General features: G+C 30.2%; 4 protein-coding genes and 1 long non-coding RNA gene across 5 annotated transcripts; 3 read left to right on the plus strand and 2 right to left on the minus strand.

Annotated features, from left to right (window-relative positions):
- Positions 1–15259: 15259 nt before the first annotated feature.
- LOC111042327 lies at positions 15260–17539 on the minus strand. The gene is made up of 2 exons (XM_022326900.1): positions 17384–17539; positions 15260–15550 (listed from the first exon to the last, which is right to left on the minus strand). The coding sequence occupies exons 1-2, from the start codon at positions 17537–17539 to the stop codon at positions 15260–15262; spliced, it is 447 nt and encodes a 148-aa protein (XP_022182592.1).
- A 1951-nt stretch (positions 17540–19490) lies between these two features.
- Positions 19491–20231, plus strand: LOC111042328. The gene has a single exon (XM_022326901.1). The coding sequence runs from the start codon at positions 19491–19493 to the stop codon at positions 20229–20231; it is 741 nt and encodes a 246-aa protein (XP_022182593.1).
- Positions 20232–33990: 13759 nt separating this feature from the next.
- LOC111042329 (ubiquitin carboxyl-terminal hydrolase 48-like) lies at positions 33991–35873 on the plus strand. Its single transcript, XM_022326902.1, has 4 exons — positions 33991–34257; positions 34349–34514; positions 34681–35376; positions 35701–35873. The coding sequence occupies exons 1-4, from the start codon at positions 33991–33993 to the stop codon at positions 35871–35873; spliced, it is 1302 nt and encodes a 433-aa protein (XP_022182594.1).
- A 12435-nt stretch (positions 35874–48308) lies between these two features.
- On the minus strand, positions 48309–50608 carry LOC111042330 (zinc finger BED domain-containing protein 1-like). The gene is made up of 4 exons (XM_022326903.1): positions 50363–50608; positions 50056–50269; positions 48797–49846; positions 48309–48721 (listed from the first exon to the last, which is right to left on the minus strand). The coding sequence occupies exons 1-4, from the start codon at positions 50606–50608 to the stop codon at positions 48309–48311; spliced, it is 1923 nt and encodes a 640-aa protein (XP_022182595.1).
- Positions 50609–55681: 5073 nt separating this feature from the next.
- LOC111042331 lies at positions 55682–56777 on the plus strand. Its single transcript, XR_002605426.1, has 3 exons — positions 55682–55967; positions 56033–56510; positions 56589–56777. It is a non-coding gene; the product is annotated as an uncharacterized LOC111042331 (long non-coding RNA).
- Positions 56778–56783: the final 6 nt, after the last annotated feature.

The following is a 56783-nucleotide window of genomic DNA, read 5'->3' on the forward strand; positions in this document are numbered from 1 at the left end:
TTTTTAAAATAAAATTAATTTTAATTTTATTTAGATTTTCTAATGAAATCCATGGTAATATATTTAACCAGAATATATCTTTAAACACATTAACTGAAGTTACGCTCGATGAATATAATATTCTACCTGTTAAAGATGTGTGTAAAAAGTATGTTGTACACTTTTATGAACTATTATATTTTAAAGATTATTATTTTAGTAAACAATTTTGTTTGATTAGGTTATTTGAAAGCCATGACACTGATGACACTTTAACTAACCAAGGAATTTCTTGTAAAAGGTAAGTTTGTCAATGTCTGCTATAAAATTATCTTTTTACTTAATAATCAGTATAATATGCTGCTATATTGCACAAATTAGATACTTATTAGTAAATATATAGGTATCATGCACAAATGATGGTACATATTCAATCCTACTAGTACCTAATTTCTAAATACTAAATAGTATATTTCTAGGTAGGTTTTTGATCAATGACAAATAATTTATGTACATCCATAATTTCAATATTTTTCATTTTTTCACAGACTTGTTGAGTACTTGAGCACTTCATCTAGTGAAGAATCTAATGCAGAAAAATCACCAGTGAAATATGTAAAAAAAGCATCAAAAAAAAGAAAAACATTTGAAAATGATTGGAAAAAAAACGTTTGTAAAACTTTAACAAAAAAAGGACTTGAACACATAAATGGTAAAAGAGTATTGATAAATGCAAAAACACCTAAGTTATTAAATCTTTGCAATAATTGTTCTTTTAAATGCCTGGAAAATTTCTCTAAAGAAAGCATATGTTTGCTAAACTCGAAATACTATAACTTAGATTCTAAGGATAAATTATCTTTTTTGTTAAATTTTACTGAGCGTTGTGAAGTGGAATCTAAAAGTAAAAAAAGATTTTACAGTTTCAGATACTATTTTAGTGTTCAAAACGTTAGTAAGATAAGGGTATGTCAACTATTCTTTTTATCAACTTTATGTATCAGCAAAAAAAAAGTATATAATTGTCATCAATTTAAAAATCCAATTTCTCTAACACCACCTGATGAAAAGCGTGGTACAAAAACTTTAAATAGAATCCCAATAAGTGTTAGAGAAAAAGCATCTCAACATATCTCTTCATTTCCAACTATAGCTTCACACTATTGTCGTTCTGACACTAAAAGATTGTACCTAGAATCAGATTTAAATGTTTCTAAAATGTACAAAATGTATGTGAACTTGTGTTTATTAGAATCTACCCAAGCAGTAGGTATACATGTGTATAGGGACAATTTCAATAATGATTTCAATTTAAGTTTTTATACCCCCAAAAAAGACCTGTGTGATTTGTGTGAAGAATACAAAGTTTTGCAAAAAGTAGGGTCCGAAATATGTGAATCTAAAACTGAAAAATATGAAGAACATTGTCTTAAAAAGTCAATAATGCGAATTGAGAGGGATTCTGATTCTAACATTGATGACCCTAAAATCGGTGTATTATGCTTTGACCTTGAAAATGTTTTTGCACTTCCTAAATGCAATGTTGGATCAGCATTTTACAAACGAAAGTTAACTGCTTATAATATGACTGGTAATTTAACAGTAAATTCTAAAAAAACTGTTTACTGTGCGATTTGGAATGAGGCGTTGGTTGGTAGGTCAGGAAATGATATTGCTAGTGCAATTGAATCAATACTGAATAAGGTAATATCAGGAAACCCTACGATTCAACATATTATTACATGGTCAGATAGTTGTGTTCCTCAAAACAGAAACTCAATTTTATCTACAGCTATTATTGGTTGGATGTTAAGAAATCCTTCAATACATACTCTAAAAATGAAATACTCAGTTCCTGGCCATTCATGTATACAAGTTGTAGACAACATACACTCACAAATTGAAAATTCTATTAAAAACATTGATGTATGGTCTCCATTATCTTTAGTAAAATTATTGTTGAATGTCAATAAAAAAAATCCTTTTAATATTCTACAACTTAATAACCAAAATGATTTTAAAAATTTCCATACGATTTCAAAAGATTTATTGTTCTCTAAAGTTCCATTTTTAAAGGTTGTTGAACTATTGTTTGAAAAAAGTAATCCATTTATTGTAAAATTTAAAACTTTATCTCATGGATTTTCTGATTACGAATCTGTTAACATATTTCCCATGGTTAATTCAAATAAAATTACTTTGGAAAGTATTAAAAATCCACCAATTGTAAGAGCATTAAAAAATAATAAGTTAGGATTAGCTAAAATTAGTGATGTACAATCATTATATAAGTTTATACCTATTAGCGATAAAGAATTTTATGAGGCTGTTTTTGCAAAGTATTAGTTGTTTCACTTTTTTGGGAAATCTTGTGCTATAAAGCTTTAAATTTTGTATCTCCTGTTTTTTAAAAAAAAGATGTTAAAATTATGTAATTGTGTACACCAACATATTATTTTGTATAATTATTAAGTTTTTTAAAATAAAAGCAATACCTAAAGTTAATACATTTTGTTGATAATTATACTATTAATATAAGGTGTTCTAAATATCATTTTAAACTAATTATTGTTATAAGTACTTACCTAGTTTCTTTTTACTTGGAAGAAAATAAAGGTTTTTCAGAATTTATGAGTTCAGCAGTTTGATTTAAAACTACCTATTACCATTGAGTATAGATAGTATACTATCTATACTCAATGCTATTACTTACCTTTGTAATATTGGTAAAACATTTACATCTGTCAAAGAAAAAAATTAATATTTTTTTTAGATGGGTTTATTTTTTGATTCTATGTACATTTACAGTGTTGTACCTGACTTTTAAAAAAATATTATTATTTATGATTATTAAATTTTTTTAAATATATGTATGAAATATCAACTGTCAATTCATACCAGTATAAAAAGTATACTATATTGTTTTTCAAACCATTTTCAATTAAATTAAAAATGGTTTGCCACAATATAAAAATATTATGTATCTAAAACTTGAATGCAGTTGTTGATAGCCCAAATAAAATATGTTATAGTATGTTCCTTCCTTACATATTTTTCAGCCTCAAGTACTTTAGTACTTTAAAAAAAAATATATACTACATACTCATATTATTTTGTTATATTCAAACAGACAATTTTATACTTTTTAAATAGTTTTTTTGTATGGTGGATATCTGGACTACCTACAGAAAATCCATGTGTAAATATTTTAGGGTTCTTAACATTTTTGGTTTACTTAACCGGTACAAATAATAATTTGACTTAATATCTAAATTATGTTAAAACCATTTGCAGGCATAGCCAATGAATATTGCATCATAATTATAAATTAACATATTTAAAGTCAATGTTTTCTGTAAAAGATTAATGATTTATTGAAAATAAACAAAAGATATCAAAAGTCCATTTAATTGAGTTATTTTGTAACCGTTTAAAAAAAAATCTAAGTGTTGGCAGCGATCACCACCTCAAATCAACCACTGGTATTCTAGCTACAAGAAAAAAATTCTTTACTTGGCTTATAAGTTTACAATTTGTAAATTATAAATGGCGTTACCAAGAACAAATTTTGGGAAAGGGTATGGAAACGGGGTTATGACAATCAGAATTTTATAAGTAAGTTATAACTTATAACCTTAATGTTTAATTAATTGAATAAATAATTATTTATAAGTTTACATAATCTGAGACAATTTTTTTTTTTTGGGGAGGGGTTACTTTTAACTTCTTCTACAGGTACGGTCATGTACATATGTTAGGTTAGGTATCTATTCTACTCAAGTGAAAAGCAAATGCCATGTCATTATTTATTATTTTGAGGTTGGTAACATCATAGTAAAAACATACATTTAATTCAAAACCAAAAAGTTCTAACTAAGTGAAAAAAAAAATATTAACAACCAAAAGGTTCTATATGAAGAACTTTTTGGTTCTTAACGGACATTTTTTACATTTTTGTTTTTCTTACGTTACATTTTGATTTTAAGAAAACTAAATTGCTAGTGTTAACTCAGAACAACTTTGTGAATTTTTAGATGTGCTAATCATTAAAAATCATTCATTACGAAAAAAGATAATGCAGTTTTAAGTTGAAAATAGTTTAAAATGGCTCTCCTGAACAATTTGATATTTTGAGATAGCACCTTTTGGTTCTGAGCCCACGGACTGTGTATCATATTTGATTTTGGTAAGTTAAGTGAAATTTATAGGGCAGTCAACTTGTTTTTTAATACATTTTTATAATATTGTTTTATTATATTTATCGACCTTTTTTCGGTTTAATTACCTATGTATTAGTTGAACTTCCTAGCTTAAGTAAATGATTTGTTGTGTTATTAACTTATTTACTTATTCATATTGTTGTAGGTACAAGGTACTAACTATGTTAAGTCTATTTGTGCCCTTGCCCCATTATAAAGGGCAAAGCTTAGGTAAGGGTGATTTGGAGACTTCATCCTCCTCACTGACAAGATCTCCCATCAAAAAAAAAATAAATAAATACAGGCATTACTGGTTTAGGACCACATTTTGAAACAGATCTGAAAGATGATATTGTTAGTATGTATAGCTTACTTATTGACAAATCGACTGATAGTGGTTATGAAATATCTGGGTATAGTCTTAATTTATTTTAGTAAAAGTCAAAAAACTTATAACTACTTATCTTTCTCTCAAAAAACCCGTTGAGTGTGATGCTAGATAAATTTTTGCAGCTATAAAAATATATGATCTAGATATGTAAAATATGGTAAGTCTTTTATCCGATAACGCTAATGTTATAGTGGGTTTAAACAGTGGAGTGTAGGTATTAATATTTTGTTTTAAATAGTAAATTAAATATTGTTAAACAAATAAAGTGGTCACTATAATGACCAGTTTATCCGTACTTCAAATAATTTTCATTTTGATTATATCTGTTTAATAATTATAATTGCATATGCACATAAATTAATTATTTGGTGTAATTATTTTATCATAAGAACTAAAAATACTTATATAAATAAAATTACTTCTTAACCATGTTAACAGGGCCGGCCCTAGGGTAGGTCAACTGGGACATTTGCCCTGGGCAACACGCGAATTTTAGAGCCCCGCGCTTACGTCATGAAAACTAGATGGTAATTGGTAGCTAATATGTAGTTATGTTGAAAAAAAATAATTCATAGAGTTTAAGTTATAATATTATGTTTTGGAGAGAAATAGTATTTATTGAATTTTGTACAAATGCATATTGCATAATAATAATATTTATAATGTTAAGAACCCCTGGTAATATTAGTTAGTATATAATATAGTTAGCATATAATAATATTGTACAGCGGCGACTGTCTGGAAGGATTGCTGTGACAGCAATTCCAGGCAAGCGCTGGCTATAGACACGGCTCGTATAGCAAGCCGTGGCAGTTGGATTTTATAGTAGTAAGACAGAACATTGTGATTCTCTCCAGAACATTTTTATTGTCAGACCATTTATTAACATAATATATTAATTCATTAAATTTATTGTAAGTTTTCTTTTCAAATTTAAATATAGAAAGTGATAATTAGTTCGGAAGTGTTTGTTATTTATTTGTGCGCGGACATCTCAGGATTGCCCGTAACAATAAATAGCGTTATGGACGTATCATTTATGGTATTAATAATAGTTCTAATAATACCAGCTATTCGACGATTGATATTAAAAGTATCTTATCGCATCAGAGCGCTGACGCCCGAAATAATACGCACTTAATCAATTAGTGGATTATTTCGTTTTATTTTTATTTGTTGTACATATATTTTGAAGACAATACGACCCGGTGTGGATGATATTATAATTTCACTTTTAAATTGTATTCAGAGTTCATACATCAAAGGACAAACACGAAGGAAAAGAAGCTTACGATTTGTATATTTTATATAAAGGTATGAATAACATTTTTAATAATAGATAGTTGTTAAGTATTCGATTTTTAAGTGTTATTACTTTATTAGTCAACTTTCGTTCAATAAATTGATTTTATTCTTTCTAAAATTCAGATCAAATCGCATACGTAGAAATGTAGCATGTACTATTGCACCGCGGCTGTATTGTTTGCATTGTTTGTAATTTTATTTAGGTACCTCCACATCCGTTCGGCGGTAATTTTGAATTATTTGTAATGTAGCCGTATATAATCTATATTATAAATTATAATATATTAAAGACAACAATTATTATTATTATTATTTTTTTTTTTTATTAAAGAAGAAGGCCTTGATGACGGAATCATTAGCCTGTATTACATAGGTACTAAACTTAAACTAAATTATAAACAATTATAAACAATTATTATTATTTTCTGATTAAACATTGTTATGGACATGGTTATCGTCCACACTTCAAAATATACAGTTGGAAAATAGTAGAACATAGGTATATAGAATAACGTGTAAACGTATTATAGAAGTAGTATTAGTAGTATTGTTGATTACCGTCTCAGGATGATGATATGCATTACGCACCGTTAAGAAGTATACTCATACTCGCGTAGCTGCCATACGGATTATAATATTATACTACTTTACTAATTGTATTCGTTATTAATTATTCAATTACATTTAATTAAATAATTATTGAACATTTAACTTAAGATAATGTCTTATGATAATATTTGTTTCACTCTCAGACACACTCGCAACATAGATAAACCACTTTCACCTAACATTATTTTTATAATTTTTTATTAATCTTAGAGTAAAATTACTTATAACAACAATTATAGAGGATAATATTTTTGAGGGTTTGACATTTAGATTTATATTTTATTATTACATAACTTTTTATTCGACTTACCAAAAAAAAAAAAATGTTAAAAATTGATTTGAAACAATATTTAAACAAATCTATATGTCATGCTCTCAAAAATATTATTCTCTATAAATTTAGTGTTAGGTTATTTAATATTTTGCTCTAAGATGACTCAAAAACATAAAAAAAAAACGATACTGCGTAAATGCATTTTGTCTATATTGCGCGTGGCCGCATGAGACAGAGAAAAAACAAACAGTACGCTGGCATCCTCTTAATATTAATAGGTAATAATTAATTCATACGATTATAATTGATAGGCTTACTAACCATGACTAGTCGAGAACATGTTAAGTTCAGAAAATATTAGTCAGGAAACGTAAAACGAGAAAAAAAACGGAAGGCTGAGGAGTTTATGCAGAAACATAGGGGTACCATGAACAAATTTTTAACCATATCTAAAAATGAAGATATTGAAATCACTGAAAACCCAAAACAATCCAGTTCTTCATATTTAGATAATACTCCAAATATTATATTAAACGATGACATTGAAATTACTGAAAACCCAAAACAATTAAGTTCTTCATATTTAGATAATACTCCAAATATTATATTAAACGATGACATTGAAATTACTGAAAACCCAAAACAATTAAGTTCATCATATTTAGATAACACTCCAAGTATTATATTAAATGATGATATAGAAATTAATGAAAATCCAAAACAATCAAGTTATTTATATTTAGAAAACACTCCAAATATTTTCAATATTGATGAAAATTCAACTGAAAACTATATTTTAAAAAGTAACAATAAGTTTATAGGAAAAAATGTTATTGGTAATGATGATTGCTTAAAAAATCAATCACATATATGGAGTGACCCTGGAAACTGGCCTAGCCATATAGACAGTCAAATAAGATATGATATAATTAAGTTAGGACCAATACGCTTAGTGGATTATGAATTTCCAAATACTCTTCAAAATGATGGCAATAAACGAAAATTTACCAAAAACTTGTATACAAGAAATTTAATAAATGGTGAAAAAACTGATAGAGTTTGGTTTGTTTATTCGATTACGAAAAACTGCGTGTTTTGTTATAGTTGTAAGCTTTTCTCTTCTGAAAACCCCCACTTAAACCATCTAAGTACTATCGGAACAAACGACTGGAAACACTTGCCTGAGAAACTTATAACTCATGAGCGTTCTGTTCAGCATTTTAAATCTATTGAAGCCTGGACAGAATTAAAAAAAAGAATTTTGAAAGAAAAATGTATTAATCAACAACATTTATCTATTATTGAGAAGGAGATAATTCATTAGACAAATGTACTGAACAGAATTTTATCAGTCATTCATTATTTAGCTGCTCATAATGATGCATTTCGAGGTTCATCAGAATAGATGTACTTTATACTAAAAGTAATGGGAAATTTCTTGGCTTAATAGAAATGCTGGACAGCAGAAGATCCAATTCTGCTTTTATTAGATGGCCATATGATACAGTTCATTGATTTGACAAGGAAAAAATCATACCACTGTTGTGTGCTTATCCCCACATTGTTGCCACAAATTGCAGCCTTGGACGTTTATTTTATGGGATCTCTAAATACCTACTATGTTCAGGAAATTAAGAAGTTCTTACAAAAATAACCCAGGAAGAGTTGTATCTCAACTTCAAGTGAGTAAACTTTTCGGTGAAGCTTACATTAAAGCTGCAACACATATGACTGCCATAAATGGTTTCAGAAAATGTGGAATATTTCCATTAGATCCAAATATATTTGATGATTCAGATTTTATTGCAACTCAAACTACTGAAATTGCTGTAATAGATCCACCAATGTCTGATATTTCAATAAGTGAGACTAAAACAAGAAAAAATCAAGAAGGAACCCAACCTAGTACATCGTTTACTGTTGAACATTGATCCAGTACATATCATTCCTATAACTAAAACAACTATTAAATCACGGCCAACTAACAGGAAAAAAGGCACAGCTGCCATTTTAACATCTAGTTCATATAAAACAGAACTAGAAGCTTCTAAACCTGTAACACCGCCTAAAAAACGTTTACTTAGTAAAAAAAAACAAACTTGCAAACGACAAAAAAAGCGAAAAAGTCTAAAAACACTTCGGATACTAATGGTGAAGATAGTGATGTTGAATTTCCATATTGTGATGGACTTCTCTATCAAAATCTAAAGAAGGCTGGGTGAGATGTTTAAACTGCATGAAGTGGTGTCATGACTGTTGTGCTTGACTGGATGTGAAGGCAACAGTTTCATTTGTGATTTTTGTAAGACATTATCAAAAGCTTATTAAGTTAATATGTTTGGTTTATAAAATACTTTTTGTTACCTATCAAAAGAGTACCAAGTCTGATTAATACATTTGTACCTAAGTTAATTTTAAAAATATTATCCAATAAGAAACTTAAAGTTGTTGTTTATAAAATATTGTTAATGCTAATTACCAAGCAGGTGCCAAGTCTGATTAATTTTAAAAATATAACTTTGATTTTCTGAATTTAATATTATTCAATAATTTGTTTACAAAAGCTTATTAAGTTAATATGTTGTTTTTATAAAATTGCTCTGTTACCCACCAAAGAAATACCAAGTTTGATTAATTTGTTAATTAATTATAAAAATATTAATAAGAGACCCAAAGCTTGAAATGAAGTTACTTATTCATCAGAGAAAAGTTTTAGTAAAAATATATATTATAATATATATATATGATAATATTATGAAATAATGAATAATAATAGACATTTTAAACCTTCGGTCAAAGTGGACATTGACTGACCACTTTGAACACCTAGGTGGTCAAAGTGAACTATTGTGTACTTTTAAAAAAATTAAAATTACTTTTTATTTATTTGTTTAGAATCGTTTCTGATTACAAATTATGATTCCTGACAATTTTAACTAGACAATCTTGAAAGGTTCATAAAAAAAATTAATTCCTTAGGTGTGACACTGTGTTGAACCTTAGGGTGACCGCTTTGGACACCTTTCCCCTATGTTGATTATAGAGGTGATTGGACCAAGAGAGTCACTTAATATGAGTTCTTTGTCCTGGTTAGTGGAGAGTGAGATGGTCATAGATTCAAGTATTGCAAATGTTTCTGCAGTGTATATACTGGAGAAAGGGGTGATTTTATAGATTGTTGTCTTCAAAGTGAGTGATGGCGAAGCCGATATCATTTGCTGTTTTTGAAGCATCTGTGTAGTATTGAATGTAATTTTTGAATTCGTTGTTTAATATTTCGTTGAAAGTATTGATGATCAGACTATGGGGTGTATCTTTTTTGTTAAATATGGTAAGTTCTGTGTTGGCTTCTATCTGAGATGGTTTCTATGGGTTTTGTGTTGTAGACCCTGAAAGATATTTCTCCGAGGATGTCATGCAGTTTTATATAGAAGGGTTTCAGTTGATGATCGTGGTATAGTCTTGAAATTATCACTGTAATGAGTGTTTGGGGCGTGGACATCTTTTTGGCTGCATATTTTAAAATAAGGTATTTTTGTCTGGTGTCCAGGGGTAAGCAGTGGGCTTCACATAACTAACTGTCAATTGGGCTTGATCTGAAAACTCCTGTGGCCATTCTGATTCAAGCGTTTTGTACAGTGTTGAGCGTTTTTAAGGTATTTTAGTTGTATATAAAAATAGGCTGTAAATGGTTGATCCGTAGTCCAATTTTGATTGTATCAGGGAGTTATGAAGGATTATGAGAGTTTTGCGGTCGGCTCCCCATTGGAGGTGACTAACGGCTTTGATTATGTTGAGTTTTTTGGATGAGGCTGCTTTCAATTTTATAATGTGTTCTTTCCAATTGAGTTTGTGGTCAAATGTTAAGCCTAGCAGGTGAAAGATTTTTGTGTTGGGGAGAGTAATACCTTGTTTTTTTTTATCTCTGGGGCTTCGATTTTATTTTGTCTGTTAAATAAAATCGATTGGCATTTTGTGGGAGAGAACTTGAATTCTGTCTCTATGGAAAATCAGTTGATTTTATCAATTACTCTTTGCATGATTGAGCTGGTAGTTTTGATGTTAGATCCAGACTACAGTCATCGGCAGATAATATAGTTTTGACGGGTGACTTAATGTATTTCCTAATATCATTGATGGCTATTAAAAACTGTGTCACGCTTAATGAGGACCCCTGCGGAAATCCATATTCCACTTCAAATATCAATGAAAGGGAATGTTTCACTTTAACTTTAAAGGTCAAGAAGTTGTTTATACATTCGAGGATGTTGTCTTTGTCATTAAATTTTTGGAGTGTGGAGAGCACAATATGCTTCCGAATTATGGCACAGGCTTTCGCGAAATCTAGAGATTTTTTCGAAAGCCGAATTATGTCACAGGCTTTCGCGAAATCTAGAGATTTTTTCGAAAGCCGAATTGGTGTGGTAAAAAGAGATTGTGTGTTTCTAAATGCGATGTAAGTCTGATGTTGATTATGCTCTCGAAGGTTTTGCTCATTATGTTTATAAGCGATATTGGCCTGCAGTTGTTGACTTCAAAAGGGCATTTACCTGGTTTAGAGATAGGAATTATGAATGATGTTTTCCATTATGTGGGAAAAATATTATTTCTCCAGATAAAGTTGAAGATTTTGAGTAAACTGTTTAGTGATGATTGAGATACATTTAGGGGAAAAGAAAATGGTATTTCGTCAGGACCGGTGTTTTTGTTTCTCAGTGAGGTATTAAGTTCATTGATCGAAAAGGGTGAATTTACTGGGTAATCTGAGTTTTCTTCATCGAATTTGATTGTTGTTTTTAAAGTGACAAAGTTTTGACTGTAGTTTTCATTGCCATTGTTCAATTGGAAAAAGGATCTAAAAGCGTCAGCAATTTATTTTTTGTTTGTTATAGTTTTGTTGTTGGAATTAATTGTTTTTGTTATTGCTTTTTATGCTGTTGATCTTGGACCACATTAGGCTAGAGGATGTTTTGTGATTGATGCTGGAAGCAAAACTTTTCCACTATAAGGTTTTACTAATATTCATTGTTTGGCGTGAAATCGCTCTGCATTTTTTGAGTTCTATATGGTCTGATTGAAGTTTTGTTTTCCTAAAGCGATTTAATGCTTTGTTTGTAGTTTTTGATTGCTGTTTAACAAGTTTCATTCTACCTGGGGACGTTTTTTTTGAAAAGAAGGTTGACTTTTACTAATTGTGGATTCAGCGGCTTCGGTAATAATGCTTGAGAATGTTTTAACAATATTATCTATATCGGTTGGGAGATTTGGTTGGAGTAGGGTTTCGAATTGTTTGGTTGTTAATAGGTAATCGACAGTGTTAGAGAAAGCGGACCAGTTTGGGATTCGTAGGAGCCATTTGGGAGTTGATTTTTCTGTTGGTTGGGATTTGAATAGTTTTTGGGTGATCGGCCAGTGATCATTGCTACTGTATGAAGCTTGAACTGACCAGTCTATTGATCCTCCTAATGATGTTTATGCAATTGATAAATTAGTGGCGGAGAAGTTATTGTGGGTTGCATTATGTCTTGTGTAATTACCATCGTTGAGGACTATTGAGTCGTTCTCTAAAAGTTTTTTGATAGTTCTTCCACAGTCAGTGTCAGTGCAGTTGGATCCCCATAGAATTTTTCTACTATGAAAGTCTCCGAGTAGTATGAAAAGACGATGTAGTTGTTTTATGAGGTTTTCGTGATCTGTAAGAGTGAGATCTGCGCTATCCGGTTCGTATCAGTTACATATACATATTTTTTTACCGTTTTTAGATGTTATTTTAATTGCAATAGCTTCTAGTGAGGTATTTAGAGGGAAATTTTTCGGGTTCGACGCTTATGAAGCAAAAATACAGACCCCACCACTGGCTCTGCCGTGATTTTTGCGGTTTTTAAAGTAGCCTTTGTAGTTTTTGAGAGAGGGGATGGTTTTATTGTATTTTAGGTTGGTTTCTTGTAAACACAGGACTGAGGGTTGGAAGTCGGTGATTAGTCGGTAGACATCTGGTAGTTTTTTGAAATAACTATTGATATTCCATTAAACTACTGTTTATAATTATGCTTGATTGTGAGGGGAGGCATGGTTGAAGTATATAATATTGTTGTTTATTGTCATGTTTTTTTTTTTTTTTTGTGAGTTGTGTGGAAGTGTGGTGAATTATTATTTAGTTTGTTTATGCTTCTGATTCGTTAGAATCATAGAAATCTACATTTAAGATTTTTGTAAAACGGGTCAATCTGTTTTTGATGCTATTGTTTTGGAGAGTTGGTTTGATTTTCGTAATGATATCTAACAATTCTTCTTTTGAAATTTTGTATTCGTTGTAAATAGTTGGAGGTTCAAACGGTCCTTGATGATTTTCAAATATATGTTTAAAGAGGTGTAGTCAATTTTACAATAATTTTCTGAGGAAAAATAGTTCTGCAGGTTTAAGATATGTGTCGATGTTTTCGAGAAATTTTGTTATAGACGTCGATTTGGTTTTCGCACTCTTTTTTTCAGTTTTTTCATTTTGAGGGGGGGGGGGGGCTCCTGGTTCAGTATAGGATATTTGACACCTCGTATACTCTAATGAATGGTTCAGGACAAACATCAAACTGAGACGTAGTATAATATTGTTCTATTGTTCCATCTTTGTTACCTAGCTCATAGAATTCTCCATATTTTATTGATACTACTGAAAATAGAATAATTCTTGAATCTCCTCTACCTCCATCCACATCTGGTATGGTGACTCGAACAGTATCACCGATGCCGTAGCGCTTTTATGCTAAGGTCTCTTTGGGACTTGACCATGCTCTGAAAAGTTAGACAAATATTAGAAATATAATATCCTATAATGAGAATTGACAAATAGCGTTGTGGCGTTATGGAGCCAATTAGTGCACGGCCTAACGTATATTTATGTATTAAAGACAATATAGAGTGGTTTTTAATTTAATATTTAATAATTTTTGGGCACATCAAAGAAATATAGTATTTTTGTGTATAATACTATAAAATTATAAGTAATCATTTTATAATAACATAATTAATTTAAATAATCATAATTATGGTTAAGATTAGTTTTTAAAAAAAATTACCTCTTTTCACACAAATTACAAATATGTTATATATTAGCGCCTTCGATTAATTCTGCTTGATAATTACTTCCACAAGACACACATTTTAGGTATTTCTTCATCCTACAAAAAAATAAATTGGTAATTTTATATTGTATTATAACCTTTTTATTATATTTACTATTTACCTGATTAGCATCGACAGAATTTCCTTCTTCACTGTTTACCTTAATATATTGCAATACGTTTTATAAATCTTTTTCTGATGATATACTATATTTGGTAGATGAATAGATGTGGACAATCCAATTTTCATATCACTACCAGACATTATTTGATATGGCAATCTTTTTATCCCACTGTGAAACGTTCTGTTCTTCATTTATTGTATAAACCTCAAACACTCGGACCAAGATTTTGAATTATTTGTTTACATATAAGTAGTTAAAATATTTTGGATATCTTGGTTTGCCCTTGCAACATTACCTTGTGATTGGCTGTGTCGGGGCTTGCCGTGTAAAATTTTCAAATTATTCCACATGCATTTTAAAGCATTAATTATTTGATTTACGAATTTTCTTCCATTATCAGATTGAAGTATCATTGGAGCACCAAAAATACAAAATATGTCTATAATATGTTTCGCAACTTCTTCAGCTCATTTGGTTTTTAAAGCTCTTATTTGTACAAACTTTGTAACATGGTCTTTATAGACAATAATAAAACGATATTCCACGTCTCGTCTGCTTGTGACTGAATGACAATAAGGTCAACTTGAGCTCTACTATTCATTTCAGAGAATATTATTGGTCTTGTAACACGTTTTACTCCGAACACAATTAAATTTCAACTGACGTAATACTCTATAGCCCGTATAGGTTAGGTAGTGCTTTTAATATAAAATAGTTAGAATTTAATATTGGGAAATAAACATAAAAAGTTTACAATAAATGATTGCCAGTTAAGTGGGTAGTGAGAGATGTGTTATAGTGTACCTATTGTTACTATTATTTATTATTATCATAGCTAGTTAAAATGACATCTTAACTTTGTACGATTTTCATAACATAAAAACAGCACCATAAGTTATTTCATATCTTACATAGAGTGATTTTATATTTTGAGTGTTTACTTTATCCAACTACTAAGGATAATGTGCGCTTTAGCCGTAACATATATAATATATATTATAAACTATATTGTAAACTCGCAAGAGTTTAATAAAAGCTAAAAGAAAAAATGTAAATTAAAAATAAAACATTTATTGTGTAAATAATAAAAGATTGACGAAGTTAGAATTAAAAATCTAGTTTTCATTACAACCTATTAGTAACATAATGACGTGTTCTATGTAACACCACCACACTCGTAGGCACTGCTAGTCACTAAGATGAGTCCTGGAAAAATTATTTTCAAGCATCACCTTATAATATGTTTATTTACATAAAAATTAAAAACCATTGTTAACATTTTGACAAATTTCACATTGATTAGGATCACATCCATCAATGCTTCCTTGACATTTTGATTCATTATAATAACCTTGCCTATTTTTAACACAATTTTTGAAAATATGTCCAATTACTAAGACAATTAGTAAACCGGTAAAACCCATAAATCCATAAATCACAGTTTTGGAAATTAAACAATAGTCTTTATTTTCTAAAGTAAAAAGACTTTTATCTGAGGGATGTAATTCATCCCAGTGTATTGTCTTTAAAATCGATTTTTTGTGTTGATTCTGTAAATAAAATACAAATATATTGTTATATTATCATATTTTTGAACTACATAAAATATCATTAATTATTATTCAACATACCTATTATATATCATAATCTATAAGTTTTTATTTGGTTGGAAACTTATTTCTTATTTCATTTCTAGGAACTACATATATCGTTGAAACGTACTTAACGTAACGAAATAGATTTCCATGGAAAACATTTTGTTTGAAATGTATACTATGGTAATGGTTTGGAACTTATAGCACTTATATAATTTTCAAAATGGTCGCTTAAATATTTCAATATAAACACTCAAAAAACTAATAAGCACTTAAAATATTACATTAACCATTAAAATCAAGGTAAAAAATATGAGCACAATTTTTTCTCTATACTATATAAGTTTAATTTTAGATTCTAAACAAAGAGATAAATGTATTGATTTAAAATTTTATAATGATGAATGATTATTTTGTTTTTTTCTGTCTGTCATCAACATTTGAAATAGTAAAAATGTTCCGATTTTCGACATCAGCATCTTTTTTGAAAGAAAAAAAATGAATCTAATTGGCACTTATGGGAGGTCAAAATTTTTTTTCAAAGCAGATTTTGGAAGCGCCTTGAATGACAAAAAAAGTGAAAAAACAATTAATTTTTATGTAAATGCCATTTTTGGAAAAATTAATTTTATCTTTTTTTTTGAAACTCAAAAACTGTAGACTCGTGAAATTTGCATCAAATATTTATTTTAGCATTCACCATGAATAGTAATATTTTTAAATATTTTTCTAATTTTGAGCTATTTAAAGCCTGGAGATAGTTTTCAAATTTTGTAAAATAGTTTATGCATTTAATATTTCTCATAAGTTTCTTTAATGGATGAACAAAATTATTAAAGATTTTAGATTATTATTATTAAATAAGTAGTTAATTGTTACTACTACCTACTAAATATAATAATAAATGTTTTTAATAAGTAAAAATATATATTTTCTTGTTTATGTATAAAAAAGACCCAGCACATTCTGCCCCGAGTCCACAACATAAATAAATCCAACCCTGGTTACGAAAGAATACACTTCCAATAAAATACATTTCTAAATAAATTCATGGTTCCGACATTACATTTTCAAACTGAATGCTTTCTGATGAAATATGTTTCTACTAAATGTGATTAAAAATAAATGTGGTTCCTAAAAATGTTTTTCAAGATTAAATGTTCCTACAAAATATTTTTTGTGAGTGAGTAGGCCATGTCTGGAGGTAAAATGGAATTTTACTGATAGGTAGTCCTGATAGGATAAATAAACGGAAAAAGATCTATTAATTGCCCTAGACAGCGCTGGATATACATGGTGCACAATAATCTAAATAAGTCATCAGAGGGGTCAACAGACAACAATAGTGGCATTGTGGATAGTTGGGTGAAGGAATACAGGAAAGGCAGAAAAAGAACTTCAAAGACCGCAAAAACTGATAAATAGAAGTCCCTATGTTTGTACCTTATACATTAAAAAAATACTTACCGATGTTTACGGAAATGTTTTACGAGGTTGTTCTTAGTAATATCAGAAAAGTTTATAGAATAGCTTGAACTGCTTTCGAAAAAATAACGAGTGCTATGTCTAATCCGACATGGGTGGATTGCCTATCTTGGTCGTAATAGTTCACAAAGAAAATTATACCGATGTCGATTTGCAAGTGAACATAGGTAAGGACACTTCAAAAAAGATACCCCGGATATAGCACTGAATTTTATATTCGTTAATTTTTCCATCGCAAACTCGGGTTATATAGCTAGTTATAATACCTAATATAATAAAATAAATGTGATTTATATTACATACTGATTGATCACCAGCGTATATATAAGGATACAATTTTGGATTCCTGAATACGTTCATTGATTCATCTACTGGTTTATCAACGAATTTATCCAACGAATGAGGGTTGGACATGACCAATTGTATATAAGTACAGAAAAATATAAGTATGCGATACATTTAAGAATATTACATTTGTAGAATTAAGCTTTGTTATAAACAATACTCTAAGCAACAGAAAATGTTTGGTTTTTTAATAATTTAATATGTTTTATGTTTGAAACAAATGATTAATATTAGTTAAAACCTAAAAGATATAAACAGTGGTCAATGTTGAACAAAGATAACCAAACAATTATTTAGATAAGATAATAGATAATCCATTAAAAAAGTTATCTAGATAAGATAATAAATCAACGGCGAGATACAGTTATCCCGATGTGGTGACACAGCCGGTATCACCACTCGCTATCGCGAGTCAGTCTGACCCGGCGGTCGTAGTGGTTTTGTATTCTCTTTGTGTTATTGTATATATATTCCGCGAATTATTGTCCCCGCCGAACGCTCGACCGTTTCGGCGGTCAACCGACTTTCGCGCCCGAGTCTCAAGATTTTTGTCCGTTCTTCTTTTTTCTACGCCCGACTCGTCAAGTCGAACTTTTGTTTTGTCACAGATTTCTCCACGAACCCTCGCGACAAATCTTGTGATCCGCACAGTTAATGTACACCATTGTTTTGAACCGTATTGATTTTGTTTAGTTTTAAATCAAATAAAAACATCGTAAGGGCAGCGTATTTGTTGTACGTTTACCGAAAATATCCGAGTACTCTTTTTATTCGATTTTGCACTCCTCGTGCAAGTACTCGAACGCGTTTCTTACGCAATAGTAAATCATTGGTCGGTAACCGGCATAGACCTTATACTAATAGACTGGCCTTGCCTATAGAGTTGCTGTGGTAGTAGCCGGTCAGACATACAGCAGTGATGTACAGTATAATCACATCAGTGTAGTCATTTTCCGTTGAGTACAATGTACAATAATACCGTACTATTATCATTTATCTTTTTTCTTATGGGAATTGGGAATTGGGATGGGCTTTCATGGCACTGTAACTACTAACTACTATTTATTAACTAATTATATATTATATATTTATATATAAGTTGTCTCCTCGCAGTCTTAGCGTTCAGACGTGTTTTCTTTGTGTCGTACTACCTATATTATCTCGCTGCGTATTATCGCTCTTATTTTAGTTGTGCGTTAATTATGCCGTCGTCATCGGGCGGCACAAATCGTGCCGGCCAAAATCAGATTTCAAACAAGCTTAAAAATCAACAAGTCAAAAACACTGCCGGCCCCGGTTACCAGGTAGTCGGCAAAAATGGTAAGCCAATCAAAAATACTTCTTGTCCAGTTTCACCAAGTTTTCAACAAATTATTGACAACCCGCCGACTCTAGATATATTAGCTCCGCATTTAATTATAGCTCTTTATCTACACAAACCGCAATTACGCCTGGGTCTACGGCTATCGATATGGATGTGATCGTTAATGATCGTTCTAATGAGTTCGATACTGGTTCTACGTCTTCTTCACTCAATGCTACTTCTATTCAATCTACCTTCCCTACCAACAACGATATGTCCAACACTAATAAACATATCAACTTATTACAAAAGTCGTTTGCGCCAGATTATATCGGGCCTATAACCATTCTCGTTGAAAGTACGGACGCTAATATAAATTTAGGAAACTGGCATCCTATTAAGGCCGCTAAATTTTTCTCTAACAATTTCTCTGGTATTACTAATATTAAACCTGCGGGTTCAAAAAAAATAAAAATTTCTTTCGACACAATTTTTAATGGTAATTGCTGCTTGAATTCAAACATCTTAAATGAGAATAACTTTAATGCAATTATACCTTCTACGCTAATTTTTTCTTACGGAATAATAAAATTAGACACTGCAGTCTCAGAAGCTGAATTTGTCGAAGGCGTCCGATCTTCAGTCAAAATTGATGCATTCAAACGCGTCAGTATTAAAAAAGATGATAAAATCGTTTAAACCCGTATAGTTGAACTTAAATTCGTCGCTTCGAAAATACCATCCATAATTTCTGTATTTAATATGATTTTTGATGTCAAGCCCAGTGTCCGGTCTCCCGTTCAATGTAATCGTTGTCTACGTTTTGGACATACACAAAAATATTATCGTAGCTGTCCCAGGTGCAGTCACTGCGGTGAAAACAATCATTCGGTTGATTTATGCCCACGCGCTCAAGCCACTGATCCTGTATGTCTCTTCTGTAAGCAACCTCACTTAGCCACTGATCGTAGTTGCCGTGAATGGTCCACTCAAAAAGAAATTAAACACATCATGGCCACCGAAAATATTTCCTATAAGGATGCCTTAATTTTTAAAAAAAATAATTGTTACACTACTGCTTTTTCTTTTTCCGATATTGTTAAGAGCCAGCCTCCAATTTCTGAAATATTAAAACCAAATATCTCTCTAGAGGAAGAAAACTTCCCCAGGCTAAATAATCACCATCATTATTTCAATTCTAGGAAGACAAAACAAAAATCTCGCTCCCCGATTTATAAAGGCAAATTAAATTTACCAGTTGAACCTCATTTTTCTTCACCTAATGGTTGCTGTTTAACCAATCTCCCTAATCAAAGCCTTACCGAAGACAATAACTCTGCTGATCTATCTTGGATCCATTCTCTTTCTCTTAAGCTCTCTGAATATCTTATAAATTCCCCCTCCCTATTTTCCCCTTTCTCACCCGCCTCTCTTCAGTCCCTAATTGAATCTTCTCTAAATTCACTCCTTAATATTCCAGATTCTAATTTCACTTCTGATTAGTCTTGTATTATACACCAAATGTCCTCACCACAGTTTAAGAAAATACTAAATATATTTGACTCAAAAACTAACATATTACAATAACAAAATAATTTAAAATTACCATGGCATTTTTACAAAAATATAAAAACCAGAATATTTCCAACAATTACACTAACATTATTCAGTGGAATGTGAGAAGTCTCCCTGCACGTCTCCCATCCTTACAACACCTCCTATCCGACCATAAATGCTTAATTTCACTTCTCTCTGAAACCTGGCTTTTACCTTCAAGCGCCCTTACAATGCCACAGTTCAAAATCTATAGATCCGACCGCTCAGATGGCTATGGTGGTGTGGCTATTGCTGTCCAAAACTCCTTCAAATCCAAACTAATTCCTTTAGATATCGCTACCAGAAATAGATTTACCCACTGTAAAATTGACATCATAGGTATCGAAGTGCATCTTATCAATTCACACCCTCCTTTAAAATTTTGGTCCTGCTACATCCCCAGTAATTCTAATGTTCCTTCCAATTTATGGCATGAATTTTTTAACCTGATATCGCATAATACGCTACTTGGTGGCGATTTTAATGCATTTCATCCCGCTTGGGGCTCTCAACTTGCATCCCGCCGTGGTTCTCTGATCTATGATTACATTAACTCATTAGGTCTTTGTTCTCTCAACGATGGTAGTCCTACACATGTGGGTCGCCCCAACTCAACTAACTCAGCAATTGACTTATCTTTTTGTTCCCATGATATAATCTGGTATCTATCTTGGCAAGTCCTCAATGATCCTCACGGTAGCGATCATATCCCCATTATCATAACAGCTAATTTTAACAGGATCACTGATCCTGTACCATCTTGTTCCGCCTTGAATTCCTCACCTCCAATCTACTTACCTTTCAACTTCAATAAAGCCAACTGGTCATCGTATTCTCTTCAAATTCATAATTCTATCTCTTCATTGACAAATTCTTCCTCTCCAGTTTTTTCCTATTCTACCTTCACTAGTATTATAAGCAACTCCGCCGATTCTACAATTCCTAAGAAAAGATTAAATACCAATCCTTATCCACCCTCCCCTCCCTGGTGGAATTCGGACTGCACCGAAGCTGTCAAAAACAGAACCCTTCTTTTTAGAAACTTTCGTCGCTCAAGCTCCATGTCTGACTTTATTAATTACCGAAACGCTTGTGCCCAAACCACAAGGCTATTAAAAAATGAAAAGAGGAAAAAATGGAAAAAATTTTGTTCAAATTTAAATCCATCTTTCCCCATACATCACCTTTGGTCAACAGCTAAGCGCTATAAAAACTGTATCAACCCTGTCAGACCTCCAGATAATGACGATTGGTTCGACTCTTTTTGTTTTAAAGTCGCTCCGTGCTATGTCCCTTCTATATCAGATGTTTGCCCTTCTGATCACTCTCTATACTCTCCACCTCATGTTCTCACTAATATTTTTACTATGTCAGAATTAAATTTAGCCATATCTTCATGGAAATCTACTGCGTCCGGTCTTGACAACATATCACCTATTATGCTAAAACACCTCCCTTCAAATGCTCTGGTTTACCTTTCATCTATTATGAATAACATTCTATCATCTAATCAGGTTCCTCCTTCGTGGACATCTTATCGTGTCATCCCTATCCCCAAACCTAATTCTAATGTTTCTTTTCGTCCAATTGCTCTCTCTTCCTTTCTTTGTAAAGTTTTTGAATATATGCTGAAAACAAGACTTGATTGGTGGCTAGAATCCAACTCTGTCTTACCTGCAAATTTGTTTGCTTTTAGGAAGGGTTTGGGTACCATGGAATGCCTCTCGACTTTCATTGATAACATTTACCATGCTTTTAATAATAAGGAATTCCTTGTCGCCACATTTGTTGACATCCGCGGCGCCTTCGATTCCGTGAACATTCCTACCCTCATTACCTATCTTCTCTCATTAAATGTCCCCCCTAAGTTCTGTAATGTTCTGTCTGCTCTCTTCAATTTCAGAAATCTTGTTTTCTTCTCTCCCTTTGGATCGTCAAATACTCGATCCACTTTCACTGGCCTTCCACAAGGTAGCTGCCTTAGCCCAATCCTATTCAATGTATATATGAGTATTGTTGAAAAGCATCTTTCTCAGTCTGGTCATGAATGTCTTATATACGCTGATGATTTAGTAATATTCTCTTCTAATAAACATCTTAACCTTACTATTGATAACCTCAACTCTGCCCTGAAGGATCTGAATGATATCCTAATCAAAGTGTCTTTTGATGTTGCCCCTGAAAAATGCAAATCGATCATTTTCACTCGTCGTAGATATTTAAACAACCTTAATACACATCTCAACAATTATGTTATCCCTTTTGTTCCCAGTATTACCTATCTTGGCATCACTCTCGACCACGATTTAAGATAGTATGGTTGCACAACGACCTATTAGAAAAATGTTATCACACGGCATACGGTTTGAATCGAAAAGTCACGTGATCTACGGGGACCCCCGCATACAGCGCTCATAACAGTTAAAATGAAAACTAATAGGTATAAATATATTTATAATAATCGTATATTATAATTTATAGGTAATAATAAATTATAATAATATCGTAGTCAGCCGTTCTTCATTTTAACTAGCCCTCTGGTCTACCTGTGAGTTTATGCAGTAACAAAATTAATAATAGTACCTTATTACCAACTACATTAGTACATTGCTACAATTTTTCTGTTTTCGAGTCATCTTGTAAAATTGTTTAGTTAAGTCAGTTTAGTTATTTAATTATATTTTTAAAATATAACTATTAGAAAAATGCCAGTATCATGTTGTGTACCTTTGTGTCCATCTAAATCCAATTCCTCAAAGACTAATTTGTTTCAAGTACCTACTAATGATGTTTTAAGGATTCAGTGGGCAAATGTTTTAGGAGTTACTTTTAAAAAATATTCAAAAGTATGTATTAAACATTTTAAAAAGGAAGATTGTAATTAGTACTTGGGAGTCTGGCAAAGGATTCAGCAAGTACACAGTCAGTATAAAATTATAATTAATTTCTGTTTTATTATTTTTCTTAAAATGAATATTATATTGTTCATTTTTAGATTTGTTTCAATAGAAGAGTAGAGGATATCTTACCCATCCAGACAGCAATCTGTTCCAAATTATAAAAGCATTGGAAAATTCTCTTACAAAATGTATTGATTCTCCAAATGCTTTTGAAGAAACCTATGAAGACTTCTGTAATAAAAATATTTATTTTGAATTTCCATGTGCAGAACACCGGCTGACTATATTAACGGATATTTGTACTCATTATATAATAATGAGAATGCGACAATACACTTTTATGCAAAACCAAAACAGCAAAAAATTAAACAAAACTAAAAAAAAATTATCTAAATTAGTTAACACATAGATATAACACATAGTCAACCCAATTACTTAGTTAAACCATAAAATAAATATAATTTCTCCATACTACAAATATGTATAATACAGTTTTGATTTTTAGTTATAATATTTTAAATACTTTGTAGAATTTGTTAATAACAATTATGTTTGTCTATTGAATAATAAATAATATTTATTATTATTAATTAATTAGGTAATTATATAAATATAATATATTATGTTGACTCAAAATAAAACTAAAAAAAATTGTTATTAGTACCTATATTCTAAGGCCGCTTCATAAATAATAATATATTATTGTAGTAGTACTTTTAATAGTCCACTAGAAGCGCTAGCAGCGGAGGTCCGATTTAAATTCGATGCCGTCTTATCATAGCTCGTTGGGCAACCATACTATCTTAAATCGTGCTCTCGACCCCAAATTGCGCTGGATTCCACATATTTCAACTCTCACGGCGTTTGTTTCTCGATGGTCCAACTTCCTCCGATCGGTAACTGGTACTTGGTGGGGCTCTCACCCTTCAAGTCTATTATCTATATATTTGTCTATTATACGCTCCAAACTTGATTACGGTTGCTTGCTTTTCGGATCGGCTTCCTTTTCTAATTGGAAAAAAATCAATAAACTCCAAGCCTCAGGCATCAGAACCATTATGGGTTACGTCAATTCTACACCTTGCCCTGCTATGGAGGTTGAATCTACCTGCCCACTATTTAATATCAGATGCCGCTGGCTTGCCGGCAAATTTCTCTTGAAATCATTATCCTATAGCGATCACCGTATCTTTGACACTTATTACTCACTGTACCTTAATTGGCGATATGTTCCTAAATCTATGCCCGTATTATCAGTTATAGCTCATTCTATCTCAAATTTCCACCAATATATTATTAATTCAACTAAACTCCCTCTTTATGAGCAATCCTACGACTCTCTTATCTTTCCCCCTCAGATTCATTCTGATAATAAATTTTTTGATCTATCCTCCAATGATTTTAAATTTATGTCTTCTTCCTCGGTCAATGCAGCCGTTTTGAATTATCTTAATGAACGCTTTTTTCTTAAAAAAATAGATACCAAACGACATTAAAAACATAACAATTTATTATGTAATATAATATTCAAAATAATAAAAATAAAATAATTGTATTAAATTTGAACACACATTTTTCTTTCTTAACAAAATAGATATTAGATACCTACTAAACATTTATAAATTTATAATGTAATATAATATCCAAAATTATAAAAATAAAAATTAACTTGTCTAGAAAACAATATCTGTTAGGTTTTTTTAACATATAAAAAAGAAATTAATTAATATGATACTTCATTATTTTTTGCAATTATTAAAATTATAAATATACTATGGCCTAACCATACAATTTTCTCACCTAATATTATTCATTACTGAATAAAATTAATTTGGTAAGTTTTTTCCTAATACCTAAATGCATTTTTTCTTGTTGTTTTCCAATGCTTTTTAATTTAAGGTGTACATAAGAACTTATAATTAATGTTAATAGTTGGTCCCTATGATTAGTAAACAATGACTGGCCACTGACATGATTATCCATCCCACTAAATACAGACCCATACACCTCTCTTTTTCTTTCTAAATAAATCTTATTCATGAAATTTTTAGAAAATGTGAATTTCAAATCTTTGCATTTAATTTTCATTTCAATAACCTTACCATATATATATGATACATCTTTGCTTGGTTTCACTAATGCATTATTTCTATCTTTTAATTTAATTAAAAGGCTATTATTTTATCTTAAGTAAATCTGTTATAAACATGGTGATTGGTGGGTAGATTAATAATTGTTATTAAACATTCAAAATTCTTAATTATAAAATAATTACTTGTGTAAAGAGACATCCGAATCTGCCTTGTAACCAACTTTACAAATGCAACATTTGTAGCCCATTTTGACAAATAATAAACAACGTAGTATAGGACTATAAAAGAAAGTTACGTATTAACTATTAAGCAAAAACAAATAACTATGAATCTTTTAAATTTTTACGTTAAAACATGTACCAGGTACTCGCATTGATAATACAATACAATAATAATTATTATCGTGCAGTCACAAGTCACACAAGATGAGCGCGCTCTATCGATGACCGCCGCGCTGTACGTGTATAAATGGCCTGTCTATTAAGGCGGATTTTTACTATACACGCGAGCGCATAAGTGCATACAAATCATTTGCTGTGATTGGTTGTTTAGGTTAGGTTACCACACGATTACTCACATTACCGTGTTGTTGGGCATAGCTGAACATTTTTCGTGTACACGGCACACGCATTAGTGGAAACCCGCCTTTAGTATAAGGTCTATGGTAACCGGGCTAGCACAGCTTACGCCCCGCGTTATCAATCACACCAATAAGTCTATACACCTGATAGAAATTATGATTAGAAAATTAAAATTAATTATTACTAATACTACAAATGAAATAATCACCTACATCGTTTATGTTCTTAAAGATATTTAGTTTGCCACAGAAAAAATCATAATGATTGGCCATATTGCCCTGCCACAGCTAGTGTTAACTTGAACAATCTAGGTTACCTGTCATTAAACCGGAAGCATATCCATAGGCCTGAAATAATTAATAAGCCATTAGCATTCTTTAGATAAGCGATTTCTAAAAGAGTCCTTACACTTGGAAATGTATCCTTTTCTGTTAGACTAGTGTGCAATCAGGAAATTGTCAAGTAAGTATAACCATGAAACAATAAAACATTTAATTGTTCTTAAAAATTGAAAATGTAGTCACCCTGAAGCAGCAGAAAACTATACATATCTTCAAACAGAACACAGGGTTAAAAGACAGCGACGTTGTAGGCGACCCTCTCTTCCCAACTCACTAGATCATTTAGTACAAATATTAAATAATCCCACCAACGAAAAATACAGTCACATGATTCGAAGACCTCCGACTAGGTAAAAAAAAATATATATATTAATAGTTTAGTAATAAAAGCAAAAAGTTAATCATAGTATTCATAACAAATCAATCACTTACATGATGAAGTATACTAATATATTTTTTAATACGCAGATTTTTCCGAAGTGATTGGCCTTTGGTAGTGGATGGCAACCAAGTAGGTGTTGCATTTGCCAATATGGAAACAATAGAGAGGTATCGAGCAGAATTGGGCACTGTTGTTGTAGCTGGAATTGATGGTAAGTTCAAAACAGTTCCTAAAAGTCCACCAGAACTTAAAAAGGGTGTTTTTTTTACATTCCAGATAGTGTATAGGAGTGTAGTAAGTAGAATTTACTAAAAATAATAATAATTATAACAATAATAATATTGTATTAAAATTAAAAATGTATTGTATATTGAAGAGAAAATGTTAAAAAAAATGTGTACAATAATATTTTAAGCATAAAGAATAATTGAATAATCATCATGTGGCAACAAGTAATTATTAATTTTAATAAAAGCTGACCAATAATAAGTCCAAATACAAATGTAGAACAACATGTAAGGGAGGCAGCATGTGGTATACAAAATAAACAGGGATCTCTAATGAGTTAATTTTGAGGTCAGCTAAGCGTATAAGGTTTAAAAGTTACTGACGTTCAATTTTAATTTGCGATAAAGTTTTTTTCTTGCACGTCATATTTTGAAACTTTTTTTTGTGCATATAAATATATGCTCTAATCATAGTTTATCAAGTAAATGGTATACCTTGTACTTTGCAGTCATTCCCAATGGTATATGCATTCTTCATTTCAAATTTCAATGAACCAAGAAAGCTACCAAGCCCTTCTGAATGTAATCCGTAATTTGCTGCCATTAGATTACGAACAACTGTGTTTCATAACAGATTTTGAAATGCCACTAATGAATGCAGTTCAAACTGTAATGCCTGAAACTAAATTGATGGGTTGTTGGTTTCACTTTTGCCAGGTATATATAAGTAAAAAGAGTACAAACTTTGAATGGCATTTTCAACACAATCTTCGAATTTATCTGAATTTCATTTCAAAGACAGTCATAAGATACAGCAAACGGAGATTGAACAGTGTGTACCATCTTTTTCAAAGTAGCCCTATTGCAGCCAGAGTTTTAAGAATGGTTGTATAAGCATTATAGTAGTAGAGCATTATAGTAGTTTTCTTTTTTTTTATTTCACAATTACAGGTATTTGCTTTACCACATTTACCTGCACACAGAGGTCATCCAGATTGTTCTCAACATGACATTAATGATGGTTTCAGGGCTATCATTAATTATGTTCAACAGTTTCCTGACATTGAGGAACATATGAGAACTTTCCTCATTGGATACATTGAAAGATACTGGTTGTCTCAAGTTGGACCAAGGATTTTGAGCATTTTTGGATGTGAATATAGGACCAATAATTATTTGGAATCGTTTCATTCAATCGTTTTGTTCTTTAACCCTAGTATTTTATTCCGCATATCCAATTACCCATTGTTACACTTGTTATTTAATTAAGTATTAAAATATTTTTTCATTACAAATATTACTTACATTAAGTAATTTATTTTACAGTTTGAATTTTAATACAAATATTAAAATAAGTATTGTACAAAATGGCACAAATGATATCGTTCTATGATAATATTGATATGATATATTTAATTGATCTAAAACCGTAGTACAACATTTTATAATGACGAATTTTAACTTATTTTTCTGTTAGTAAATACTCCACATTATAGACATTTATTATTATTTATATCTCATAGGTTATAGTATTTTTAAATTCCGAGCGGAGCGATTAAATGTAAAAAGTTCAAGTAATTTTCAAAAGCGCTAGGAAAAATAAAAATTTATTTTACACAAAATCGGTTTTCGACAAAATTGATTTATAAAATTTAAAAACTATTTTGTAATTAAAAATATATAAAATGTTCAATTATATGTAATATAGATATAAGGATTGAAAATTAAAAACTTATAAATTATTATTATATTTTTTTTAATATATCAACACCAGCCGTTACGTACACTCAAAACGTTTTGGCAGTTTAGTATAAGATAACGCCAAAACCAAGCCATTTATAAATTATTATAATAATAGGTAATGCAAATTACCTTCAATAACAAGTTCTTGTAGACTATTCGGTTTTTTCGGGTTTAAACTGCTTCTTTGTTTACGAATACTTCTTTTTATTGAATCTTCGGATGGTAATTCAATTAATATCTCTTCTGGTACATTTTGTACAGCTTGAGCGAAAATTTTTCCTGGATTGTTACAAGTCTGAAGTGAACATTCCTTTATCGTTTATTTGATTTTCATTGCTCCTATTGCACCTTTATTAGCACCATGACAGTGTTCTTCTTCAAATCGTATGATTTTTCTCATTTTCAAATTGGTAATTAACATTGCTGTACATTTCATTGACGATTTTTAGGAACATTTCCATCGGATTATGCTTTGGCTTATCTTTTTTATAGTATAAGCATTGATTATAGAATAGACAGATGGCCCATACAATGTTAGTATTTGGCGACTATACGTAGGATGCAGCCACTATGGAGCGCTAGTGTAGTCGGGATGCAAGGTGGTGGTACCCCCATCATAGATTTTTGGCATAGTTATACGGGGTGAAGGGAGGTAGCTTATCACGCGGTGCCTATCTAAAAATAGAATAATAATAAGAAATTGAAATGCTTGAAATAATTTTATTATCACTACTATCTTGTTAATCGTTCGCCGTACATTAGCCCACAACTCGCATTTAAGGATCTGTAGTGTGTACTGTGTAAACAACAAATCTATCCACTTGTCACATTCATTGTGAATTATTCATAAAATCATAACTCACATCTGAAGCATGTCTGGAAACAAGTGCCAATACTTAAATTGTGGCAAATCTAAGAAAACGTTTCCGAATTTAAAAATGTATCGTTTTCCAAAAGACGAAAGAAAAGAAACATGGATAATAAATTCAGGTAAGGAAATACTTTTAAATGTTCATGAATCATTAATTCGAATAGTATTTTGTCACTTCCTAATTAATAGTTATTCATTTGATTTATTAAAAAGGAAATATCTATTGTATGATAAGTGATTTATAAATTTAAAAATTTATCATTTATCTACCTACAAATATTATTTGTTATTATATTAACTTATTTTTGTAAATTTACACAGGAAACACAAGTTTGTTTTCTGTCGAACCAGATAAACTCCATAATAGGTACATTTGTCAAGAACATTTCCCGCCTGAGAGCTTTATTCAAAATTTTACTCAAAATCGTTTGATAGACACTGCTTTACCCTATAATTATAAATTTAAGGCACAGCCATGTTCATCAGGCTTTGACCAAAATGACAAATCTAAACAGGAGTATAATATTTTAAAAGCAACACCAACTAAGACATATACACGTTCAAAATCAGACATGATAGAATTAGTTTTTCCGAGCTCCCCTTCAATGTTTTCTACTCCTCAAAAAATGAAAATAACAAGTATAATAGACATGCCTAGCCCAAATTTAAAAAGGAAATCTGATTTGATTGAAATAGATACACCTAGAAAAATAAACCTAAAACAAAAATTAAAACAAAAAAACAAATTAATTCATAATAAAATAACTCACATTTCAAAATTAAAAAAAAAAGTTAATACTTTTAACACCCGTAATAATGTTAAGAACTCAATAAACATGCATAACTTTCCATCAATTAAATCCAAGGCAATTGTAACAATGCAATTAAAAGATAGGCGTCGTCCATGGACATTAAATGAAAAAAATTTAGCTTTAAATTTATATTATAAATCACCAACAGCATATAAATTTTTACGTACACAAAAAGTTAACTTACCCGGACCATCGACTATTCGTCGTTGGATTGGTCAATCAAAATTCTTACCAGGGTTTAGTAAATTATTTTTCAGCCATGTACAAAAAAGATTTGAGTCATCTGATTATAAAGAAAAAGCATGTACTGTTTGTATTGATGAGATGTATATAAAAGAATTTATAGAATATTCCAAAGAATTTGATTTTATTGAAGGTTTTGAAGACTTGGGTCATTATGGGAGGACCAATAAAAGTGCCAACTGTGTCTTAGTATTTATGGCTCGAGGTATTTATTCACCATGGAAATTTCCTATTGCATATTTTCTTGCTCATTCTGGAGTTAACAAAACCATTTTAAAAAATTTAATAATTGATGTTTTACAAAAGTTATTTGAGGTTGGATTGTGTCCAAAAATTTTAGTTTGCGATCAAGGCACAAACAACCAAAGCGCTTTAAAATCATTAAATGTTTCAGAAGACAGTCCATTTTTTTTTATTAACGACAATAAAATATTTTCTTTGTTTGATGTTCCACATTTAATTAAAAGTATAAGAAATAATTTAATTAATGCATGTTTTATAAAAGATGATAAAATAATCTCATTTGATGATATAAAAAAAACATACGAGTTGGACAAAGTAAATCATAAAAGTAGGTCTCTCGTCAAAATAACAGATGCACATATTTACCCAAGTTCTTTTCAAAAAATGCGTGTTAAATTAGCGGCACAATTATTAAGCAATTCCATGTCAGCAGCAATCCGAACTAGTATACAAACAGGACAACTTCAAAGTAGCACTTCATCAAATACTGCAGATTTTATTGAGTTTATTAATAATTTATTTGATTGTCTTAATAGCCGGTCTTTATATAGTAATAATCCATATCTCTGTGCATTAACTGATGTAGGTACTGTAAAAAAATGTTTAATTGGAGCTTCTCAATATTTCACAAATTTGCAAAAATTAAAAAAAGGAAAATTAACCCAACCACCCTGTTTTAAAGGTTTTACGCAAACCATTAATTGTGTATTGCAATTTTTCGAAGCAGAGAAAGCTAATGATATTGTATTTTTAATGACTAATCGTTTAAATCAGGATAAGTTAGAAAATCTTTTTAGTATTTTTCGACAAAATGGTGGTTATAACAAAAACCCAACAGCTAGAACGATTAGAACTTCAATAAGAAGTAATTGTATCTTTTCTTTATGTACATCTAAAGGGACTAATTGTGAGGTAACCCAAGAAGATAATAATCCAGTTATAATTGATCCAGTTAGACCAATAAATAAAGTAAATTTGAACAGTTCAATATTATCTTCAGATTCAGATACAGAATCTAACTCTAATTTATCTCTCTATTTTTTATCATCTGATGAGGACTCAGTTAATATTGATAACACTATTGGTGTTACTTTAGAAGACTGCTCTATTACATATTTTGCAGGATATTTGGGCTATAAATGTATGAAAAAATTTAATTGTAACCATTGTCAACTTGAATTATTCACAGATAAAAACTTAAATGATAAAAAACAATTACTTTTACTTAATAAAAATTATATTTCTTTTAATAATGAAAGTGGACTTAAAGCACCATCAAATAATTTCCATAATGTAATAAATAAAATTTTAAATATTTTTGAAAACAACTATAAAAACTATTTAAATAAAAAGAAAATTAGATTTCAATTAACTGAGCGTGTAAAAAATAATAAAACAGTTATAAAATGGTTAGATGAATCAATGCAAAACTGTATAGAGCATAAAATGTATATAATTGATCAACTTTTAATTTGTAAAATATTTAATAAAACAAAAATGTTTTCAACCACATCCAAATTAGCTAAACTTTCAAAATTAAAAATATTAAACCACATTTAAATATAATAATAATATTTTCATTAATTATTCTTGGTTCTGACAATGTACCTACCTATGAGAATTGCTGCTAGTGTCTACATGCTACAGGATCCATAGTGTCACTAGGAGACTCAAAATATATATTATATTGTAACTTATTATAACTGTTGATTTATAATATAATATTATTACCTATATAAACAACTATGTTTTTATTTTTTCCATCAACATACCTTGTTAAAGACAACAATATTATTTAGGTGGTGTAAGTGAACCTTGCATCATATCATTTTTAGATGTTCAAGTGTGTACCTTGAAATATGATGTATTTTAGTTTTTAGGCCCAGTAGTAAAGATTAACTCAGTATTTTTAAAATTGAATACTATTTCATTGTTGAAATCAAAACATTTTATTAAATGGCTGAACATAGTTGTTTGAAAAGAATGATTCTAGCTAAATAGTAAATGCTCATATTAAAATTAAAAAAAGGGGGTAAGTGGATGTAGCTTTGCTGTACATTAGGTGTTTAGAAGGTTGCTGCAATGGATGGTATTAAATTTGAATTCAATGATATATCATTGTATATGAAAAATGATAATGAGCCGAGACGGTATGTTAGTCTAGGACATTTTATATTGTTATTACTTTTTACTTATAATATGGTACCATTGAAAGTTTTGCAGCTGCTGACAATTTTGAATTTATGGAATTAGTTGATTATATTTTGATAATAATACAATTGTCGATAATAAAAGTAATAATAATAATTGATAACGAACGCGATAAACAATATTGTGGTTGCTGTAATCATTGATTATTCTATAATCAATGCTGTAATTAATAATTGTTGATTGATACAACGCCATCTATAGGCATCCTGTCGAAATATTATTTTAGTCGCCGAATACTCCTATGCCGTGGGCTATCTGTCTATTCTATAATCAATGGTATAAGTATACCCGTCTAGTGAAATTTTATCATTTCCCTTGTTTGATGTAAGAAGTTCCATGGTCAAACACTTAAACTACACTCGCGTACAACTCGAAACTATATGATAGGTATCTGTATATTTTGGTACTGTGTAACTATCAAACTATAGATTATGTTAATTAATTGTCATGTACTATCTACAGATACGATTTGTCAACCCAATTTATTTTATAAATAAAATAACAAGTATAGTGGAAATATCGTTTTATTTATACTGTAACGGGAGACTTTTTTTCCGTTTACCCTTCTTATTCATATCAGAATAATTTTGATATTATGCTTAGCGACTTCAATGATTGGTCTTCATAAATATTGGTATCATTAAAAAAAAATTATCTAATAATATTTAGTAATGCAGTAGCATTTCAATATTTAATATTGATAATTGAAATATTCATTTTCTGAATTCATTGTTTTTTATTGTTTCAGCAAAATACAGCTGGACCACAATCAATTTCATAACAAATTATTTATTAGATCAAACTTTTTGTAGATTTTTGATAAGAAGAGTAAGCTCATGACAAATATGAAATCTGCAAACAACACCATTATTTCTAAAGAGATAAGATGAGAAGATGTTTTTAAAACGTATAAGATAGATTTTCCTAAATGTGAAAAGAAATATTACCATTCAAATTGTATCAATCCGCATTGCTTATCTGAACTTAGAGAACTACATGTCGATGCTAAACCAAATTTTATGCTTCAAAAAGCAAATACTTTTGTCGGATTAAATAATTTAGGATCAACTTGTTATATTAACAGTTTACTCCAACTATGGTTTCACAACATTAATATTAAAAACGCAATATTAAATTGGGATCCCATAAATGATGAAAATGGAAAACAAAACCACACTCTTTTCATTGAAAACGCATATGAGCCCATGGCTGCAATTGGTCAACTTCAATTAATATTTGCTTTGATGGAGTTTGGCAATCAGCCAACAGTAGATCCTAAACCCCTCGTAACTTGTTGTGGTTTTAATGCTGCTATGGAAGAGAATTCGGAAGAATTTCAAAATTATTTATTGAGTATTGACATTATTTCAAGATCAGTCAAATTCACAATCAAATGTGTCCATTCGAGAAATGGTAAAAAATAATTTTTTTTGCGATTATTACAGTGTCATTACATGTTTAGCGTGTAAAACAGAATCAATAACTTCTTCACAATTTGGGCAAATTTATTTAAATATTAAAGGTCATAAAACCTTAACTGAAAGCTAGCAAGAGTATTTTAATAAAGATAACATGACAGGGGACGAAAAATATTTTTGTGTCACAAGTAATTTAAACAAAATGCTGTTCGTCAAATTGTATTAACTTCATTACCTCATCTAATACATTTAAAACTCACGCGCTATATGTATGATAACAATTTAATGAAGGTAACAAAATTAAGAACGGAAATAACATGTCCTTACACTATAGATTTGTCAAAGTATTTGATGTATCATATGCATCATCAAAGGACCACTATAAGTTTGAACTATTTGGGGTTTTGATACACAAAGGCCCAAGTTCAAATGTTGGTCATTTCATTACACACATTAAAGATCTCAAAACCGAAGAATGGTATGAAATAAAAGATGAAATCGTGAAAAATTTGAATACCTACAATTCAAATGTGCACAATGAAAACATATTTAAGGGATTTACATCAAATCAACACATCAACATTCAAACAAACGAGTTCAAACTTAATGATGCTTACATGTTGGTGTACATAAATACTACCATAGTAATGAAGGTAAAAACAGAAACATCTTCCTGCACATTATCACAACGACTGGCTCAATGTGTTAAAAGCTGTAACAATGATTGTGAAAAAAATTATCATTTGACATTGGAATATAGACTCTCATTAGCAAATTTCGTCAGAAAAATGAAATCTACAAAAATAAAAAACAATGAAGGCGATGCTATTTTGATGGAGTGGCTAAAATCATTTAGGCTCTCAATCCCTGATAATAAAGTCAACAAAATAGACAACAAATCCATAGTATGTTCTCGTTATAAACTCAATCCTAATGCATTACACACAGTCAAATACATAGGAACAGAACTGACTGATAGACTGTATGGTTTGTATGAGGAGGTTCCAAGGCTTAGGATAAATTCATCATTATGTGAGGCTTGTGTTATAAATAGATATACTGTTTTTTGTATGTGTAACTTAAATAATGAACATAGGCAATTAATATCCAGGACTTTAAAATTGGCCTCCGCGAGTAATCATTCAGAAGACAATTTCCCCGTCTATTTTTTAGGAATAAAATCGTTTAAATTTTAGCAGCAAAATTATTTGAAGATGTTTCAACATTTTCTTAAATTTAACAATATACTCCCTAATGCCATACTGCCAATAAATGAAGAAGAATTAGTTCCTGCTTGTAAATCATTAATAGGAGTTGTAGACAATACCATGGTCAAAGAAAGTTTAAAAGAAAATGATAACAAAGGTAGAATATTAATAGAACCCGATTCTGCGATAGCAATTGATAAATACTTCAAATCCTTAGAAACTCTACGCAGTCGCATAATGCTCATATCCAACATCAACATTAATAGTTTGAAATAAAAACATTTATAGGCATTCATTTACTAATTGGAGTTTATGGCCTCCCTCGCGTTCGTATGTACTGGCAACAGAAATCGAGAATTAATATTATCGCTAATAACATGCAAAGAAATAAATTTTTTCAACTGCGGAGAACATTTCATGTTGTCAATAATGATACGATTCCTTGCAACAATAAAGATAAATTTTTTAAAGTGCGTCCTTTGTATAACTGTTTAAAAAAAAAATGTAATTCGCTGGAAATTGAGCGTAATTTGAGCGTAGACGAGCAAATGGTCCCATTCAAAGGGCAAAGCTACGTCAAATATTATATGCGTGGAAAACCACATCCTTGGGGCTTCAAAATTTATTTATTATGTGGGTCAAGTGGTCTTGTGTATGATTTGTTAATGTATCAAGGAGGAAATACAGAAATTAACGAGCAAGAAAAACAAATTTACGGGTTTGGTGGAGCAGTTGTTCTAAAACTTATAAATGATATAGTAAAACCAAGCCAACATTATTTATACTTTGATAATTTCTTTACCAGTTTTAATTTAATTCATGCATTAGATGAAATGAAAATTTATGCCACCGGTACGGCCAGAACTAACCGTTTTATGAATCCACCTCTACTTAGTGATAAAACTATGTCCAATTTAGGTCGTGGTGCTTCTTTTGAAATTTCTTCAGCTGTGCCTAATACTAATATAGGTATGCTAAAGTGGTACGATTTAAAATCAGTTGTATTAGTGACTAACTGTGTTACATCAGGGACGCCTGATACGGTAAGACGATGGAATAAAAACAAAACAATTTACGAAAAAGTTGATCGCCCAGAAATTATTCGAAACTATAACACTTCAATGAGAGGTGTTGATAAACACGACATGCTTATTAGTTTATTTCGAACTCATACAAAATCTAATAAATGGACCTTACGTCTTATAACACACGCGGGCACGGGATGGGAGGAAAGCAGAGGTGGGTGGTTATGAGAACCGTATGCAACACTCTTCGGCTCAACCGAAGCGATGCCTTTATCGCACGAGCGCTTCTCCGCAGTAAGGCATTTGGCTGGCTTATCATAAAAGAATGATATCATATACTTAATATGAAATAAATCCCGACAATTTCCAATTATAAAATAAACATAAATTATCAAGGTTAGAGTTAATAGAGTTAATCTGCGATAAGAGTCCTCCCAAACAAAATATAAATACCTATTCTGAATATTCCGAATACCTATTTAGGATTTTGAGTATTATGAATTTGTCATAATTTAAATAAATATGGAGAAAACAGTTATTAATTAATATCCAAACTGAATAGAAATATTTACGTTGAAAAAGAATATGTACACTCATTGCCGTACTATTCACCAATTTGAACATTAAAGCAAAAAACCAAAATTTTCTCAATGCCACATTTGTGATTTAAAATTTCCAAATGAAAAGTGTTCATCTAAACACATGAAAAAATTTCACAACAGTTCTATAAGTAAAAAACAGACAAGAATAAAATGTCCTTATGAATCATGTGAGGAAAACTTATTTACGTCACTTAAACTAAGAGAACATTAGTGTGTTAAACATAACATTACTGTGGAGTTAGAAAAGATAACTTTTGATGATTTAAAAGGTACATTATACTATTATAGTAGCTCATGATAGTATCATATTATGATTGATTTCCTATTAATTTTTTTTCATAATATGATAGAATTTGAAACATGGAAGCATAATGTTGAACGAGACAATGTATGTGTTAGAAACTGGAGCAAAGAAAATTTCTGATGGAGTTGTCAAACAATATTATTTTTGTCATCGTTCATTAAATTATCGAAAATTAGGAAACAATTTAAGAATGATGAAGGCAATGGGAAGCAACAAAATTGGTGAAACATGTCCTTCAAAAATAGAAACAACTATAACAGAAAATAATGGAAATACTTCAGTACTAGTAAAGTACTGGAAAACACACTGTGGACATGCTCAAAAAATTGGACCATTGAAGATTGATAAAGAGAACAGAGCAATGATTGCAGGTTCTTTATTTATATACATATATAAATCTTATACAAAAATATTAAATAATAAGTTTAATTAATTAAGGCATAATTCTAGGTTTTTTAAAAATATTTTATACATGGGGTGCTTAAAAGGTTTGGAAACGGTCATTAGACTAATATAGGGACTGATAAACTATAGTGTGTTAATAATTTATGAGACTGATGCACATTTCTTAGGTAATATTTTTAGTTGTCTCGTTATTTATATAAAAAAATTTTAATAATCACCTAGAATTATGTTTTTATTAAAGTCAGCAATAGTAATATTAAATATTCCCATGTAGTTTTTGATGAAACAAATTAAGGATTAGTTTATCAAATTAATCGGTTACTTAGTTTCAAAATAAAGTTATAGCGATTTGAAGTATGTCTGTTTTATAGTTGTATGTCTATCAAAAACCTATATGCGTTATATGGAAAAAATAGTAATCAATGTTTGTTTGTTATAGATTAATGCAAACTGTAATTAGATCATTTCATAAAATAATTTATGTAATATAATTTTGTAATTTTTTTTTGATGTGTCAATTTTGATGGTTATGGACATTTTTAACTCCAACAGTAATCATTTTTTAAATTCAAATTCTATTTATCTTGAAAAATTTCTTAACCATTAAAGGCATTTTAAAATTAACTCTATATATTTATTTTCTGAATTTTTCTTCCATTCAAGGACTACTTAAAGAAAAATAAATTAATCCTGATATAATAATACTAACAAAAATGCTATCTAAACTACCATCTGCTTTTGTAGAAACCTTAAAAATATTAATTAATAATTTTAACATTGCCTGTTAGTACTGCTAGTCCAATGAACGCTTTTTTTCAACATTGAAAATAGTGAAAAATTATTTGCGCTTAACAATGGGAGATAACAGATTTAGTGATTTATAATGGTTATTGCAAATGAAAAAGAAGCTGATACACTAGATTTTAATGAAGAAGTAGATATTTTTGCTAAATTAAAATCTAGAATATTTCCTTTATTGTAATTTATTATATTATATTTAAATATACATTACTTATTAATTGTATTAAGTGATTGGTGTGTACAGATTTTTCTATGAAAATCTATTAGGTAATTTGGTTTTTTTTAGTGTTAATTGGAAGCTGTACTGAAAGGCAATGTTAAAATAAAGTTAATTTTAATTAGTTGTATTATCTAATTGATTGTTGAACAATTAGCTGTAGTGATCCATATACTAATTTGTTAAAATATAATAAAAAGCATTTTTGTTAATAAAATTATTGTTATTTGTTTTATACTATAATTTCTATACAATGATCTACATTTACATAAAAAGTGTGTTGAAAAAATGTGGATGTTGAGTAGTATCTATTTCTTATTTCCAAGATCAGCATCAAGTAATAGTTTATTTATATCATTCATTCAAGAAGCATTCTGGTTCTTTGTGTGTATTTTTTATATTTCCTAGAAAGGTAATTTCAATATAAATCACTTTCGTCTCGGTGACTCGGCGCAACAAAAATTTAATATACTCATTAGCCTGTTGTCTAGGTCTAGGTAGACACCTGTAAATAATTAAAAAACAACTTAATATAGGTTATTCTTTATTATTCTTTATTATTTTTTATTATTTAAAACATGAAGGGTATGTTCATTTAACAGTCAACCATTCCATTAATTTTAAAGACCCCGAAACCGATGCTCATACAAATAACATGGAGGGAATGTGGAGGCATGCGAGAGCATCGCTCACCCAATACAGTAGGAAAAAACATTTTTACGCCGGATACATGGCAAAATGTATGTTTTTGAAACAATGTCGTACCAAAAGAGTTGAACCTTTGTCTGCGTTTATTGAATTTGCTGCCCATTTATACTCGGCAGCTGCACACACCGAAAATGGGGATTACGTAATTGCCAGACTTGGACAGTTTCAATGACGACGATAGTACAGATTACGACATTGATGTGTAAATAAATGATAATAATCTAATGCTGATAATACCAGAAATTAGTTTATCTTTTTTTTGTTGCGCGAGGCATTATAGTAGTGTTGCAGGCATGCGTATCAACGTAAAATAGCAAACTTTAGATAGCTATAACTTTCAAAATAATGGTTTCCATTTTTTTTGGCACCATCGTTCTTAGCTCGACGAAATACGTCTATTATGAAAAAAAAATTTTAAAAATGTGCTGGATTGCTTAAGTGAATTTGTTCCGAAACCGTGTATTACATTTTCAAAGTTTTTGAACCAACGAACATTTTTTATCCAAATATTATATAGAAAAAAAAAACAAAATATTAAAAAAATATTTTTAAATTGTAAGATGTAGGTATAAAAAATTATAAAATGAACATTTTAAGTAGGTATCTAAGATTATTTGTTTTTAAATAATAACATAATAAGAAAATCGTTCCATGAGATATCGTTAATTTACCGCGGGTGAATATCCTGTAATTTAGACGAAAATTTGAACCTCATAATATAGAGCTCAAGCCCGGACAAGTTAATGATAATTTTTAACTGAATTAAGTTTTAATAGAAAACATTTTTAAAAAAAGGTGGGCAAGTGGGTGTCGCTTTGCCGTACACTAAGTTACAAGTAAGTCACGGTAGTGGGTTGTGTTAAATTTGAATCCAATGATAAAATATAATTGTATAAGAAAAACGATTCTGAGCGAAACGGTCTGTCAGCCTACCTATGACATTACTATAGTGCGGTCGACCATGACTAAATAAACAGGCATGATCACTAGATTATTTCGCGCATTCATTTTTCCCCAGACTTGGATGAAAAACTATATATCATGGAGAAAAAAGTTATTCCCACTATAATTATATTATATTATTTCATTTCAAATTATATATTAGTTATTATTATTATTATATTACTTATTACTTATTAGTTATTAGTAATACATTTAATCTAGTAGTAAAATAATAAATAATCAAAATGATAAGTTCCCGTCATTATTATTGTTATTGTATTGTTCAATTATGTGTAAAATATAAATATTGTATAAATAAATATATGCATAATAACATTATATATGACAATGTGTGTTTTTATTTAGTTATTTATACTTTTTCTTCTCCATACAGCCATCTGCCATTGTAAGAAACAATTTATTTAATATTGGTTTACTGGTTTATTAGTTTTGCTTGTAAAAAAGTGTATTGTTTTCCTGGTTTTTTAAGCAAATTGTTGTTACAAATTCATTTTATTTTTATAAATAAAAATGCCCAACTGCATGGTACCTAGCTGTTCAAATAGCTCTGCCATAGGGTTTGGTAAGGCTGTAAGTTATTACAGAGTTCCAAAGTCACCCACTTATCGTGCAAAGTGGTTTAACGCATGTGGTGTAGTTAACAATACAGTGAAAGATGGTAAGTCATCATGTAGTATAGGTACTGTTAAGTATTTTTATTTAATGAAGGGACAATTAAACATTGCAATAATTTGTGCAATAGCACGAGTTTGTTCAAAACATTTCTCGCCAAATGCAATGAAGGAGAAACCGTTAATCCAAATTAAGACAGGATATTCTCCTTGCAAAAGTAAAAAGCTTAAAGCTGATGCAGTGCCTACAAAATATCTGACTCCACGGAAAGTAAGTATTTGATTTAAATTTAATTCAAAAATATTGTGTGAATTAAATAATTTTTATTTCAATACATCATAACAAAAATAGTGGATACTTTAGACATAGCATGGTAGGTATTAATGATATAGGTACATAGTTTTAATTATAAATACAATCTCAACACTTTAAATATAAATTAAAATATATATTTTACAGATAAAAAGCTCTAGAGTTAAATTAAATTCTATCCAACAGACTGCTGAAGTCTCAACATTCTCAAATACAGAAATTTTACCAAATGTGGATTCTTTCAATGAATGTCCCTTGGTAATACACAAAACATTGTTAAAAATAGTTTATTTCTTTATCACTATTTTCTTAACTACCTATGATAGCATATATATGAGCATAACATAATTTGTAATACAACTTGACATATGATCCAGGTACCAAAGGTTGAAGTTCTCGATGACTGTAAAAATCCATTCATCCCGAGGTCTCTTGTCAATGAATTTGAACATGATGTGTCTTTTTTACCCATTGACAACTCTGAAATGTTTGTACAATTTTTGTATTGTTTGTCTTGTAGTTGACTAAAAAAAAAAATTAAATTCATAATTTTTGTTATTATTTCTCATTTTGAATTTATAATTTATAGCGATTATCTCCGAAAACAACTAGATAATTTAAATCAAAAACTTTTGGAAGTTCAAAAAGAAAATGAACAACTTAATATAAAAAATAAAGAAGATTTTAATTCAAATGTGCATAAATTGTTTTCGTCAGTGTTCACTAAGACACAAATTAATTACTTTTTAAATGATAAAAAAAAAATTAAAAAGTGGGAGAATGAGGATATTGTATCAGCGATAACACTCAGAAGTATTTCTACAGCCGCTTATTCATATCTGCTTCAAACTATTCCATTGCCAAGTATTCAGTAATTTCAAAACTGATGTGAACTATTTTATAACATGTTGTCATATTTTAGGTCTTTCTACATTAAGAAGATATGCCAAAACATTTTCCATAGAGCTAGGCGTATTAGATAATGTTTTAAGTATCATGAAACAAAAAGGTTATTAACATTAATAATTAATTAACTAATTAACATTTGGTAGTATTATAAATTATAATATCACTAATAATAACCTATTATTTAAGGTACATCCATGTCTGATAGAGATAAAATTGTTGTTCTCTCTTTTGATGAAGTTTACATTGCACATGATGTATGCTATGATAAAGCAATTGATCAAGTTTTAGGACCCCATCAAACTGTGCAAGTGGTCATGGTTAGAGGACTCTTCAAATCTTGGAAGCAGCCAGTCTTTTATTCTTATGACACACCAATGACTGCTTCAATACTAAACAACATAATTAGTAAATTATATAACTGTGGATATAATGTGGCAGCAGTTACAAGTGATATGGGTCCTACTAACATTTCTTTGTGGAATTCATTGAAAATTACCCAAACAAATAGTAGTTTTTTACATCCAAACACTGGAAAAAATATCCATGTCTTTGCCGATGTACCACATTTATTGAAATTGATAAGAAATAACATCATTGATCATGGATTTAATATGGTTACTGAAAATGGTAATACTTTAAGTTCATATAAATTGTGACAATTTTGTTTACTTCATATTATATTCATAACAATGTATTAAAATTTCTTTATGTTAAGGTAATAAATACATAGGTAAAAGTTTGTTTGAATCATTGTTGAAAGTACAAGGTTCAAATGACTTGACTTTTACTTACAAAGTGACAGAGTTTCATTTAAATGTCAGTGGAGTTCAACGTCAAAAAGTTAAAACCGCGGCCCAACTTCTTTCCAGGACAGTTGGTAAAGCAATGCAATACTATGGAGACATGGGCGCACTAACATCTAATTGGAAAGAAGTACACTAAAATTTCCTGAGTTTGGATATTATCACATTGTATAATTACTTACTATAATTGTTTATATTTAGTGTTCAGAAGCAATTTTGTTGATAAATAACTGGTTTGATCTTCATAACTCTCAGCAAATGTTGGGGGACAATTCCAGTGCATATGGAATACATTTGGATGAACAGAACCATATTTTAAATTTGATGGATAATTTTATTAGTACAATGAGAGTACATGGAAAAAAACAACTTATGACATTCCAAAAGGGAATTCTGATTTCAAATTTATCTTTAAGAAACCTGTACAAAGATCTTAAAGATTATATTGGTATAGAATATATTATTACAAGACGACTTAACCAGGATGTAATTATAAGTTATTCTATCTACTTATTTATAAAAATAATTAACTATATGTACCTTCATTTATTTAGGTATTAGAAAACTTTTTCAGTTTTATGAGAGGCATGGGAGGATCAAATGACCATCCAACCCCTATAGATTTCAAATATCGGTAATATTGAATTTACATAACTCACTAAAATATTTAATCTTTAATAAAATTAATCATCTATGTTTTTAAGCCTAAGATGGTACATATTAGGAAAGCATTCTTCAGCATTTTTCATAAAAAATAGTAACACTGAAGATTCTATAAATGAAAATTGTTTACTGGAATCAAATGATAAATTTAAGGAAAAGGACACNAAAACATTTTCCATAGAGCTAGGCGTATTAGATAATGTTTTAAGTATCATGAAACAAAAAGGTTATTAACATTAATAATTAATTAACTAATTAACATTTGGTAGTATTATAAATTATAATATCACTAATAATAACCTATTATTTAAGGTACATCCATGTCTGATAGAGATAAAATTGTTGTTCTCTCTTTTGATGAAGTTTACATTGCACATGATGTATGCTATGATAAAGCAATTGATCAAGTTTTAGGACCCCATCAAACTGTGCAAGTGGTCATGGTTAGAGGACTCTTCAAATCTTGGAAGCAGCCAGTCTTTTATTCTTATGACACACCAATGACTGCTTCAATACTAAACAACATAATTAGTAAATTATATAACTGTGGATATAATGTGGCAGCAGTTACAAGTGATATGGGTCCTACTAACATTTCTTTGTGGAATTCATTGAAAATTACCCAAACAAATAGTAGTTTTTTACATCCAAACACTGGAAAAAATATCCATGTCTTTGCCGATGTACCACATTTATTGAAATTGATAAGAAATAACATCATTGATCATGGATTTAATATGGTTACTGAAAATGGTAATACTTTAAGTTCATATAAATTGTGACAATTTAGTTTACTTCATATTATATTCATAACAATGTATTAAAATTTCTTTATGTTAAGGTAATAAATACATAGGTAAAAGTTTGTTTGAATCATTGTTGAAAGTACAAGGTTCAAATGACTTGACTTTTACTTACAAAGTGACAGAGTTTCATTTAAATGTCAGTGGAGTTCAACGTCAAAAAGTTAAAACCGCGGCCCAACTTCTTTCCAGGACAGTTGGTAAAGCAATGCAATACTATGGAGACATGGGCGCACTAACATCTAATTGGAAAGAAGTACACTAAAATTTCCTGAGTTTGGATATTATCACATTGTATAATTACTTACTATAATTGTTTATATTTAGTGTTCAGAAGCAATTTTGTTGATAAATAACTGGTTTGATCTTCATAACTCTCAGCAAATGTTGGGGGACAATTCCAGTGCATATGGAATACATTTGGATGAACAGAACCATATTTTAAATTTGATGGATAATTTTATTAGTACAATGAGAGTACATGGAAAAAAACAACTTATGACATTCCAAAAGGGAATTCTGATTTCAAATTTATCTTTAAGAAACCTGTACAAAGATCTTAAAGATTATATTGGTATAGAATATATTATTACAAGACGACTTAACCAGGATGTAATTATAAGTTATTCTATCTACTTATTTATAAAAATAATTAACTATATGTACCTTCATTTATTTAGGTATTAGAAAACTTTTTCAGTTTTATGAGAGGCATGGGAGGATCAAATGACCATCCAACCCCTATAGATTTCAAATATCGGTAATATTGAATTTACATAACTCACTAAAATATTTAATCTTTAATAAAATTAATCATCTATGTTTTTAAGCCTAAGATGGTACATATTAGGAAAGCATTCTTCAGCATTTTTCATAAAAAATAGTAACACTGAAGATTCTATAAATGAAAATTGTTTACTGGAATCAAATGATAAATTTAAGGAAAAGGACACAACACTTACAGCTCAGATATTTCAGACTTATGAAATATTAGAAGAATCCACAATAACGGGGACTGAAGCAATAGAAAATGAATATTTAAAACTTTTAAATTCTTTTGAACTAGAGGTAGGTAACAAAAATATTCAAGGCTTTTAATAAATAAATTAAATAAATAGAATGTTTATATATACCATTATGGTTTTAGACAACTGTTGAAGAATTATACACTGCAAAAGATCCATGCGAGGAAGATAATTTGATGTATATATCTGGTTCTGTAGCAAAAAAATTTAAAAATAAATATCCATTCCTAGAGGATAATAGCAATGAAACAAATTTTGAAAGTGGATCATGGATGTCTTATATATCAAAAGGTTATTTGTAGTTTGTATTCTGCATTCCAGTAATCTGAAAAAATGTTGTTAAATAATCAAAATTGCTGTTTATTATTTTTAGGGTTTCTTACTTGTCCATCAAAAGATCTTTTGAATGTGTCAAAAGTCCTTGAAACCATTTTTATGCAAGAATTTGATAATGAAAGGGGTATCGTCAAAAAATTAACCACTATAGTCAATCAGCATGTAAATGAAAAATGCATACCAAATGAAGTCATAGAATGTCTGGTCCGAACAAGAATGTACATACGTATACGAGAAATGAATAAGGTAGAAAAACAGAAGTCAAAATTGAAATATTTAACACAGAAAAATACACAACGGAAAAACTTAAAAAAATTCATAAAATAAATAATAAACAACTGAACTGTACCTATTATGCTCCTGCATTGAATCCCCTATGATGTGTCACCCTAATTGTCTACTTCATTTAATATTTTAATTATTATTTTTTAATGAATAATGGTGTCATGACTAAACTAAACTAAATTAAAAACTAAACTAAACTAAATTTATTTAGTCATGAATGCCGAATGTTGTCATAGTCATGGTCATGATAATAATATTATGAACAATAAAATATTTTTTCTTCTTAGGTATTTTACTGTTTCTGCCAAGTCTGGGGAAAATGCGCAGTGATAGGAAAAATTGGTTTTTTTGCGATCATGCCTGTTTATTTAGTCATGCGGTCGACGAAAAGTAGGCCGCGATCGTCACGCGAATACCGGCCGTTTTACGGCATGGGTCTCCAAACGTTTTCCCGCCTAATTTAATTTCAAATCGTGTAATGTACTAACGTTTATAGTAAACAAAAAAAAAATAATAATAATGATAGTACTCCCTTTACGAAAAACAGCCGTTATGCGCGTGACGACCGCGGCCTAATTTTCGTCGACCGCACTATAGGTACAACCATTGATTATAAATACTATAGATAGCTCACTGCAGTACAAAATACGCTGCGCAATGACTGGCGAGTACCGCTTAGTGGCGCTCCGCGCGATATTTAGTTATGGCGTGCACCGCAATGATCGCTGGTATAGTTCATAGGAGTAGTGTCGTAAAGATTAGTCTTGAGTTTTTCACAGTAGTGATGGGCGATTCAGGTCGGTGAATCGATTTTTGAATCGATTTACATCGGAATGAAAAAAATCGATTCAAAAAAAATCGTTGCCCAAAAAATCGATTTTTTGAATCGATTCTTAAAATAACGATTTTTTAAACAACTAGATGGCGCTTTTTGACGTAATGTTCTAGCTCTCCCTTGTGACGCCCGGGTTCATATTGATTCATATATAAAGGTTTTCTGTACTCATTAATTTCAGTGCGAGTACTCCCTGCCTTAGTCCCACTTGATTTCGGAGCGAGTATACACTGGAAAGTGTTGTACCTGTATGACTACATCAATCACAACGGAACTCACCACTTCAATGAACAGTGACAGTGTCCAAATGGTGATAGCTGGTCACAGGGGGGAGGAGATACGCCTTAATTTTTTAATTTTTTAAAATTTTATTGAATAAATTACCAAATTTAAAATGTTTTACCTATAGGCGCACATAGGGGGGTGCTTGGGGGTGCTTAGGGAAATTAAATCTTGTTTAACATTAATAATTAATGATTACATATTATCATATTATATTATACTTATAATATAATTACTTTTAAATATTTGTTTTTATTTTAAATACAAAATACAAATTAATAATCATTGCAATGCAGTTATTATAGTATTAGGGTGGTCAGGAGTGTGGATCTGTTTCTGTGTACCATAAATTATTCCAGCACCCCCTAAATTCACACCCTATGTGCGCCTTACTTTACTGCGTTTTACCTTAACATAATATATAATAATGTATATTATAATGTATATATTGCCCACATAAAACATCCATTCAGAAATACAAATACTTGCCATGTGCAATAATTTTCAAATACTTGGTAATTCAACACTTGTCAATAAAATCATAAATTTATTTAATTATTTTACTAGGTCAAGTATACCATATGACATAATATGCTACACACAGTTATTGATGCCAAATAATGTACACTGACTTGTGTGTAGTAATGTTTATTAAAATTTAAACACAATTAATTCAATAATTCACAAATAATTGAACACTGATGTTTTTATGAATTTCTTTATTAACAAAACTGATACAATTAACACATTATATTAAATTTAAATATTTGAAAAAATAAGAAATACAATAAAGATATAATATTGATTTTATTGAAAATGTCTTATTCTAATTGCCAATCATTTACTGACAGTGATCCAAGAAAAAGGAGTTTATTAAGGTTACCACCTGTTAACCTGTTACGACTATCAGTCATAACTTGACCTGCTTTAGAAAAAAGACGCTCCGAAGGTACAGAAGTAGCTACCATTAATAAATAAGGATCTACAATTTTTTTTAAATGAGGATAAATGGGTCCATGAATATCCCAAAAACTTAAAACATTATCAGTTAATGGCACTGTCGGTTGGTTTAAGTAATGCTTAAGATCTGTAGGCATTTCGTTGACATTTATGCTCGGTTCAGTTAAGGCTTTTTTTGACACTAACTGTCTATGTACTGCCCATAAGCTATCAGGGTCATCTTCAGAAGAACTTTCATTATGTGAACTGGTTTCACTGGAGTCTGTTCTAAGTTCTAAAATTTTTTTTTTAATTGCATTGATGAATTTTTAAGAAGCCACTGCACTATTGGAATGTAAGGTTTTAAAACGGGGATCAAGAATTGTGGCTATGGAAAGAATTTCCACATACTCTACTCTACCAAATCTGGTTTGTAAATTGTTACTTAAATTAGATTTTAAAGCCGAAGCAACAACACCATTCACTTCTACTGATTCAATTTTTTTTATCAAGCAATGCATCAATGGGATAATTTTACTACCTGTTATATATTTTTGGGCACATAATTCTTTAGTAGCAGATTCGAAAGGTTTTAGTAGATGCACGATTTCTTTAGCAATAAACAGCTCAGAACCAGTTATCATGGTAGGACCTTTATGGAACTTCACGATAATAGATGCTACATGGTCAGAACAATTAATAAACCTGTCTAACATATAATACACAGAATTCCACCTTGTTGAAACTGATTGCTTTAATTTAAATGCACAGACTTTATGCAGCTCGTCAGATGCAGATACACATTGCTTGAAAAATGTAACTAAATGTTTTACCTTATTTATTAAAGTAGCAACATTGTCAGTGTTATCCAATGCGTTTTGTACTACAAGATTTATCGTATGTGCGAAGCATGGCAAATGTTTATCCTTACCAAAACACGTGCTCACAGCGCTTTTAATATTAGCACCATTGTCAGTTACGACCAAAAAAATTTGACGTTTTTCAATACCCCATTCCTGAAGAGCACTGTCCAGCCACTTGGCAATATTTTCAGATGTATGACGCTCATCAAGTTCTAACACTCCAAGTACCACACTTTCTAAATTTAATTTGCAGACACTTAGAAAATGAACTGTAATACCAAGATAACTTTTGGTATTGATAGTATCTGTCCATATGTCTGTAGTAAGTGTGATACTTTCCACCGAAGATAATTTATTTTTTATTTTACCCGATAATACATCGTACTTGGAACTAATAAGTTTTGTTATGGTCTTTCTTGATGGTGCTTTATACAATGGCAGAGCTCTTTTTACGAAGTAGTTGAAACCATCTTTTTCAGTTGTAGAAAGCGGCATGTTGTCTTTCACCAACATATAAACCAATGCATTTGTTATGGTTACATTTTTTGTGCCTCCACCTAAAAAAAAATTATTAAGATTTAAAAATAAAGTTAACATACAATATGTTTATTAAAAACTAGTTAATTTAAGCATACAAACATATATATTATATTATATTGTTTAGTTTTTAATATTGCTACCTATTATAGATCATGGCATCATGCAATTATAAAATAAAATACAAATGTTTTGTTAAATCCCTGAATACTTAAATATTGCCTCTTACTTTCATATGATCTGAATTCACTAATTGATTGATAGATTGTTGGTTGTATTAATTTCGTGCTCGTTGACGATCTGCTTGCAGTAGTTAGATTTGATACCACAGACAATGTTTCGCTCGTTTTTGATATCAACGAGTCATAATCAGAATGTAGGGAACATGAAGATTCTGGTCGAGACTGAGAAACCACTGTATCCAAGGTGGTTTGAGCACCAGACTGAAATTAAAAATTAATATCATATATTTTAAACATATGAAATGTCCATGTCATTATATTGACATATTTCAATAGTTAAATCATAATACTTACCGTGGACTGAACAAATAGAGAATCGGCTTCATCGTCTTCAACTGAAGTGTAAACAATGGCGTTTGATTTAGAACATTTAGCATTTTTTGAGGCATTTAATGAGGGGTGCTTGCGCTTTAGGTGCTGCTTTAAGTTGGTTGTATTGCCACCAGTTCTTACGACAACATTACATAATTTACAACAACCACCCTTATGAGGCTTATCAACTTTCACAAAGTAATTCCACATGTTTGAAGTCGAAGACATAGTACTATTGTATAATACTATAATGTATTCACTACTTCTCTGAACTGAACCACTGCACAAGGCACACTCCACACGTATTCACAATTCACAATGACACAACCACAGCTGTACACGACACACGTAAACGATTAACGAAGAACGGAAGAACCGAAGAACAATATGACAATTGACAATTGACAGTAAATTGTAAAATCAGTAAATACTACTAAATAGTCAAACTGTCAAAAACCAAAGTGGCAAAGTGTTTAGTGTATAATAGTGTATAATATAATCACTAGACACTAATCACTATAATACTATTATGTATATTGTAGAATATAGATAAGCCCGATAAGGTGGTCAGGACGGTTAGCCGTTAGGTATAAACCATAGAGTAGTAAACGAATAATCTTGCAGTATCATTATCAAAAATATTTATTACAATCACGGTTGTAGATATATTGAACAGTGATTACAATTACCATTATTATCATGTAAAAGAAAATGTGACCAATACAAAATTTCAAAAAAATACAAGAAAAAAAAAAAGAGAAAATCGGATAAAATCGGCCAAAAAAAAATCGATTTCACAAAAAAATCGCCCTAGCAGAATCGATTTAAAAATCGATAAATCGACCAAAAAAAAATCGATTTTTTAAAAAATCGATTTAAATCGCCCATCACTATATTCACAATAGAGGCAGACGTACTTATTGACCTACCTAGGTTTCAATTCTTTGAGCGTCTACAAAGACAATACTCGTATAATACTATACTGTAAACTTGGTACTTAACTTGTTACATTGGCGCACTGCCAACGATTACAAAATAATAAATATTAAATACCTATCCATAGTAATATAATCCTAGATGGGTGGCCAAAATATACCCTTTCCATTTCGGCTAGTAGTTCTGTTTTCTTTACAATTATAACAACAGAGCTTAACAATTCAATTAAATATGGTTGTATCCAGAAATGTGATTTTTGATGAAAATCATTACCCACGAGTGCTTGAAAAAATAATAAAATAAAACGATTAAACTTTAATTATTATCATTGATACTAAATACTAGTATTTATAATCAATGTAATTACCTTTGTCAAAGTAAAAATTAATTTTTGTTTGAATACACTTTTTTTAGTCTTCAATTTTTAATATAAGTTGTAAGTGAAACGGTGACACCCCCCCCCCCCACAATTGGTTGAATATTTATTTTTAAATCAGTCCCTAATTATTCAAATATATTAATTAGTTATTGCATAGTCATATTATTTTATGTGTATAGTATGTATATTAGTATATAAGTATGTACGGTTTTTATTATAACACATTAGTAGTTAGTACATTACGCATTTACACATAATATTTACCATATTATAGTACAGTCATTATCATCAATCATCATATATATTTTGTAAATTGAAATATTATTCCATAAATAAAAATATTATCAGTATATATATATCAGTTGACTGCCACGGTGTTTTTATAGAGCTGTCCTCAAACGCTATGAGTACCAGAATAGATACTCGCTGTGTTTGTCCCATGTGCTGTCGTATTTTTAGACAGATGCTAACATGGGCCATGGGTTTTTTTTCATATTTCTTATAATTTTCTTATCGTAATTGTTTATTTATGTCATTTTAATAATATTTAAACGAAAAATAAACCGATTTGGAGTGAGTACCATATATGGTAGGTACTCGATGCCTATTGTATCATATTATTCAGTTATACGTTTATTTTCATTCGAGTCATCGTCGACGTTAGGTTCTTAATAACCCGATCGCGATATATATGGTACTCGATGCCTATTGTATCATATTATTCAGTTATACGTTTATTTTCATTCGAGTCATCGTCGAGTTCTGACGTTATTGATTATTATTTTATAATGAACGACGACGAAATTGTTCAAGCTCTTTGGTCATCAGATAAGTTATCTGAATTTGATAATAGTGATGCAGATCCTGACTGCTTTGGTAAATATCGCCTAATTTATAATGTTTTTTTGTATATCGTTTTAAGTGTACAAACTTCAATCATTTTATCATAAATATATAGATAATGCACAACTTTTATCGTGTATGACCTTAACTAATAATAGTAAATAATTTAATAGAAAATTTATACTACCCATTTCATTTTTATATAGGATTCTGATACTGATGATGATATCCCTTCGAATAACTCACATGAAAATTACGCTTCTGACACTGATGATATAATTGCTTCAAATAGTTTAAATGAAAATTATGACGCTTCTACTTCAAGTTCGTCTGGTTAGGTTAGGTTAGGTTGGGTCCTTTAAACAGTAATACTTCTTGTCCAGTGTTGAATTTTAAAAAAACATTAAATTTGAGCGCTGTTTGCTGTATTCAGTTTGAAATTTTCTCCTCTTTCTACTCCATTAAACGAATTGAGCATCAGAAACGGTTCTCAGTGACGTAATCACGAAAAATAGTGAGTACCCTAATTGACCCTCAAACCCTGAAAGTCAAATGGTGTGAGTACCAGAATTGGTACTCAAAGCCTGTAGAACATAACGTGTTTAAAATATGTGGCACAGGAGACAAACCACGTGAGTACCAAATATGGTCCTCGTGGCAGTCAACTTGTTATAACCAATAGACTTCAAGTTACACTCAGACTCAATGCGAAGTATTTTCGGCTCTTTTAAATTATACTATTGACTATAAATAGTATCATTAAACTTTTACTATTTATATTCAGTGCTTGTACGCTTGTACAAAATATTGGAATTATATTATATTGATTCAGAGTACACAAGCGGAAAACTTGCGCATTACGGACGTACAAATTGAACGATCACTTGTTGATCATTTACATTTTTTTTAAGACTTGGTTGTTATTTATTAGATAAGTATCTGAGTGTCTTTTACCATACCTTTCAAAAATCTTTGAAAGGCTAATTCTTAAACGATTGTATCCTCATATACTTGAAAACAATATACTCCCTCCTGCACAATTTGACTTTAGAGCTAAACATAGCACGATACACCAAGTCCATAGAGTGGTTGATGCTATAAGCACATCTCTCGAAAAAAAATGCTATTGCACAGCTGCTGTCTTCTTAGACATATCCTAGATCTTCGACCGAGTATGGCTCGAGGGCCTCCTGTTCAAACGTCGCAATTTTTTACCCCACGGCTCTTTCTTTTAACTAAATCTTACCTTACAAACCGCCACTTCCAAATACGTTTAGGCTCAGCAACATCAAATATAGCCCCAATTTTCGCCGATGTATCTCAAGGAGAAATCCTCTCCCCCATACTCTTTATTTATATGCCTATGATCAGCCAACAACTCCAAACACTTATGATGCCGACTATGCAGATGATAAAGTAATTTTTTCAATTCATAACGATCCAATTATAGCCTCTACTAACTTACAATCTGAATGGTATGAAAAATAGCGTGTAAAAGTAAATCACAGCAAGTCGGTTCATACAACTTTTACCCTTAGACACAGTCAATGCCCAAATGTTTCAATTAAATAACATACGTATTCCACCACTCAATGCTGTTAAATATTTAGGATTAATTCTTGACCAAAAATTAACTTGGAACAAACGTATAAAAGCTAAAAGATTGATCCTTAACGCTCGATCTAGATCGCTAAAAACAATATTATCAAAAAATAAATTTACTAGCTTAAAAACAAAACTACTTGTATACAAAACTCTCCTAAAGCCAATATGGACATACTGGTTACAAATCTGGGGATCGGCCAAAAAAACAAATAGAAACAAAATTCATGTCTTTCAGAATATTATCCTTAGAAAAATCACTAACGCTCCCTTCTACGTCTCTAATTTAACTCTCCACCAAGATCTAGGTATACTACCTTTTGTAACTGAAGGGAAACTATTTTACAAACATTTTTTCGACAGACTTGAAAATCACCATAACCCTCTAATAAAAGAGCTACCTTCTCACTCACCGGAAATCCACAATGTAGACTCAAAAGGAAATGGTGTCGTGACCTTTTAAATTAAATATCGCTCATTAATGACCCAAAATATAACGTCAAGTAAATAAGTGCCACTAATGGGTGGCTTCTTATCCAAGCATTCCATGTTTTTTTTTTAAACTCTTATCTTAATACGCTTATTGTGCAAAATTGTATAGATTGTGTATGTGCATTTGTAAAATAAAATAAAAAAATAAAGTATCTGAGTATCTCGTAATATCTATAGAATTGTGTCTTGTTATGTTATTTTGAAGTCATTTATACTTTTTATTGACTACTGTGTTGTTCTCAAATAATTAAAATATCTAGTGACAAATGTGCATATTTTAACTGCACAAATACACGTAGAAGTACATCAAATATAATATTTCATCCTTTTCCATTAAACGAAGAAAGGTCCAAAATATGGATAGTTAATTCTGGTAAGTAATTAACATTTTAAATTTATCTATAATACAGAGGGTTTCAAAAGTCTTCGTCCGATTACGAACTGATATAGTTCGGCAACAGTTAATAGCAGGTTAATGACCAACGTATTAATGAAAATATTAGATAACTAATAAGTTTATTTTAAGTTATCTAGCTGATAAATTTGGTATGCCGGTATTTGAACGGTGAACTCCCTCAGCGGTAGATTGGGCGTAAGGGAAACAACGATTTGGAGATTCATCCCTGGCCACCACGTTCCCGTGACCACACAGTGTGTGATTTTTTTTTATGGGGCTACATAAAAGATAAAGTGTATGTACCACCATTACCTACAAACTAGGATGGGAAAAATGAATCAAATCATTTGATTCGACTCACTAAAATGAATCGTTTTTATGATAGCTAGCGATGTTATGAATAGCGTAGGCGATTCTTAAAAGTAGATCGGTCTTTTGAATCAATATACATCAAAATAAAGATTTTTGTAATCACTAGATGTCGCGTGACCATGAAGATTAGAGATAAGCATGATATAATAAACTAGGTATGATGCACATTTTATGATACGCATACTCCCCTCTTCCGCCGACCGATTGCTAAATGAAACATGGCGCTGGACTTTCGCCATTTCTCATTGGTTGTCTAGGTTATTGTGATAAGTGATAACTGTTGTATTCAATTTCGAATTATCAAAATACTAAATAGTTTAGTAGTTTATACTTTACCTCTTTAATTTTTTTCTATTTTCTAATATTAAAATTCATTGTGGAATTTTAGCTTAATAATATAAATTAAAAATGAGTACTAATTGAGTAGATCAATACCATTATTCATCTATCAATGATTTAAGCACTAATACTTACGAACAATATTACTTACCTATGTAGTTATGTACCTATATTAATTAATAATCGAACAATATTTAATTATATTAGAAAAGACAACAAAGAAATAAGTAAGTATTTTACATTATAGGTATTTTAAAAATTTTATTTTATTGAAACTTTTTTACTTTTCTAGAATTTTCGTTTTTTTGAGTTGCAGTTGCTGAAAGAATAATTTTATTTAAATAATTCAATCTAATGAAAGTACGTGTTCTCACTAAACATTCGACTACTTTTACTGGTAGATTCAAATTTTCTTTTTGTAGTTCATTCATCAATAAATTGTTGACCTTTGTCATAACTTTTGGCTCTTTATTTATGCAATCTTTGCCATGAAAATTATTGAAGAGATGTTCTAAGATCATTGAACATTTTAACAAGATTGGCGATGGAGTTGTTAAATTTCCTCTTGAAATATGTTGTATCCATGAAGAGCCACAAACTTCTTTATTGCATAGCCATGGATATTCGGTAGCATAACGACTTGCAACATACCCTGTTACATATTCAATGCAGTCTTTTTCTAATTCAGTTAACTCATTAACTGGATTCACCTAAAATAATTAAGTTTAACATTACTGGTTGTTTGGTCAATTGTACATTTGGACACATAGGTAAGTGTTATAAACTATATTAGCTAAATTTATTTACATATGATTCAAACTGATGTAGTAAATTTATATTTTCCTCAGGTATATCAAAAGTTTCAGTTGATCCAAAATGTGACTCTATTGTAGCAATTTCTTCATTGAAATACATTTGTCTGCATTCATCCATGTTATTATTACTATTAATTTCAGCCTCATTAATAGTAACTGCTGACAAACAATCAACTAAACATTCCTCATCAGAGCATTCGGTATTTCGATTTTCTGTGATTATGGCGT

Source organism: Myzus persicae, unplaced genomic scaffold (assembly GCF_001856785.1).
Source record: "Myzus persicae strain clone G006 unplaced genomic scaffold, MPER_G0061.0, whole genome shotgun sequence".
In the NCBI taxonomy this organism is placed as follows: domain Eukaryota; kingdom Metazoa; phylum Arthropoda; class Insecta; order Hemiptera; family Aphididae; genus Myzus; species Myzus persicae.

What these genes read in the sequence shown, in the direction of transcription:
- LOC111042327 (XM_022326900.1), bottom strand. Translation starts at nt 17,539, where the DNA reads ATGTATCGCATACTTATATTTTTCTGTACTTATATACAATTGGTCATG. An exon ending in TATACGCTGGTGATCAATCA is followed by an intron (nt 15,551 to 17,383) that starts GTATGTAATATA and finishes TTTTATTTACAG; the next exon opens with AATCAACACAAAAAATCGAT.
- LOC111042328 (XM_022326901.1), top strand. Translation starts at nt 19,491, where the DNA reads ATGATTTTTGATGTCAAGCCCAGTGTCCGGTCTCCCGTTCAATGTAAT.
- LOC111042329 (XM_022326902.1), top strand. Translation starts at nt 33,991, where the DNA reads ATGCTTCAAAAAGCAAATACTTTTGTCGGATTAAATAATTTAGGATCA. An exon ending in TCATAAAACCTTAACTGAAA is followed by an intron (nt 34,515 to 34,680) that starts GCTAGCAAGAGT and finishes AATTTAATGAAG; the next exon opens with GTAACAAAATTAAGAACGGA. An exon ending in ACTGACTGATAGACTGTATG is followed by an intron (nt 35,377 to 35,700) that starts GTTTGTATGAGG and finishes AATCATTAATAG; the next exon opens with GAGTTGTAGACAATACCATG.
- LOC111042330 (XM_022326903.1), bottom strand. Translation starts at nt 50,608, where the DNA reads ATGTCTTCGACTTCAAACATGTGGAATTACTTTGTGAAAGTTGATAAG. An exon ending in CTCTATTTGTTCAGTCCACG is followed by an intron (nt 50,270 to 50,362) that starts GTAAGTATTATG and finishes TTTTAATTTCAG; the next exon opens with TCTGGTGCTCAAACCACCTT. An exon ending in AGCCACAATTCTTGATCCCC is followed by an intron (nt 48,722 to 48,796) that starts GTTTTAAAACCT and finishes AAAAAATTTTAG; the next exon opens with AACTTAGAACAGACTCCAGT.